This window comes from Neopsephotus bourkii, unplaced genomic scaffold (genome assembly GCF_033783945.1).
Source record: "Neopsephotus bourkii isolate Nb327-2 ecotype Australia unplaced genomic scaffold, CSIRO-AGI_Nbou_v1 NB_753, whole genome shotgun sequence".
NCBI classification, from domain to species: domain Eukaryota; kingdom Metazoa; phylum Chordata; class Aves; order Psittaciformes; family Psittacidae; genus Neopsephotus; species Neopsephotus bourkii.
Window position 1 is genome coordinate 909199 of NW_026901251.1, and position 60948 is coordinate 970146.

The window sequence follows — 60948 nt, forward strand, 5'->3', positions numbered from 1 at the left end:
AGGAAAAAAAAAGTCGTAAGATTTTCCAAAGGGTAAATGTAACATCCTTTCTTGCCTCCTAATCTGGGAGCTTTCGAACCTTCCCAATACATTGTGAGAGTATAAAAGCTACCTTTTTAAAATAAATGCTCAGATTCTTGCAGTATGCCTTGATTTAAGGAATTAAGGCTTAATAACATCAAATATCATTATGATCTGAAGTAAAGCCATAAGACTTGGCAATAGAACAAACAGTTCAAATGAGACTTGATTTTCCTTAGCACCCCATTGACTGGATGGGGTCGTAAGCTCTCTTTCCCCTAGGTTAAATCAATCCTGCAAGGTACAGGGTGCCTTGACTTGATTCTGACTACGAAAAACATATGCAATCATATATGATTAAACAATTAAAGAAAACATGATTATTCTTATGCATAAATTTCATACTGGGTTTTTAAACACTGGAGGCACTGGAATCGTTACCTTAGATGCAGGGCAATAGAGTAGCTCAACAAGCCCCCAGTAAGCAGTCAGGCATGCATCTGCCAAAGTGGACAAGGCCATGCACAAGAATATGTGTCACATTACCAACTCCTCTGCATCATCCAGAAGGAGGCATGCTGCCTCCCACTTCTTCCTCTCACCTCAGTGTCCAGCCATGCCCCCAGCTAGCCCCAGAAGAGGGTTCTCACCATTGCTTATACCTTATACAGTCATATACAGTAGGACAAAATGTACATAAAACAAGTGTATTGAACCAAGGTGGCAAGATTAGGATCAAAATGACCTCAAGAGCCATTTAAAATTAGACAGGCCCAAGCACTGGTAAATGTACAATTGGGATTTCCCTTGCACTGACAGAAATATGAACTGGGTGATCAAACAGGTGCTTTCAACGGCCAGCATTTCCATGCAGAAAGGCAACACAGACCAGTCTCATTAGACAGTAGCTGAGTTTAGTGAAGAATGTGACTTTTCCCACCCCATGTTGAATGAGTGGCCCAGGGGAAATTCGATACTTAGAGGACACCAAGAGCGGCACAGTTCTTAGCTCATCCACCACAATAATGGCACTAATTTGAGAATAAGTGAGCGTAAAGCTGATAATCGTTGTCTGTAAAGAAGCATGTATGATGGTAAGATGATATGATACAATGCTAAGTGACCATGGAGGAATGTATCTAGAAGCCAGGACACAAAATGAGTGAAGCATGAAGAGGGTGTTGAAAATGAATCAGTGAGAGAGATTGAACAGCAGAGCAAATAGTGTAGCCTCCCTTCAGAAAAGCCCCTCTCAGTATTATGCTCCTAACTCACAGCGATGTTGCACTTCCTCTTTAATCTTAGCCATGTTTTTACAATGTAAAATCAAGTCCTTGTTTACACATGTATCATAAGTGCAGCCATTTAACCTCAGATTTATTGCGCATATGGTCAGAAAGGACAATTTCCCTGAAAAAAACAAGTTCAAAAAAAAGACTAAATAAATCAATAATCTCACTAAAGTATAAAAACATTTTCTTTCTTTAATGGCTCACCTAACACAATGTTCCATCTTGCAAGAGAGCAGGTACTAACTAAAGAAACTAATTAACTCAAGAAGAATTGCCTGAAAAGAAATCATGTTTCCTATTTCCAACTATAACTGCCTTTTAATTGTGCATTAGAATCTTGGATCTACTATTTTCTTTGGGTTCTCCTCTATACGCATTCCAATGCACCTGACAACTGAAGGAAGGACAGTACTGTCCAGCCATTGTGTGGGCAGATGTTGTGTAAATTTCCACAAAAGATTCTGCCAAGCCTCCCTCTTACACAGACCTCTGACACCTGCATTATTTGGAAGGATTACTTTCTATATCAGTGAATGTCCCCCAGGGACTGAGACAAGATGAGCAACTGAGAACATGGCTGCAGAGCAATCCTGCAGTGTCGATAGGAATGTAATTATCCTTCCCTACTTAAGGACAATGCAGCAGCCCCAGGTTCCATGCTCACTCCATATATCTCCTGAAAAAGTGTAGATTAACAAAAGTTAGTTAAGTATCCTGTCTACAGTCATTTAAAAGTAAAATAAAATTTAAAAGGACTGCAAAAATTGGCTGTGTTGTCATTTGACTACACAGACACAGACTGCAAACTTGGCATTTCTGTTCATAAAAGAACTATCAAGTAAGTCCACATATTTGCCAAATGTTTAACATCCCAGTAGCACGGTCTTTATGATGCCTTTGACACCTGCAGAGAAATTACATCAAATCTGTAGCAGCAGCATTAGGTAATGCACCAGAGTTCAATGTTCAAAACATCCTGTTCTTTACATAGCCTCTTGTCTTACACAAAAGCAGTTAAAAATAATAGAGCTTGTTCAAGCGCCAGATTTACGAGCTTGTGTTCATAGACTTTGTAAGGGTCATCTTGCAAGGTTGTTTTGTTATACCTGTGGGCTGCAAAAGGGCAGGCAGGAGAAGGCACGAAAGGGAGGAAAGTTCTGTGAATCAATGGCTTCAAGCCTTCAGGAAAAAATTAAATAAATCGATAAAAAGAAAAAATAAATAAATTCAAATAATGCTTTCATGGCAATCAATTTACTTTTCTGAAAAGTGAAGTTAGTGAGAACTGAAACTCGTAAGAAGTGAGTAACAGAATAAGTATCCTGTTGCTGGAATGGAGATAGATTAAAGTGATGGAATATTTATATTTGTAGTTTGAGATGTGAAGGCTTGGATCAGCTAATTAGTAAGACATGCCATTTGCAAAACTTGGATGTTGATCCTGATGCAAATTTTGAGCTCATTAATCTTTTGGAATGTTTAGAGGAGAGAAAGCTTGGCTTTCCTCTCGAATTTCACACTAGAAGGCTCTGGCTGGCTTCAGTGGTGAAAGAAGAAGAAATGTAGGCTTCTACAGCCTTGCTATGTTACATGTACATTGCAATTACCTCAGTGCTGCTGTTACAAAACTATGTAACAGGCCTTCTTCTCACTGGGATCTGGGGTTCCTGTTGTTGATGAGGGAAATCTAAGCAGAACAATGCAATCCAATGTTCTTGTCACATTCATGAGTCCTATGACTAATCTCTTTGCAATCAAGACCCAAAGCTATAATTAATTCTTTTATTCTTATTTTCACAAGATGTTAAAAGCCTTGCTAATATTCACTTTGTTTATGAAATGCTCATTTTCACTGGGAAGCAGTATTGGAGTAGGAAAAGGCACGAGGCTCAGCACATCAGTGAAGTCTGCTACCAGCTCCTGGTCTTCGAAACATTTCTTAGGCACAGATTGCATTTACAGTTATCAAGTCTAAAACCTGTAAAGACTTTCATTACTGCTTAATAAGGTGTTTCGAGATCACAGATGAATTGCAGCAAGAAAAAATACCAGTAATTTGTACAAGTGCTGCAGACTTGAAGCACCAAGCACAAAGCAGCTGAATTTCACACTTCCATTGAAGAGTCTTCAGTTTATACCAAACCAGATTTAAGCCCAGCTATTTTGTCCAAACACTTACATACAGTCTATTTGCAATTTATCCCTCATAAAGCTCTTCCTCTTACTTCCACTGAATAGGAGTATTGCAGAACTGCAGAAAGGAAGTGGAAGTTTAAAAGCTTTGCAGAGACCAGATGGAAAATGTGATAGGAAACTGAAAAACAAACATTTTGTGTTTTCATATATATTAATTACACATAACAAAGGTTAACTTCCACTCATATCTTTCCCTCATTTTTTTTCAGCCAGAACTTTTCATTCTTGTACTAACAGTTATACACTGCAAGGGCTCCTACCAATAACAATAATAAGAGTCTGGTAAATGTTTTGTTATCAAAGGCAGCAAAAAGTCTTATTTTATGTAGAGGAAATAAGCCAGAATCAATAAAGATATAACCTGTTGCTTTTAGTAAATCACTAGAACAAGGCCTCTCAATTAATTTTTACCAACATGCAGTTCCCTTTACTGGGATTCTCTGGGTGATTTTTACCAAGTTTTCTCTGCAGGAAATTGTGGATGAACTCCAGATCTCCGAAAGAATGACAAAACTGTATGAAATACAGGGTCTCTCACAAGAATCGTAGGGACTTCATCTCTCATGGACCTGGGAAAGACCAAACAAAAGTTACACATGGCCCAAATCCAGACTCAGGTCTGGCATCTGAATAATCCTGGAGTATTTTCAATCCATCTTCATCTATCTTCTCACTGGCTTATTTCTTAAAGCAGATTAATCTCAGAAGAGCTTACTTAGGGCACTGTTTTATCAACTGATTCTCAAATTCTTAGCATCCACCATCACACCTGAAGATCAGAGTATTTTGTGTTGTGAAATGTGAAATAAATATTTGAACATTTTAAGTCAATCAACTTATCCTGAATGTTTTACCTTTTGTAGTTACTGGCCACTAAAGATTGATGTTGCCCTGTAACTCCTTGCTGATGAACACATTCCTCTGGATGCCTAATTTGTGAGAGATTTACACTGTGCAAACGTTATTTACAGAGAGCACTCAATTCTCTCTAAATCAATTAGATATGCCTTTTCAAGCACCTTTTCTGTTGAAGGCTACCAGAAGAGGGTTTTCTTTTTTACCTGCAATGAGGATTGCAAAACCACGTCACCTCTGAGAAGCCACAGGGTGGCTTGGAAATAGAATGGTCCTGCCCATGCAGCCTCTTTTATAATTGAAATGCAATTTAAGAGATCTTCAGAGGAATTTCTCCAACTCTGGAGGAGGCCAATCAGCAATCTGACCTCCAATAAAGACAACAGAAGGAAGCTCCCTTTGAAAGATAGTAAGGAAACCTTCTTCTTTGAAAAGCATTCTTAGGTGCCATCTGCTGATACAGTGCAGATTTATTTCCTGAGGTCCAGACAAGTCTGTGTTACTGATTATGCCAATATACCTCACGTGGCTCTCACTGCCCTTGTCTAAGAATGGGAAAAGTCAAGGAGAGCAAGTGAAAAACAAAACAGAACCCTACCTAACAGAGAGGTTTATCATCAAAAGTTTTCTAAATGCACCCAGAGAAATCTCCCTGCACGTATATGAAGTTCAGGAATTTTACTATTTTATTGCTCTCTGGAAACAATGACACTGTCAACAAAAAAATCCTAGCAAAATGTGCTTATAAACTTCATGGATACATGTACAAGCAGGTAATTGTATTTGCAACTATGCATCGTGTATGGAAAATGAGCATATGTACCTAAAGGTATACATGAGTTCATGATGGTCCACAGAGGCAAACACTAAGTCCTGCATCTGGGATAGTCTAAAGGCCAATTGATTAGAAAGCAGCTTTGCAAAAAGAACCTGGGACTCCTTGAGGACAATCTGAACATGAACGAGCAGTGACTTTTCAGCATTAAAAGCCAACCTCATACTGGGCTGTTTTATTAACAAAATAACCAGCAAGTCAAAGAAGTGATTATTCCCCTCTGTTCAGCACTTGTGAGACCACATCTGGAGTACTGCATCCAATTCTGGGACACTGACAAACCAGAGGAAGTAAAGCTGAGGGCCACCAAGGCTGACAAAGGCCTGGAGTATGTGGCTTGAGAGGACAGCTGAGTGAGCTGGGTTGGTTTGGCCTGGAAAAGGGAGAACTGAAAAGGGTCTCACCACCATTGTCACAACCTGAATTGTTAAGTTTACATTAGTACACAAAAGTTCACCTGTTATGGCTAACCTGTCTTCCATCTCACATCAGAAAATGAGTGAGTTTACAATTTGTGGAACAGTAACACACTGCTGGGGCAGAGTGAGACTAAAGAAGTCCTAGTGTCAAGCCAATCAGCATGCCTCAAGCAAGTCAGAGCAGTGCAATAAACTAACCAAATCCATCCAAACTACAGCAAAAATTCCCATGACTCAGCCGTCTCCACAGACTGTCAGCTCTACCTCCCACCTCCACAGCCCTATCTAATACTAGAGACCAAGCTGCCAGATACTTCAATCCAAACACTGTGGTTATGCAGACCCCCTCCAAGCCTAAGGCCTAGATCCATGAATCCGGCTTTAATCCACTCCTGAGAATGTGTGTATTCTTTGGTCAGAATTTCGGTTGTCTGTATTTGGAAAGTCTCACCCACAGCCTTTAGCTGACTAAAGGAAGCCAAAGAAAATGCAAGAAGTAGTGGTTACCAAAAATTCAATCCTCCCCCCAATATGACTGTTACTTATGTATTTATGCACTGTATATGTGCCTACCAAACCTCTAGGAACTCAATCTGCTCCTTATTTCGTTTATAAGGAAAGGATGAGAAAGAGTCCATTTCTACAGAATTCCCCAGATGAAATCTACTGGAGAGTACATCATTAATAAAGGATTTTTCTATTTATTTGTTTCACCCTGAGCAGCTGGCCACTCATATCTCTCTGGGGCATGTCAACTAATACATATTATTTCATAAGTTGAACATTTCTGAATAATACTGTCTTGTCCCTTCCATTTGTATTACATTACATAGAGCAAGGAAGTATGTTTGCATTGCACTGTAGAAATTTAAGGTGAAAATGTATTCCTGAAACACTAGAAAAGGACTGAGTAGAACTGATGGTTGTTAAATGCTGATAAACCTTTGTCTAAGAGGTTATGTTTCACGAGGAGGCTGAGAATAAATCTGAATCATGCTCATGTGAGGTAGAACTAGTGAATGACAACCAAGGAAAATGTATTAAAAGCAACAATTAGCTTTTTTTCCCAACAGATCTCAAAGCACTGAAGTGCCACTGAACTCAATAGGAATCTATTATAGATTTAAGTGAGAAAACCTGGCCCACTAGCCTCATTTTCACAGTTGGAGAAACTGAGACACAAAAATGTTAAATGAGTTGCAGGATATTACCCAGCAAATGGCAGAGCTGGGAATAGTCCTCAGCTCCCCTGGAGGCCAGTCCGTGCGTCATCCACTGCACCACTTCCTCATACTAGAAGGCAGCAAAAGAGCACAAATTTCAGAGATTTTGTTTAATGAGAATGGGAGATGGAGGCATCTGGAAGCTCACCTCTAAAGTATAGGAATGCCAGGATTGTTCGACTGTTACATCCAATACACAACTGCTGACACTGAAATATGAATATGTCTTTGCTCATATGCAGACAATTATGGAAAAAGTCAGAGAATTGGGAATGATCACACAGAGAAAAAAAATAATTCAACTGATTTTAAAAACAAACACATAGCAACACAGAGACAGGAGGCAAGTTTGCAAATCTTAATCAAATGTGATTTAAACAGTTTCTGTTGTTTATTGGCAAGTTATTGGCAAATACTGTTCAACAATTTCCTCTCCCTGTGGTCACTTTTGTATATGATTAGCCTCCCATCCTAGGAGGTTCTTCATCCTCTAAAGAATGCATGGGATGGGATGTGACTAAAAGGCACCAATTTCTCATTTTCTTGCTGAATGGTTTCACCCATGGACCCAGAATAGGTCAAATGCTGCCAAGAAGCTCATAGTTGAGAAATTGCCCAAACATATGCCAGCCCCAGGTAGGGGTCCCCTTCCTTAGGCCAGTAGCTCATGCCCCTGGTAAGAGTACCCTGATACTGGGAGAAGAGCAGTGGCTGCTAACACTGCTTTGGGGCAGACCCACTGGCCTTAGCGTGGCTTCCTTTTCTGGAAGGTTCCAAATCACTTTACCAAGCTGACTGCTATGCACTATTGTTGTGATGGTTTTTTGAGAAGCAAGGTATAAGATATGGCCAAGACTATCTGAGATGGTTGCTAATTTCAAGTGATTTAAATGGAAAGACATTGTAAATATTTAACATGCTACCTTAAATGAAGGCAATGTGTGAATGGCTGAGCAGCAAAAAGATCACAGGATTCATATCTTACAGTTCAGCAGCCTTTCAGATGGACCATGCTATGACTCAGGGAGAGAAAATCCCTGCTCCTCAATTCAGTTTAAGCCTTCTGACTTTATTGCCTTAATAGAAACCAACTACATAATTTAGCTTCATGACTGGTAGTGGGAAATAAATTTTACTGAAGCTTCATTCTTTGAACATTTCAAACTTTTCCTCTGATTTCAATCTTTGAAATCTTGTGAATAAACTTGTAACTTTGACATTACAGTCCTTCAGCAAACACTTTCTTCTTAATGACATTTTACTCATTACACTGTTCCCACCTACAAGGAGCATCACTTTTGGACTGAGTTCGATTTTATTGTTTTGTTTTTGAAAAAAAAATTAAAAATTACTAGTATGCAGCTGTGTAATATATGACAATAGGGGGTGATAAATACTGCACAGCTGAAGCTGAAAACGAGTTAATGGAATGAAGTGAAGGTGATGACACTTCTTTTTTAACACAGAAAGTCATGAGATACTTTAAACAATACGTTTTACACAAACACAAAAAGAAGTCCTCATTTTTCCCTGAAGAGTCTCTGGTGCAAAATTCATTCCCACTGGAGAACACCCACCAAAAAAAATACATCCTAACCTCTATTTAATGACTTCATGGACTCATACAAAGTGACATAACATAACATTTATGCTTCTAAAATCCAGTTGAACTGGCAGTCCTCTATTCTGCTGCTAAAATCCTCTTGTTGCTGGTGACTGCTAGAAATTAAAGAGTTAAAATGGAGACCACTGAAAAAGAGTAAAGCGTGTTATATGCAGCACGTTACTTGCTCTTTGGGCTTCCCATGGGCCAGTGAAGGTTGGGAACCACTTCTGTAAAGGAAATGTACATAGTGTCAAGTTATAGATAGTCCTGTGTGTTAGCTCCATCTCTGCAACTGATTAGCTCCAGAATGACTTTGGCTTCACATAGTTCTTACAAACATCATATAGTCAGCCTTCAAAACTTAAGTAGGCAACACTGTTATTCCCAGTTTACAGATGCATTATAAGTGCAAGGGTTAACAGCTATTGCAAGGGGGCCATTAAATGAGCATCAGAAGCTGGAATAAAACTGTTTCCAACCTTTGCCCACTTAACCATAATGTCCATGGTAAAAAAAAATAAAAAAAAATTCAGCTCCTTCACTGAAACCACGTCCCCTGAAGCCATTTCTGATGCCTAAGTAAGCATTGTAATTTTTAGAACTACTTTGCACCTGCAGCTTCCAAGTAGTTTCCAAAGATCACCTACCTATCCCAATTTTTACAAGTCTCAGCTTCCTAAGTCTTTCAAAACATGGAAAGAATAGCTATCTGTCTCACAGTCTTCCTGCCCACTGAGGTCAATGAGAGACTTTTCTTTGACTTCAGTGGCTGTAAGACTTCCCTCCCATATTCTTTTCCTTCAGTTTGGGAAAGCAATTGTCCCAGGGTGGGTAAACGCTTCAAGAGAAACTGTTGCATTGAGAATCATTACCACCCATGCACCACACAATACAAACAGTAAAAATGACGAGCAAATGAAACAGCATAAAAATAAAGAATAAGAAAACAGCATAACCATCCTAACAGCAATGGCTGGAAATCCATCTTGGAACGCTTAACTGTTCCTGTGGCACAGAAGCTAGGAGTGATTGTTCTGTGCTGCCATGGCATTGCCCAATAACCCATTCTGTCTAAACTACCAGAGCTGGCTAAATTATCTTGCCCTGTGTTCTCTTTTAATTGATTGTTTAGTTAAACAGAGGATAAAAAAGTCTGGCTGGGATCCAAACTCAACTGCCTGCTGCTATGACAGAAAAAAGTACTGATCAGAATACTTCTCTGCAGAATGAAATGTGTATCTCCTGGGCTTTTAGCAATAGCAAAATAAGTTTACATTTCTGTCTTTAATAAGATTCTTTCCTCTAAGTCATAAACAGCTCATTGATCCCTTCTCTTATTCCTGCCCCTTTTATCTTATTTATTGAAACTTGTAATATAAACAGTATTTCTTCACCTACTGTCTTTTTGAATTGTTGATTGTCTGAAAAATGGCACAAGCACAAGGTTTCAGGGCATTTTCTGTCCATAGCAGTAGTGTTCCAGTCACATGTGGGTACTGTCAGACACCCGCTGTCATTTAGGGCCATCAGGGGCAACTCAGGGAGCAAGATACTGGGCCAGTGTAAACAAGCACAGCACAATGTGACCTCAGGAGTATCGGGCAGATTCGCACAAGGCTGAGGATCTGGCCATGTGACTGTTTCCAGCTAAAATCACATTCTTCCCTCACCACACGCTGGAAAATTAGAGACTGCAGATCTTCTAAACATGTTTGTGGATGTAGAAAACCCTTTCATAAGGCAGGAGGGGTGTAGGAGGGAGAGGTTTCTTCTGAAAGGCAGCATAGGACAGGATTGGAAGTGCCAGCATTATTGCCCCCTCGTTGTCACATTCCTTTCCCAGGCCCAACCGATGAGGCGGTCTGTGAGCCGCTCTGGCTGGGAAGGATTGCACTGCTGAACGGGGACGGAAAAGGCAATGTGGTTTCCTGAAAGGTTTCCAGCAAGTACATGGGAATGGAGCTCTTGAAAGAGACATGGAGCTGAAAGCACTTCCCTTCTGAGAAACACTTCCAACCCACTCCCTGGGCCAAATGTAATAACAGCTCTGACATTATTATTGCAAAGGGGGAAAAAGTCATTCTTCCAGCTCACTGCTGTGATTTCTCCATTTTGAAGCCACACCTTCTTTGAGACCTGTAAGTCATGTGGTTTAACATGCAAGCTTGGTAACAAGGGATGCTTCTTGGGCACTTCTCTACCAGGACTTACTACCAAGTCTTTCTGAAGGTGCCAGGAATACCTCTGGCAATGAAAAATAACCCCAGAACTTAGAGATGTGTTTTTGTACTTGGGTCCCTCATTATATCTCTTGAGTTACTTGGAGTATATTGCCACAGATTGCCTGCAATATGCAACAAGCTTTTTCCTACTCTCAGTCATGAGCCAATATCTAGATATGAGGGAAAAGTCTCTCTGTAAACCATTTGTTGTAGCAAATTTTAACTTTCATGGGATCCTTCTATAGCTGCAAATTCTATCCCTTTACCCACTTAATACACTACACTGAACAACAAATGAACATAAATTATTTGAAATATCTCTCTAAACAACCCATTGGAGATTATACTGACTGGTCCTTACGACTGAACACTAACAGAGTCATGCCAAAAATTCAGACTGTCACTAGAAGAGTTATGAAATAACGTATGAAGGAAGAAATGAAGAAGCAAAAGCAAGGGACCCAGTTTCTGGTTTACCGTCCAGGAATATGCTGGAATGCACATTTTGTAACAGAAAAGTTACAAAACAAGTGCTGTTGACAGTACAAAGGGGAAAATAAAGCCATTAGAAACAGTATAAATTGTACTGGCATGAATAATGTTTCTCCCCAGACTTCGCCTAGAGAAAAAGGGGGTGGCATTAATTCAGTAACCTACGTTTCTAAATAGGTTCAGTTAAATTGGTACAATTTTTGTTTAGATAAGGCCTCAGACTCACTGACTCTCTGGAACCCCTTCTTAGTCTTACCTCTAACCACTTTTTCCAGCCCATGGCAGGGAAAAATGTACCACAGGAGGCAGAGCCAGACACCAGTTATACCGTAAGAGTCTCAACCAAGAGTGTCTCAGCAAAAGCAGGGCCAGAATCCACCCTTGCTCACAGTGAGCAATTCATTTGATTGGGAATACTTAAAGAGGCAACTCCTAAGCTGCCAGTTAACTGACACCTGACAGCCATCAGCCTGCAGTGCCTAAGCTGCTATAAAACATGAGTCAGTCAATGAATTGCATGGTTTTTGGAAAATAAGAGTAATTTAGAACATTCTATTCACATTTCTGTGTACAGATCATTTGACCTCGTGGGTGTTTTGTTATTCTTTTTTTATGTTAACTAAACATATAAAAGGAATAAAAACAGAAAAGTTCTTACTAATATCAGGAAAAAGTAAAAGACCATTTTTTCACAGGGTTACAGCATATTCTAAAGAGCAGGAGGTTCTTTGGACTTTGGAGAAAATACAACCTTAACTATACAACCCAAAACCAACAGAAAACTTTTCTTAAAATTCAAAATACAGGATCTTAAACAGCTGATGGCTAATTTTAGCTGATGTTAGAAGTTCACATAACAATTGAGAGAGCTGTTTCTGCAGTATTTCTGTGTTTGTAGCTAACTCATATATTCATACACTTCACAGCCTCATTTCCATGGAATATTTTATGAAATAAATATGCTATACTTTGGATGAGTGTTTTTCTTTCAGTCAAATAGAAGCAGCCAAGAGATCAAAGATTCATAATGAGATATAGAAAATACCACTGAAAATATCACATTGCAACAAAAGTGTCACCAGACCAAAGAACTCATAAATTGCAATCAGTTCATGCAAAAAGCTGTACAAATATGTCTGAGGGGACAGGTTCTTGCAATCAGAAGTAGGTAGATATGAAGCACCTAAATACAAAATGGTGACAAAAAGCCCTGCCTAAACCTGATGGCTAAAATCACTGGAACCCTTCTTACTTGACACAGTACAAGGTTATAGCTTACTTCTGCAAAAGTGCAAGACTGCCAGAATCTGGGTTCATAAAGTCCCAGTGAGGATTTAGAAACAAGGTGTTCCTCATTTTGAGTCCTCCAAGAAAACAAATTCAGTGGATGCTTTCAGGCCAAGCTCAGGATACACTGATAAACTGAGGTATCCACAAAAAGCCAGTTGTGGATACTTGTGTTTCAATGGAAGGAAGAGGAATCTGTGCCATTGACATCTTTGCACTTCTATTAACACCAGGTTAATAATATACAGAATGGGCCTGGGTGCAGGATTCCTTCCTCCCTCCCAACACAGAGCCCTAGGCACTAAGCAACAGTCACACCCACTTTTTGCTCACTCTGGTTCAATGAATCCCAAGGCTCTTGAAAGTAGCTGACAGTGGCACAAACAATAAACTACTCCAAGACATCTTGTTTAACACATGGTAGGCCAACTTTTTATGGGTATATCCTAAGAAGAGGATTTGATTACTCCTTCCCCCTCCATAGAGACTAAGGAGAAAACAAAGCCTACATCTAACCCATCCAGACAAGCACCCTAACCTGAAAGCTTTCCCTCTGGTTTTACTGTGAGATAGCAGTTGCCTGCTTGCTTTTGCGCACTTAAAAAAGAATGTTAGGATCCGGATCACAGCTAGATAGAGGAATCTTCCTGCAAACCCTGCTGAGGCTTGGTGATGGCTATGACTTCAGGCACATCCTAGCTAAAGTTCAATGCTCCCTCCTGGCTCACTCTAGACAGCTGGCTATTCAGTGTGAGGGTTTTCCAACTCATCCTTATGAATCACCACATTTTGGTGTACAGTCTAGTGAATTTAGACTGATGGTTTCCCATCTGGTGAGAAGATTGCTAAACTCACCAGACATAGCATTAATTAACAACGTGACAGTTACAGACAAACAAGCACCCCTTCACATTTGCCTTGCTTTCTGACTCTTCTGATGAAAAGACACTGGAATAGCACGTTATTACCATCCTCTGTTTTATTAGTATGACGGTCCTCATGTACGTCAACAAGAGATTTACATGGCAGGCCAGCATGACACTGACATTCTGAATCACCAGCAACCCCATCTGGTTTCTGCAGGGTCTCATAAAACCAGCATGTGTGCCCATAAACTCAGAAATGCCATCAGCACCATGGGGGAAGTTGCCACTCAGGCAGGGTTACCTTCATGTGATCTTCAAGGTTGCAGAGCTGAATGTAATTTTCAACAGACCAGGCTCAAAAAATTCTGACAGTGCATCCCGTGCACAAACGAGAGGAAGGGAACCTAGAGTGCAAGCCATCAATAGTTATAAAATCCGAGATTAAGTGACCAAGCAGCAACTAATTCAACCAACTTTAGGAAATTAATGTCACCCACTTTGATCTTGTATTTGAATATTTCTAGCACACTCTATAGTTCTGCTTCAGCTCCCATCACGCTTTGCAGCAAATACTCCACAGAGACCTCGCTGTTCTCCATCCCTGAGCCTGACACTGTGCTCCATGGTGAATTAATGCGGTGGCCCTGCTGGGTGTGCTGGGCCTGCCACTCCAATTAAAAAAAGAGAAGATGAGGGAAAGCAGCCACCAGACCTAACAGAAATGTGGCTGAAATTATTCTGAAATGATCCTACTGTCTACATTGCTCCCTGCCAAATCTCCCCACCCTCTGCTGTCATTTTCTCCTCTCTTTTATAAGAGGAAATGGATCCTAAATCAGCAAGTTAGGCTGGCTCCTTAACATAACAATTGCTAACAATACACCTTTTCCCCTTTGTTATAAATGACTTTAGTGTGTAATTCAGCCAAATGAGAAGACAGGCAACACTTATATACACTGTCTTCTTTCTTTTTTGTAGGCCCAGCACTAGCTGCATTCACAAGCCTATAGATCTGCAAAACAACAGCTTTTTCCTTGCACTCTGACAACATCCACAGCTCTCTCTCCATCCCCAGGAAACCAGGACCCCAGGAAATGAACTGTTGCAGGCAGAGGAAGGATAGGACTTCAGTCATTCAAGATATTAAAGACTAGAGCTTAACCTTCAGTTATTGCACAGATTTATGTTTTTTTCCTGTTAGGTTGGCCAAAAAAACCTATTTAGCACTACTTCCTACTTAAACATCAAACTCTATTTGAGTTACAAGTGTAAATGCTTTTGGAGACTGTCCTTGGCTTCTTCAGCTGTACAAAACATGCCCTGCTAGGTCACTCTAGCAATGACGGAGTATATCATTGCACAAACACCAACAGCACACTTAGGCACGGCATCAGTCCCACAAAACCTGGTGGCATTCCCCAACAACCTCTTTCTAGGGCTTTGCACTATAACCATCCTATCTGCACCATGCCTACCTCACAACCCTGACATATGGCACTGACTCACACTGCTATTTGATAGCCCTTTAGCACAGGGAGACCAAAGAGGCATGAAGAAAGAATGTGAGCCAAGGGAAAGCATGGGTCAACCACCTTCCAGACTCCCAACCCAACTTAATGGTATCCCTAGCAGGAAGTTCACATAGGAGAGAAGAGGCTTCATGTGCCTTGATATCTCATGGGAAAGAGCTGTCCTGTCCCAAAGACTGTGTATGGGCTACACTGACCTAAAGGCATTTACCTTGTTTCCTTACTGTATTCTCAAAGGCTCTAGGGAGCCTACAGAGCTAGCTAGATGGGATCAGAAGAACTCACCAACACCCATGCACATGGCAAAGCCCAGATGGAGAGAAAGAGCAATGGAGAACTGCCCCAGTGTATTATGTGCACAGGGGATTGGGAGTGAAGACCTTGCTTCTGGAAGTCACACAAAGCACTAGGCAAAGGAAACAGCCTTACAGCCCACACCGACCTGCTTTGCAGCTGGGCAGCTTACAGGGCGTTTAGCTTACGCTACCAAAACCCTAATATGTCATCTTTGCAAAAGACAGGAAACATCAAGAGAAGTCTCTTTGGCCATAGCTCTGCACAAATGTCTTGTCAAATCTCTGTGCCAACAGCCTTTGGCTCTAATTCTTACACAATCCACTCAAGGACATGTGTTCTCCGTACCTCCTGGGCAACCTCCAAATCAAAAGCAAGGAGTGACCATACAGACTCTTAGACAGGTGACCTCTAGGTAATAGTGCAGATGTCCTAAAATCCACTCTCTGACAGAAGAGGAAGGAAAAAGGCATGCCCTACGCTGCCCTGCTTTGTGGGCACTCATTTGTTCCAACACCTCGCACAGAGGAGCCAGGTGGTGACTGTAGTGCTGCCTGCAGGATACAGAAGAAACTGCAAAAGGGAATTTGCCCCAAGGCTTGATGCCCATCTCCATCTCCTGCCAGCCCTCCCAGCTGTTTAACTCCAAATCTGATTGTCTGAAACTTGTCAGCAGGCTGAAGAGGTGAATTTCACACAGCCTAGGGATACCAAGTGGTGTGGATGTGCCAGTACGTGCATAGTTTGGGCCCTAACTGACACCATGCTAATTACCTATAAGAGCTGAATAACTATCTGTACAAATTAGAAACATTTGGGGCACAATTACCCACTTGGAATAGAGCAAGAAAGCATGGCTTTCTGAGGACCCAAGTCAGGTGAATGTACATACTGAGGACACTGGTGTGTCTCTGGTTTGTTCGGATTTCAGGTCCCATGCTTCCGATTCATTTCAGAATTTAGTCAAATTTAAAGGCAATTGTTATTTCCAGTTCATTTGATAGAGCAAGCCTGAGGTTCACAGATGTTTGTATTTTCTTTACATGCATACTGCGTGATTTTAACTCCCTGTTGACTTGCTCTGTTGAAGATACTAGTATAAAAAATGTTCATTATTAAGTGATTTATTACAATATTAAACTTTAAAGGCCAATTCCACAATTGAAGTGATGAGTGTAGCTGAAGTGCATGAATGATTGCTCATTTACACGAGTGGGTAGTCCTGTACTTATAGTATAAAGATTAAAAAAAAAACAACAAAACACTTTATTTTATTTTCTGTCCAGCTGAATTGGTGTGGGGAGGGAGCAGCGTCAACGCTCTTCGACAAGACTCTGTCAGCTTCTTATCTGTTCCCACAAAGCTTCCACTCAAGTTTTGCAAACTCAGACATTTAGTTACCGTAGTTGCAATACAGATGTCAGCCTATAAGTGCTCAGCTGAAGAAACCACCAATTCCAATCCTCTGGTAGCATCACCAGTGTAAACCAACCAGCCTTACCTCCAGCAGCAGCCTGACTTACCCAAAGCACTGTTTCCAGATTGGGAAAGTGCCTTTACAGACACCTGTTACATTTTATAATATCAGATAGCACAACATCTGTAATTCTACCTCAGACTCATCCTTCAACTTTGTGAATCAAACTACATGTTTCACGTACCCAGTGAACTAAAGCAAACAAACAGGAACTATTTGTATTCTTCTTACTTATGCTGGGGCTTATAATAAGCCCCTTTGGAAACACTTCCGAACAGGTAGCAGCCAGCACACAGGTTTTGACAAGGTTTTAAACTAGTCTTTACCTGTTGCAGCTGTTGGGAAATTTCTAATTGTTGATGGAAGTGTACTTGTACCTGCATGCTGGGATTGGGAGTGTGAGCAGGTGTTTGCAAACCACAGTTATACTGGTAACCATGCTTACTGTCTCAGACTCATTACACATCATACTAGCAATGCCTGCTACCTGCAGTATCTTGCTACAAAGACTCTCATTCAATTTGTTTTACAACAGTGATCAGACCTGCTGTAAGCTATAAAAGCCTCTCCAGCTAATTTCTGTGTGCAGCGTGATGCTCCTTACCCTGAAGGCCCTTTAAGATTTGACCCCTTTCACTGTTTTTGCTGCTGTCAGCCAGGACAGCAAAAGAAGAGGTGGTATGCAAGCTGAAAAGCCAAGCAGCCCTCAATCAGCCCTTTGTCTGTCATGACCAGCTTTTTATCCAGGGGCAACAGTCTTTTTCCATTACCAGTAAAAATGAACCCCCCGGTAGGGGTGATGAAGAAACAATAAAACTAATCATTAAGCAGGCCTGCTGAGAAGTGAATTCCAGTCCCAGGTCAGATCTAATTGCATTCTGACACTGAAGCAATGGCCTGGTCATTTATATTAGCAACATCATGTTTCTTTTTTATTTATTTGTCTCCATTCTGCTCTCTGTCCCCATAAAGAAAGAAATATAAACATGTGGATCAATGAAAAGCTGTATGTAGAGATCAAAATATACATACTACGCTGTGGTGTACTTTGCAAGTTTTTAAAATACTCTATTCTTAGCCAAGATCAATTGTGGAAAACCTAAAAACAAATATAGCATTTTGGAAAATGATGAGCAACTGTAAAAAGGAGATTTAGTAAAAATTATGGCAGTGTTATGGCCTATTACCAAGTAAAACCATGCACACAGGGGAGGCAAGACAAACTTAATCATGCATATAAGCACACAATATATATACGTGGAGGTGTGATTTTTGAAACTAAGAAGTTTATAGATACCTACCTTTGAGTAATTACAACAGAAATACTCTTTTGAGTTCAAGTGCAGCTCATGCAGGCACATGGCCTATGCATACATCATGAATATATTCCTGAAAATATAACTATCTTTAGGTCCTTTTCCTCCCTTTCCACCTTCCTTTTACTGCTTTCATCATTAATGATGTTTTGCCCTGGTTTGCATCCTCAGCTTCCTCCCCCACTTTTTTTTGCCCAGACTCACGACCAGCCTCCAGCCTGAAACTCTTCCTTCAAGAATCTAAACAAGATGCCTTTGCATGTGACTGAACACAACAGGACTCTCTTCAAAGCCAAGCAACATTTTTCCTATCATTGTTTGCAGGGGAAGAGTCACTCTGCACTCGCTCAGATACTACGGTCACACAAGCCTTAGTAGCTTTAGGTGGATTTGCTGTCATAAGAGGGTTTGTACAACTAACAAGATTGCTTAATCCTTTCCTAGGTCCCTCAGCATTTGTAACAAGTTTTGTAATTGCTTTTTAAATAAAATGCTCTGACCTTGGAAAATCACTTGCAAGTCAGCTCAGTCCTCTGGCTTTTTTCCCTTCATATAGCTTTTATGACCTCTCCTATCTTGATATCAAGCCATTTCTCAGAATTATCTTAGTCCAATTCTCTTGATGCTATCCAGAGCTAAAAGCCCTCAGCATGTGCTTTGGATCTATTCCCTACCTGGCTGCTGTGCTCAGAGGGGCGTTGATCAAATCTGGTAACAGCAAATCAGGGCCCAGAAAATGTATTTTTAGAACCTGGAGTTGTTCCATGTAATTGCAAGCAGGCTTTCACAACTCATTTACTGAAGAAAACTTACTTATCAGGTGAGGATGTGACTAACTTCCACCCAGATTTCATGTTGTGGTTCTTATCAAAAACACTTTGAAAGATTTTTCCTTTATCCATGGAATCTGCTTTCAAAACTTGCTTTATCGAAAGCCCCAACATGGCACGGTGACAGTTTTGCCTAGTATTTGCCAAGCACTTCAGGTTCTAGGGTTAGCTGAGCTATGCCTGGTGGCACAGGAGCGAAGGAGGCTAGCACAGGTATGCCGCAGTTAGCACGTGTATGCCACAGTTAGGTGTTTGTATTAAGCTCCATGCCACTATGAATACTGCGCTACCAGTATCCAAGGTAGCTAGTTTGACAACTCCTTTATTCCCAATAGTTTCCAACCCTGGGAACATTAATCATTGTCAGGGCACACACACATTGTTACATTTCTGTGCACACACTTTTTCTAGTTACATGTGGTGAATCTCTCAAAAGTAACCCATGGATGCCAGGCTGATAACTTCGGTGATGCTGCAGCAAGCTCCAGCCCTCTCTGTGCAGACAGACCATCAGAGACAGGCAGTAACACCTGGGTTCTGCTTCTGACACTGAACTGCTGGACAAATTCGAACAAATCATGTAACTTGTGCCTACATCTGATCAGCCTATCTCTGATCAGCCTATCATCTAATGTATACAGGGGGGATCTCTACTTCTCTAAGGTATTCTGTAACACAGGGTGGGCCCAATCAACGTGTAACAAGGTGGAAAGGACTTGGATTTTAATCAAGAACTATTAATCTACAGAGGATCTAAATCACATCAAAAGCTACAGGCATTTCATTCCCAAGAAGGTAAACATCTAAAACGTACCCAAAACATTACAGACATTACTGAAATGTAATTAAATAGTAAATGTTATTATAGTAATAACTTAGCACTTTGCTTTCCAAGACTGAAAAAATATTCTGGTAAACTCTAATTAAGACTCAACTCATGAAACACAACCCCTTTGCAGTGGATAGCAATATATGCGTAATGGTGTGCAGCAACATGACCCAACAGATGAGAGCAGGAAAGCAAGGAGAATACCACATCCAACTTGCAAGTTCAGAGGGAATTAGGTAAACATAAGGATCCCAGGTGGAACTGGGATTAGGGCAACATGAAGTAAATGAACTCTACTGCCAGAGAAATGATTGCAAAACACTTAAGACCAGTAATTGTGAAGAAGCTTTTTAATATCTTTTCTGAAAAACACTACCTGCATCAGCAGTGTTCCCTACGTCCTATTGAGACATGGGTACTGACTTAGGTGAGCACATGCCACCTACAGAGGAACTGCTGCTGACTGCAGCATTCGAGGGCCGCAAGACCTACCCCAGCCCCACTCAAGACTTCAGAATGGTGCTAGGCAGCGAAAGCCTCTTGCACAAGGCACTTCATAGGATCCTCTCTTTTCTCAATATCAAGCTGCTGGGACCTTTTTCTCCCATAGTCCCACATATCTCAAAACATGAGCAGAGGAATTAATTGCAAACAGGCTCTGCTCCTCTTATATCCACAGCTATAAGCTAGTAATATATTTTATACCTTGCATAAGTAAACTATATTCATTTTCACTAACTATTTTCCCTTCAGCTCTATGACTTTCCCTAATCTTGATAAAAAGATTTGGAATTTTAAATCCATTTAATTTTCCAGTATTTGTCGTTAGTGCAATGTATTTACTGTTGTTCCTAAAGCTGCAAGCTGTATCTTAACCTCCTTTTCCTTTATACTTTTTTTCTAAAATATATTTGTACACCACAAAACAATTTTGATGCAAAACACACCACTTAAAACCATAATGTATTATTTATCAGAAATAAATGAAAATTTGCCATTTCATTACTTTTATTAATTACATAACCCATCACATATATGTATGTATGTATATGCAAATGTGCCTGGTACAAAAATTCCAAACACCTCCAAACTCAACACTACTTTGACACTTCAAGCTAAGTCTGCCAGGTCTTGATTCAAAGCTCTTTGAACCCAGAGAAACTCAATTCATTGACTTTTATTGGTTTTGTTAAACAATCTTGAAAGTAGAATGAGAATATTTGGAGATAGAGCTAATTTTTAAACACAGGTAACTTCCAAAGTCTGGGAAAGCCTGAGCTTGGGAATAACAAACCAAAAATTATCCACATAAATGGTCCCATGTAGACAGAGAAAGCTATCAAATCTTTACACTCTTTCTCCAGATCATCTTACCCCAAAGAAAAATCCATTGGAAAGAGTTTCCATGTGCCATATAAAATCTGTTTCATTCTGGGGACATCTCACCAGCATCTCCTGTACAGACAGATGTGTCTATATATGCATAGCATATTTTGCCAGTAGTTTTCAGGAAAAAAAAATAATTTAGTAATTCCACTGAACAAATGACAAGTCTGATTGTCTCTGGGAGAGGAGTGCAGGAACAAAGAAACCTTGTCACACCAGATTTTTAAGGTTGATGTTGTACAACCCCCACACACTTGACAGCAACTCCTTGTGACTCATGCTCCTCTGAAAATGCTGTTATAAATCTTATATTGAGACAATGAAATTTTGTTTACTTGGTGTCTGCTTCTGATCAGTTAGCCTTTCACAGAAACTAGAAAACAGTATCTAGATGCATTTATAAATATTGGAATGTAGTAAGAAGATTTGGGGAGAACTTATTATGGATAAATACGATGAATATAGTGAGGGCAAAAGTTTCTGAGGAACTGAGGTTTCTTCCCATTCTACCTCTTCTAAGGAAACAGCAGAGAAAGAGACTTTTCAGCCTCGGTCAGAGAAAACTCCAGTTTTAGTCCCAGTTACCCCTTAGGATCCACCAGCCCATGTCCCCTAGAATACCAAATGCTCCATCCCCAGCAGCTATGTATTACTCCACTGGGAATACAAACACAGAAAAGCCACAGCCTGTTTTACTCTCCTTACACAAGCTAAGTACTCCAGACGACTTGAAAACCAGCCACTGCAGGTCTACAACCAGAATGGTCAATTTTATAACATGATCTTGCTTGCACTGAAGCCAACAGTAACCTGATTTTGGTGTGAAGGCCATTTGGGAATCATCCTTGCTGAAAGAAAAGCCAGAGGGTAAATGTCACCAGAAGCATATTCCAAAACTTACTTCGAAATGGATGATGAATAATGAAAAAGTGAGGTCTTTAAGCCTAGGTGCTCTACCAAGATTTACTGGGAAGCAGACAATCTGCTGAAGCATCCCTGTACTCCTTGCCCATCTCCAGGCTTTCAGCCCTGCTTTGGGAGAGCCAGGTTCCCTCAGGCCCTTTCCCCTGCCAGAGGGAGTTCCTGAAAACTCACTGGAGCTTGCTCCTTCTTCTACAGCACCAGGTTATTAAAGGGCCTGTATTCCTCTGCCTGCCCCCACAAACATAAATCCTCATTTTACATTGCCTTTCCTTTAACACTGAACATAAAAGAATGTACTTTTTATTGGAGTTTTATCTTTGCCTGGGCTTCTAACAAGCCATACCGAACACTGTTATTACGGCCCCTTCTGGATTTAAAGGCATATAAGCTGTTTGTGCTTGGCTGCATACACTGGTATTTTTATGTTCTTACATATCTTTATCTGTGCAGTATCTCTGAATACACTTACAACTGTTTCAAAAGAACTAAGCCTTCATTCAAATAAAACTGCAGAGAAGCGATCTGTTACACGCATATTTCCTCACCACTTGAACTCTCACGTTCAGCAAGGGCTGGAGTGTTTAATTTAGGCCGTTTGTTTTAATTTGGCTATTACAGTTAAAAGGCCATGCCCCAGATTTGGCCCTGTGAAGAGGTGGTTTGCTCCAGTTTAAATGGGTATGAGGCATAGCATTTACACATCATAGAAATGCTTCTCTTGTCTTTATTTTTTTTCTTTTTCCTAATGTAAATTTTGCAGTACTAATTCCTTTCGTAAGAGACGTATGGGTAAGTGGTGGTTTACAGTTCGACCTTCCCCTGGTACCCATAAATATTTATTGTTTCTTGCCCCTTTTCAAGGCACAGATGAAATTCATCTTCCGGGGAGGGGGGGAGGGGGTGGAGAGAGGGAAGGGATGTGGAGGGGCGATCATCATCTTTAAAGTATAAATGTGAAGAAAACGAAAACAGATGCGTGGAGGGGAAAAGAGACGCTGGTGGGAACACGGCAGGGCTGGAGCGCATTTTCCCTGGGAGACGGCCGCGCTCCGCTCTTCCTCGGGACGCCCTGCGGGCGGATGGCTCCCCTGCGGACAGCTTCCCGAGAGGGTGGGAGGCCGGAGGGGCGAAAGACAGACTGGGAACCGGCCCCGCTCCCCAGCCAGGCGCATGGCGACACGAGTGCGCTGTCCCCTCTCCTGCTCAACCTCAGTCCCTTCCATTCAGGGAGGAAAATGTCTCCGGGTGGCAACCAAGATACCCCCGCGCTGTTCGGTCGCCCAGGGCTCTGCAGCGGTGCAGTGTCAGCCTTTCCCAGCGGGCACCGCAGAGCGAGGGCAAGGCTTTGCACGCTGAGCGGGCGGCCGGCAACGAGGAGGGAAAAGGGGAGGAGGTGCCGGGAGGGAGACCGGGAAACTGTAACTCATTGTGGATGGGCTGGACTGGCCGGGGTGGCGAGCGCTCGCAGGCCAGCACATCCATCAACCTGCCGAGCGGCCCGACAGGCTGGAGCCGCGGCTGCTCCCTCTCTCCCCGTGTCAGCCGTGATCCAGCCCAACTGCGCCCAGGCGGCGCGGCGCGGCGCGGCACGGCACGGCACGGCACGGCTAGGCGAGCTCTGGTCAGCGTGAGCCATCGGCCCGGCAAGCTCGGCCACGGCCAGCTATGCACCCCGGGTTCCCTGCGTGGCTCAGCACCCCGGGTTCCCTGCGTGGCTCAAGTGACCCGGAGTCTAATCCCCTTTCAATTCAGATTGATTTAACCCTGTCATATCCACTCGCACAAAAGCCCGTTTGGTCTCACACCACCTTTAAATTGGCCTAACACCACCAGCACCAGCAACCCCTCTGTGTGCGAAGAAAGGTCCAGCCCCTTAGGCTTCCCCCAGTACTTCAAACGGGGCAAACCAAGTGCTCTGTTTTCTTCCATTTTATGAGGTAATTTGGGTTAAGTTCTTGTATTTATTTTTGCAGTCCTGCTGTAATGATGTTGCTCTCTAGCACAGGGCTATTAAATGCTTTCAGCTCTCTATCAATGACTTGCTTGGCAGGAGTGCTGCAGCCTGCCCCAGGAGCCATGGGGTAGCATAGCCCCATACTCCCACGGCCGCAGCCTGCACCTCCGCTCTGGGGCACTGGTCTTTCTGATTACTGCTAAGGCCATCGCCTTATGAGCCATAGAAAGCCAAAATGCTTGGAGACAAGGATGAATCCCCATTTAAAGGTTGCCCCCTACCCAGCTAACGAGATGCTGGTGCAGGAATGAAGGCACTGGCTTTGCTGTGGTGCCTGATATGCATCAACTGCAACACCTCCTCGTGTCACAGGGCCTTAGCTCACAGCTCGCACTCTAAACTTCCTGCACTTTGTCTGCTTAAAGCAGAGCCAGAACACTGCTTTATTGATGGGGGTGGTGAGAATGATTTGTTCAATTTCAAAGCTTTTGCTAGAAGGATTTCAGGACTAAGTTGTGGGGTTTTGTGTTGTTGGGGTTTTTTGTTTGTTTGTTTTGGGGTTTTTTTGTTTTTTTTTTAAGAGGCTGATTTAAATAAGCATTTTCAAAATGCATGTAACAGCACTTCCTAAATGTATGCGATTTTCCCAACATGGCAGACCACCTATATATGTTACAAACACACCTCTGATATGTTTTCCACATGATTTCCAAATTTTCATTGATCTTTTTGTTTTATTGGAGCTCACATGTCCTAACATGGCCACATAAATTAATGGATTTGTGTATTATTATTACTTATTATTCAGCATTGCAGCTGTGGTCCTAAAGGAGAAAACACAATGGAACATGAACAACAGTTCTTTCATCTCTAAGAATCCCAATGCATTTTATGAGCTTAGGTCCTGCACTAGTAACACATCAATGCTGAGGAGGACAGTTAACATATTTCAGCTTTAGATATGTCCTGAAGTCAAACGTACTTAAGCACACAATCAAAATAGGGGAGGGGAGCTTTTCTAAGAATAAACATCAAAATACCCAAAGTGCTTTCTGCAACCACTGTTTAAAAGCTATTTCTGTCTTAGAATTATTCCACCATCACCAAAATGTAATGTTGTGGGTTTTTTTCTGTATTGGAACAATGAAGTATATAGTGTATCAAGGGAGAAAGTTAAATGGGATTGTGTTTTCAAATGAAACGACAGGAGGGATTTTAGATGAGCAAATACAATTACTCAAAGACAAGAATAAAGGGGTAATATCCCTAAACTTAAAGAAATACACAGTCAAGGCCCCAGTACAATATTTACCCAGAATACAGACACTCTAATGATGCCATTTTAAGTTGTACATCCACGCAATGCCAGCTCAGGAGGGCTGGTACAGACATAATGATGAATTCATTTTGATGTATATGTCTTGATATAGTATGACAGTAATAAATATTGCCAGGCCAGGAGAAAAGGAGGAAGTACAGGAAATATGATAAATTCACCTCTCCAACCTGAGAGATTTGTACTGAAAGCACTTCTTGAAATATTTTAAGTGTTTTCCAGTAAACCTCAGCCTCTGATACCAAGCTAGCCCTGTCCTCTTTGGTGTGCTAGATCTGACAGGATAATATAACAGAATGATTCGTATTGCCTCCAATATGAAATACAATATGCACAATGGAAGAGCTGGCTCATGTTTATGAATGAGCATACCTCTGCAGAGTCAGGCTCACCTCCCACACTGATGTTTCTGCACTATTAGCCTAGCATTTTCCTGAATGATCCCTCTGTATTCTAAGGACTGGATTTTCTATTCTCATCATTCATACAAGTGGAGAAGCTACAGCTATTAGTATCCAATTAAAAAGTGATCTTCATTGTAGTCAGCAAGGGCAGCTGTTTCTGCAGCAAAGCAGGTGGAAAACCAATGGCAAAATGAGATTTCAAGTGGTGGTGCTCCAGTTTGTAGTGTAGCTGCTGCATTCTTAAGAAATAACATCAGGCTTTTGCTGGTGTCTGGAAAACATCATCTGCTGTGCAGGTACTCTCTCTGTCAGCTGTTGCAGGACAAAGGACAATAGTGAAAGATTACATATGATGTGTCACAATGAAAGACTACTGTTGCATCAAATTTTTACACTCCCAGCACTACATAATGTCAGAAAACAGTGAAAAAAGGAAACAAAAACCAGCTCGAAAATGTGAAAGCATAAAACCATACTCATCAATGCAGCATTCTCACCAATGCAGCAAATCTGCTAAAGTTTATAGAAAGACTAAAGAAATATACACCAGGCAATTTAATACTGCTTTCCCTCTCAGAGGTGACAATACATGTGTCAACTTTGTTAAATCATTTGTTGGTGATTAAAAGAAAGTCAAAACCCTATTAAAAGAGAAGCACGTTTTTCTCAGAAAACCTCTTCAAAAACTTTTGTGAAATTGCTGGCTTAAAGTGAACCTATTAAAGGATGAGTATAGGCAAGTTGTGAAAAATATGTAGGGATTAAAAATGCTTTACCAAAATGCCAACAGTCACACAGGAGTATTTATGCTAGGTGGCTGCCCTGTATTAAATGATACAGATTAAAAAGGCTTCTGCTAGCCAGATAAAGTCCAAATTGCTATTGAAACCAAGCCAGACTCCTAGATTCAGATACACACTAGCTTAGATATTTATGGAAACCAAATCCAAATGTAACATGGTTTCATAGCTAACAAAAGAATAACAAGTAGCTGTTGCTAGTTAGTGGACCTGTCATAAATTATTGATTGTGAAGCAGCCTTGCCAACTCTCATGGTTGTCCTGTGCTAGGCTCTTACAGTAATCAGTATTTTCACTGAAGTGTTAGTTTCTGAAGCCCTATGAATATATACAAATCTCACTTTTCTCTCTTTATTCTTTTAGCATGTCCTGACAAATTCTAACAATAACATACCATATATTTGCTATACAGAAGAGGAAACTCAGGGCCTTGTCTTACTTCCTTTAAATTCTACAGAGAAACTTCAGGTTTATTTTCATTAAACTTTTGGCACAGTACCTGCGCTTGCAACTCAGTGTGTCCTATGTAAGGGCACACAACCCAAACTGATTGAGATATTGCATCCTGATAAGCTGTTATCTATGGAATAAGTGGTAGTAGCTGGCTGGGGGAATGCTCCTACCATGTCCGAACTGTGAAGTACTTTTGATTCAAAAAGCCTGTTCTGCAGCTCCCCAACCCAGGGACTAGAGGAGATCATAAGCACAACTAGAATTAACAGCAGACTCTGAATCCAACCTGAATTGACACTTTTTAATTTTTAGTAGATAAGTGCTCCTTTGTATAAATGAAGTACATGATAAAGTACACCTGGCTTCTGGCCACATAGAAAAAAGCCTACAAATATTGGTCCACTGCTTCCATGTCCATTTAGTAAAGCAGAAATGAGCCCATTGTAGGAGGAGATTGCCATAGGATCCATATCTCCAGCTTTGCAAATGAACATGCCTTGATGTTTAATTTTCCGTGAGTTCCCCTGCATTTAAGTACCAGCAGGAGACCATTATACTGTGACAGCACTCAGTTCTGATGACATTATCTTAAACTTTTCCCACTTGTCTGTCCTCACCCCTGTTGTGCTGCCATCATCTATTAACATTCCACTGACAACAATGAAAGATGTTGGAGCAGAGCATGCTCATGCAGTAGCCAAGCTAGTGTGCTTTCACCTGGACATATGCGTTTGGCAGTAGTTATATAGTTAATTAGCTGGATGACACTGTGCCAATTCCTCACAAGGCTCCTCTGAGGTGTTTTGTGTTTCTAATTCCTGGATTCATAGATTTTTATGGCCAGAAGAAATCATTAGATTTTCTTCAGGCTTCCCCTTCTCTACTATAAAGGCCATACAATTGCATTCACTTACTCCTGTTGTTAACCCAATTACTTGTGTTTCACTGTCTTCCAAAAAAGACATCCAAAAACTTAAAAGGATGGCAAACCGGCTTCTCCCTTGGAAATTTATCCCAACAGCTAATCACCCTAAGTATTGCACAACTAATATAGGCTTAAGACTAATAAAGCTTAGTTCCCTATGGATTCGTGTTTCATGGTTGATTGACTTCAATGCCTAACAAGCTGTGAGCTCTGATTAAAGTTTCTTCCCATATACGGAGCATTTTTAAGGTCTTCTCCCAACTCCTCGTGGATCTTCTGTGTCTTACAGGTGTGACAACTCACATTATAGCCCTCACAGTACCTCAGATTATTATAGATCTCTGTCAGGACTTTTCTATGAGAGGTTTCACCTATTTTTTACCACATGCTTTCATGAAACCTGTAGAAACATAACTGCTTTTCAGACCTCCCCCCCTGCCAAGAGTGGCTGCAGAGAAACAAGTTCAAAAGTTATCGGAGGCACCTGTACATGTACATGCATGCACACATATACACAGCATGGTTACTTGCATCTTTTTTTTTTCTAACTAATTATGCCTTATTTCTTATTTATTTGCATTTTTTTCTCTTTTCCTCACTATGTCTTTCTTTTCTTCCTCAGTATGACTTTCATCTCCAAATAGGAGTGCCTCTTAGCACACAGAATTTGCTGTGTACTGAAGACATTAATGTACTCAGTATTGGTTTTAATATGATGAACAATTTGAGTTACTTCTCTTTCTTACCCTACTGTATTTTTTCTCCAGGTTGGAATAATTTTTATTTTTCTGTAGTATTGCCAATTTTTCCTATTGCAGACATCATGATGTGATGATGTTTTTCCATATTTTTTCCAAGTACATTATCTGATCCAATTAAAAAAAATACATGCCTTCCTACAAAATTTTCTTGTATCCTTAGACCACCATAGTTACAACAACACTGCTAAGAGACAGGAACAGTATGCAGTATTCTCAGTGTTAATCTCCCCAGTGTCAGATAGAGGCAAAAACACCTCCTTATGCTACTCCCAACTCCCCTTCTTATATATCAAAGGACCACATCAGTCTTTTCCCAGAACATCTCACTGGGAACTCATGTTGAGTGACTTGTCTTCTTTGACCTCTAAATCCTTTCCAGAGCTTTCTAAGGCACAGTCTTTCTATTGTTCAGAGAGAAACTGCTAATGTTCCCAAAAATCCTATACGTATTACACTAGAAGAAAGGTTTGTTGCAAACAATTATTTTGGATGAAAAAACAGTCCGTAGCCATGTTTCCCAAAAGCAATGTAAGAAATACCCACCAGAAAAAAAAAAAATTAAAAATAAGGAGACTGAACATACTATACTAATCTTAACATGTTAAAATTATGCTTTGATATTGTTGGAGAGATGGAAAAAGTAGAAATAGGACTTCGCATGCCAACTTTAATGATTTATTTTTCGGAGAGAGGGACAGAAAAAATATGTTGCAAAGTCCTGTAATTTCCCCTCTTATTTCCCATGTTTTAGGCAGGTTTTTTCAGTAGTGCTGATAATCAAGCTGTATGTGTCTGAAGCTAGTGAACCAAAATTGTGTGAACTGAAATTAGAGGCCATTTTGAAAATAGCAGGCTTGTCTTGCCTGTACCTTGACTTTGTTTTCAGTAATCATGTTAGTAAAAATGAATTTGCATCTTGTAGAGATATTGAAAGACAGATTAGCAGCTTTGACAGTCTCGGAGAAAAGCAGATCTATAACACTGAAAATGTATTTAAATACCTTTTTTTATTGTTTTGCATATTGCTTTTCACTAAATTATCTATTCCAGAGTTCTTTTTGTCAATCAGTTCTGTCCTACCTAATCACTGTCAGTTTTGCTAATTAAGAAATGAAAGTCGGCTGTTTGATGCTATACTCTTTCGCATCTATAATGAAATCCAATAAAGACTGAGGAGAAAAATAGTAATTTTCCTGTGGGAAAACAGTACTAAGTTTCACTGGGTCATTTAACAAGAAAATAAAACTAAGCAATGCCCATTTTGGTGCTCACATACCAGTTCCTGAGACAACAATTCTGCTTGTGGACCAGCTTCTTGAAGGGCTTTCTGTCTCCAGGAAACTACTGAGAATGCTCAGCTCGCCTCAGATAAGAAGGGACTTGCTATGACAAATCCTAAGTCTGAGGAAACTTTTCAGGTAGAAACTTCTGAGCAGGCATATACATTTAGATGGCTTTTAGAGACAGTCCTGTCTGTCTCTTGTACCATACCATTTATCAAAGATGTAGAGAGGTAAAAACAAACAAAATAATAAGATGACAGGCAAGAAAAGTTGTAGAAAGGGAGTGTTGATCAAATAGCTTTTGACTGAAGCTTGCAGATGGGAATAAATTTTAAATTTAATCTTTCTTATGGTAGTAGTAATACAGAAGCTTTGATTTTCCTTTATACCTTGTCTAAGAATATACAAATTACCTTCAAAGAAAATGAGAAGCAAGCCTTTTAATTGGGAGAAATTAATGGGTATTCTCTGTCCTGATGGTTCTAGCTCAGTTTAATGGCTGCAGAAATCTGACTCTGCAAATACTAATGCATAGAAATTGCTTACCTGCATCAAGTTATTTTCATGATCAGAACCCAATAATGGCTCATTTGTACAGCTGTTAATATTAAACAACAAACCCAATAAAAGATGTTAGAAAAAGCCTTAGCTGAACCTAAGGCAGTACATAAATCTGCTGAGACTTCAAAACCAGCACTCACTGCATCCATGGAGGAAGAAAGCCAAGGGAGGCAAGTGAAGCTTCTAACTGTGGAAGTTAATTAACCCTATTTTTAGCTAGAAGGGTATTTCCTTTTCTTTCTAATATTCACCCGGGTTTTAGGTTGCAATGATTTAATATTACAGACAAAAAAAAAAAAAAATGTACTGGAAAATTTGGTTTGAGGCCTTAAAGTAAAGAAAAAAAAAAAAAAAAACTAGATAAAATACTAAGGCAGCCTTAAAGATGCACCCATATGCCCCTTCCAGCCATACTTAAAAAAATATTTTTCATGAGATTATAAACAAAGGTGGATTAATTAGTAAGAGATAATTCTCATGCATTGCACAATGCATTCATCTCCCTCAGATCAGCACATTTTACTGAATGATAATGTCAACAGCATAAGTTCTTACTGGTCAAAATTACATATGCATGATGCCTCTCAATTTTAAGACTACAGTCTTAAGGGGTTTGAATCTGTATCAGGGCATAGGAGACATGATACTTCTAACATAATTTCTAACATGGGTTCATTCCTGATCTGAACACTTTTTAGTTCAAAATAGCGATAATGAACATGGGAGGATTTGCTTTTGATTTTTCAGCTTTGGGCACAAGCCCATTGGAAGTGTCATCAATGAAAGCTGCAGGTGCATATCTGCTCTGAAGATGATAGCCTAGGAAAAGCTATGACCTGTCTGAAGTCTACATGATGCGAGAATTATAGGAAGGCTTCTTAGCATTAAAGAAAGTTCTGGTACAACCTTCTGATGGGAAAAGCAAAAATATTAACATATATTTTAGCTAGATTGGTTCATGAAAATGCTCTGTGGTATGGTTGCATATGACAGCAGAGGACTGTTACCCTAGAGGTCTCTTCCAGCCTTATATTCTTGTATTCATTGGAAAACACCTGTTTATGTCATTGTACCCGAGATCTCTTCATGTGTTCTGAATTTGACTGGAAATGTAGCTCTGCAGATACTGAGATAACAGTTGAAAATACAGCTTTTAACTCTTTTGCTTCTTTAATAATTAAATAGGTACACCAATTATGTACTACACTAGGTGATAGATTTATATGTACATTTGCAAAAAAAAAAAACAGTGATATGAACAGAAAAATGCCATGTCGCTTAGCAGTGCCTAGACACAGTGACATTTGAACACAAAATACACAGCAAAGGAGGTTTGAGAGGAGACAATCATAGCACTGAACAGAAATCACTGGCAATATTTAGCTGTTATTGTCAGCTCTAAGGAAATTAAGGATAAGTATCTTTATCATTAAGCAATAAAGCTTTAAGGCAAAAGAATATGCTTGTGAATACCATCTCTCTAACCGTCCCTGATAAATTGCCTTTTCCCGCTCCTGTTCTCCACCCATCCTTTCCTTTCCTTAAGTGACTACACCCTTTCACCTGCTTCACCCTCACGCCTTGCCAGCTTCAGTGCTTAGAGCAATTCAGAGAGCCCTGCCAGCAAACCTCCAGCTCTGCTCACTGCTGCACTGCTCCACCTCCTACCTGCTGCTCTACGGCCTGTCTGAAGAGACAGGGATTGGCAAGGGGGTAGGTGAAACACTCTGAGAACACAGAGTGAAGCAGCAGGTTCCCAGCTGGCAGTAGACAGAACAGGACTTAACTTTTCTCCCACGAGACCTGAGTAACCCATAGCTAGATGGAGTTGCCCTCCAGTCACTATTCATTTACAGAGAACATCAAAGGTCTAGCTATGCTACATTATGCACTGCTTCTTCAAAAAAGTGAGATGCTATTGAAATATCTGGTAAACACACAGCATTTTCATGATATAATTGCCAATGAGGTAGCATTCAATAATAATAAAAAAGCTCTGAGGCATTCTGAGAAAATAAATATGTGACTAAGAATCCTTTTGTAATATAATGCAAACCCCTCACTCAATAATATGTTCATGGAATCTATTTAATTAATTAATAAAAGTTAATGAGCATTTAAACATACTGTGCCTTTGGCTACCAAAGGGAAATATTCTGGCCAATGAAGGCAATCAAATTACTTAAGAAACTGAAAAGATTTTTTTTAAAGCAAGCCTGAAAACTTATTTACAAAAAAAAAAAAGAATGCCTGAGATATGAAGAATAAGTATCTTGTATGTGTACTGTTTGTGTCTGAGGTCACCTTCATTTAGAAGCTCACTAGTTCGTTGTATTTACAAATGAACATCTTTTCATTAACACTCATACTTGTGGATGTAAATAATTGCATTGTATAGCCAGAGAGAATTCTGGCTCCAGATCAAAACAGGGTACATACAAGACGTCCCTGAGGTGATAGCAACTAAGTGTATCACTAGACACAACATACAAGTCAATAGCAACAACCTTACACAAGATTTCACAGAAAGTCACATTCACCTAAATTTGCTAGTGCACTAAAACACAGCAAGAATTTTTCCCATGACCTTGAGTTAGAAATTCACAGATATTTTTCCAGGGTTTATTTTCCAATCAAATTATTAGAAAACAACAACAAGAAGTTACTGTATGTGAAGGAAACCATAGTGACTCTTGGTCTCATCGGAAAAGTCTATCAACGGCATCAGTTTTGTTAGAAATTTAAGATAGGACAAACCTCCTAGCCTTTTGCTTGGAGCAACTAGTCATCCCAGCCAAAATCATAAAACTTTCTGGAATGCCAAGTTACATGAAGAAAAATGAGATATGAATCATGTTTATTTAACTTTTATTTAAAGATAGCAATAACTTCTTTGCGCTCTTTGGCAGCCTAGGGCTGCTTACGAGTTACACCTGTAACTTCCATTAGGTTAATAAGATTATACCTACTCATTAACCCCCAGCGTATTAACAGCTAATTACGTGTTTTAGTTTTTAAAAGTGGATGTCCCCATGCAGGTTGTGGGGGCTATGGGAGGAGAGGGGATGACCCAATTAGGGAGAAAAAGTTTAAGTGTGTGAAATGAAAAGGTAAGGCTGTGTCTACAAAGGGTTCTTAGAGGTTAAATATTTCAGGCTAGGAGGATGTTCATTCTAGTGTATTCAGATTAAATGAATGTGCAGGTGGAATAAAGACAAAGCGCTGATATTGTAACATGCAGCAGCCATTCACTTTAAAGATGCTTCTGATATCACAGTGAATTTCTTTAGTGGCTGTTTACTCTTTCCTCTAGAGCACTCATAAGTGCCCTATAGCATATAAAAGCACAAAATGTACAAAAAATCTATTTCCAGCTTGCCCTCTTAGACAATATTAAATTCAGGTCATTCTAACTGGAGCTAGGCAAAATTTGCAGCTACAGCCAGTTTTCAGAATGTTAAAATATACTATGTGATGTGTAGTCATTTTACCCAGTTATTTTGTGTTGGTGATCTTTAAGGTCCCTTCTAACCCTAACCATTCTATGAAAATAAGGATATTTAAAATATTTTACGTATCAATGCTATTTAACAATTTAAATTTTAGCACTGTTTCAGTGTGAAGCGTTTTGATCCCTGTGTTAAAGAAAACTTTATTTTGAAATTCTCTTGAAGTTGTTTCAAATAGTAAAAAATTTTCCTCAAAAATCTTCTCTGACCCCTTTTTATTTGTGTTTTTGAAACTGCTAGCAAGCCAAATGACCTATCCTTCACAAAGTCCTTTCTCTTAAACACAGAACTTCTCAGACAGGGCTTAGCCTGCTGAACCCCATGTAATCACTACCACCAAAGTACAGTTATGGTGTCATGCAAAAGATAATGTCACTGAGACTCTAGGTATGAGAAAGATGATTTGTTTGACTTGATTTTTTTCCTCATAGCACTGAGAAAACCCTTCAGGCAAAATCTTTTTTTTTTTTTTCCCCTTTGTTTTAATTTTTCCTTAAGCAAAAAGGAGTGGGACTCATCTGTTAGGTGTGTGAGACTTTGCAGGTCTGGTTTTACAATACACCATTTAGTCTTTGGTGAGGCTTGTTAAACCCTGAAAGGAAAGTCATGCATTGACTGAGTGACGCCACCCTGAGGTTGATTCCCAAGGGAAAATAAAGACTTGTTCCTGTCTTTCAATCGTTAGGTGACCAAGAACACCTTCTAGCAAGTGATAGCATACCAAACCTTGGCAAGCTGCATAATAACATTAAACCCAGTGATCTAATTATTCACCTCTAATATAAAGGGCAGGGTTCCATGGGAAATCAAGAGCAGTACTGAGAAATACACCCAGTAAATACATTTCACAATACAAATGGAAGCAGTTTGTCAAGACTCTAACCTGGGAAAATTAACTTGTGAAGCTGTCCTATGCATCCACTGTGCCCAACTCAGAATAATTTCACATTTATGCAGGGAGAATCTTTAAAGCTTTAAATTATCAGCTTTAAACACCTTGTTTAAAACACCACTTTAATTTGTTGTGGTTCAGAGGCCTTTAACTTTTTATTATTCATGGTGATACATAATATAAATATACAAATAAATACGGCATAGGAATTTAAACTAAACCCTACTGATCTGCCTACTGATCTGTGAACATAAGAGAAAGTCACAGGTCGAAAAGTAATACCTTATATATGCCAATGAGAAAGTCAGCAGCACTCAAGATGGTATATAAGACCTTTCTCCAAAGTTATACTTCATTTTCATGATTGCTTTTCATTTTTTACCCTGTATAACCTAGTGTGTTGCCATGAACCAAATTTTTGCTGTGTAAAGGTACAAATTTCCAAACATATCCCTAAATATACACTGAAAATATATGCATGCTCATTCATTTGTTCACCTCAAACCTTGGATTTTTTTGCAAAGTAATAGCTACACATGCCAAAGAAGTGACTGTTTTATACCCTCTGTATACAGAAAAATAGATTTTTCTGCAAGTATATTTCAAACTGTGGAATATTTGAATTGCAGCCCAAGTAATTACCTGAGAAGTCCACTGGGAATGTGCATATTAGAACAAGTTGTAAAATAATCTCCTCCAAATAGCTATTAAAAACAAAATTACAGATCCTGGGCCAGATCCTCAGCTGCTACAAATTGGTGGCTGTTACAAGTGTCTTTGACTTCATGTGCGCAAAGTTTGAGCTCCAAGAGAAATTTTATGGTAAAAGGACAAATTACTGAAAAATTAGGTTCAGAGTAGAAACACAGGTGGTATTCACACCATTTCTTTCAAGTTCCTTTAGGCATTTAGCTTGGCTTCTCTGAATCATGCCTGCCTTCTCTTCATTGGCAGTATGAGGAATCTGGGTTCCTCCAAACCCCACCTCTACAGATGACTGAAGTAGTATCAGCCAGACAATGTAAACGCCCTGAATACTACAAAAAAAAAATAATCATGTCTTCTGTCAATATAAGTGAATTGCTAGAGAGACTCTGCAAAAAAAAAAGTATCAAGCCATTTCATTTTAGAAGCTGTGGCTATATGCAAAGGCAAATCAATTGTTGCACCAATTTTCTGCATCACTTTTGAATTTCTCTGGGATTCTCTTAATTAAAAGGTGTTTTGAATGATGCCTTGCTGCCTATAATAAGAAAGATTTTTATTTCCTTCTAATGATGGCCTAAATGTCGTGTAGTAGCCAACTGACTAACACAGGGAAATCCCAATCTTTCAGCTCCACTGTATAATTTATGCAATATGTTCAACACTTTCCCACATAATAAACGTGGGAATCCCTTACAACCAGTCCAAGGTCTGAGGTTTTTTGTATGAATCATGTTCGCTGCATCCTGGCTTTACCACACCCCCAGCTACTTCTGCTGGGAGCCAAAGAGTTACTGCAATCACCACTGCTAGGAGATACCATGTGCAAAGGCATTATCTACAGTAGTGTGCAATGAAGATGAGAGCCAGAGTCTGATAACTTTATCTCAGGGTTACCTGGGAAAGAGTCCTCTAGGTGTATTTAAAAGAGTAACTTTAAATAATGAATATATTAAGAGATATTATCATTCAAATATTACTTCTTGCTATGACAAATCTTTAATGTAACCCTTAGCCAGGTTCTGTTTATTTAAGGTGATGCTCATTTGAATAGTTTGGGAAAGAGTGTACCTGTTATTCAATTTGACAGCTCTTTGCAACACAGAAGATTCATGTTTGAACTTGTACAGAGAAATGTCATTGTCTTGTCTTTAGAAAAGATATTCAAGATACTTTACATAAAATTCACATGCATTTAGCCTTCCTGAGTGGCAAATTTACTGTCTGGCAGAAAGTTTTATATAGAGCAGGGGCAGATGACAACAGGTTGCCCCACTATTAATGCAAAACTGCTAATTTTAATCAGCCCTCAAAAACTAGTGTACTTTTTGAATTATGCTCAGTGCAAGAAATTGAACCAGAAAGTTGCCTGGAACATAGATGTCTCCACTATGTATTTATTCCTGCTGCTTAGAGCCCTCATAGATGGTAAAGTATATCATAGGGTTAAACTTACTTTTCTCTGTTATATGTGTTTCACTTCTTCTATTTTGTATTGTCAGGTGAATCCCAGCTCCACCTATTGCAGTCAGGAAACAAGAATTTGTCAAGGTTTTAGGCACTCAGCTCAACTCTGAGCACCTTACTTAGACTTCTGCTCTGAATCATCCTCTATACACCTGTCTGCTGACTCCAGAGGGAACCAAATCAAAAGACTCGTCAGATTAATCTAGCCACAGAAGTCAGAATCCAGATTCTGAATGTCAAAAAAAGTCACACACTGTTGTGGAGAAATAAAAACGTAACAACAACAAAAAAAAAATCTAACAGCAGAAAAGGATCTGTGCTACATTTTTAAGAGCAAGGTTTTAGAACATTTCCATCTCATTAAAGCTCATTTTTGAAGGGGTAGAAGGAATTCATAAAAGAAATTGTTTTTACACTATTATGCAAAGCTGCACTAGCCACAATCCACAGCCACTTGTTCTGTTGAGTACTGGGAGTTTGCACTGGCTGCATTTATTGTAAGAAGCAAGGGGCTCAGAAATACAGATCCTGAGTTTGGTTCTTATCTGCATCACTGATTCAGTCTGTGATATTAAGCAAGTCATGTAAGTGGTGTCAGCTAGGCATCTCAGATCTTCCCACATCATAGAAATGCTCTTTCGCTGAGTTAATTTATGCTTATGAAGCACTTAAACTTTTTGTAAAATGTCAGTGTAGCAGTATGAAATGGAGTTTCTCGCGGGTTCCAGAGGAGCTGGGATCCGTAACACTGTGGCAATCAATCAGCGGTATTACAGAGTGAGAGCACTGTGCCTCCCTGAAAGACAAGCATACACAAAAGTTAAGAAATTGTTTATTGCAGCAGTAATAGGAAACTTTTGTATATAATTTCCCTTCTTACTCAGAGGCCCTCTAACATCTGTCAGGCCAGGCCTAGCACTTAGCATACAGATCTGAGGAGAGAAACACATGCCCCATTTCCTGATAGCAGCTCACCCGCCACTGCTGCCAGACTCAGTGACCAAGCATAAGACACCAAGCTCAGTTCCACCAGTGTACACTTAGACTTCATGGATCAAATCCAAATCTGCACAGGTGTAAATGTGAGCCACACAATCTGTTCAATGACTTTAATGACATTTCAGCTCTGGTCGCATGGCACTCTCTTCACTTTAACCATTCAAGAAGCCATGAGGACTGAAGCCAAAAGCTGGTCACCTTCCGTTCCTTGCTTCCTTGAGGCAAACATTATTTTGATCAGCAGCTCTGAATATCATTGCCCTGCCCACCCCTCCAACCCCCCCCCCCCCCCCGCCCATTCAGACAGTGCCAGTATGGTCAAACAGCAGTGACCGCAATATTGAGGATTGTTCAGAGGAAAGGTGATCATGGGGATCCACACTTTTCTTACTGATTCCTGATTTGAGTCAAAATCTGTGCAAGCTCTGCAATAGAAAAACTGCTGCATTATCCCCAACACCAACAAACCACTCTTCTTTCTTGTATTTATTCATAATTCCTGTTCACTGAGTTGTTCTCCTCTCCTGGGTTTATACACCTGTGCTCCTCTCCGCTCTTACCCATAAACTCATAACCTTTGGGCATCTGGTAATGTCTAATGCTGCCAAGTTTTCCTGTGAGAGCAAGCAAGCTCAGAATGCAACAGTGACAGTAATCACTGTAACAGACAATTTCAAATATTGTAACTTCCTTTTACACAGCAAGGACAATTTTCCCAGCCTAAAAATAAAAGTAAAAAAAATTAGAACTGAAAAAGCTTAGAACTATCTAAAAATGTGTGTTTTAAGCCAATCAGGAAGGCTATTCAATGGTTTTAATTTTTATTCTTTACATCTACAGACACCTACTCATGTTCACACATCTATACATCAGAATATTTTATCACGTCAGTGATAACTTATATTTTTTTAAGACATGCAATGCAAGATATTGCAACTGATTGCAGTCTATTTCTATCACCCAAAGACTTTGGAAACATAAGCAATGTGGTGTTCCTTATCTGCTGTATTTCCTTCTCTTTCTGCATCACAATACATTTTGCACCCTGACAGAGGATTAATCACCTGATGGGAATACCACAGACTGCAGAGATCTGCTGGGAAATATATTTCTGAATGACTTCACACTAGTCAGAAGTTCATGATGTCTATGATTTATTGTCTCTGGTGAATTTCTCATTGCTGTTGAGAATTTAAACTAGTTCAGCTGCTTCTAGTGATGAGGCACAGAATGCAAATACAAGGCCACAGTAATGTCTGTGAAGCTCAGATTTGGAAAGCAGCTTTTCCAAAATACGCAGGGAAATGATGAATTTATACCTGAGGAGAAGAGCAGCTTACTTTTCAGCTGTTTCCACATTCCTTTTTTGGCTGTGCTGTAGAGCCTTAAAGGATAGAAGAATTGTGGCCAAAACCTGTACTACTCCTTCAATTTTCATCACATTTTCACATGGTACTCTCAGCATATTTCAATGTAATAAGATACACACATGGAAGAGCAAAAAAAAAAACCAACAAACCAAGATGTCAGGACTGCGCTTTGGCATGTTCTGGAGGTACCAACTGGAAACTGAAAAAGAGAGCAGCTCAGGTAACCAACAGATGGGGTTATTTATACCCAGGAGGGTAGAAAGGCTCAGTTGGATCAGTCAAAAGCAGATGGCAACACGATACAAGTTCTACCTTGAATAACGATTTCAAAGCCCTGATCAGGAGGAGTGAATGTAGTTTGGCTGACATCATTCAACGTTTCAACTCATTTTTAAAGCAATTTCTATTTCTGAATATCTTCCTCATTGTTCAGGTTTGATATTCAGTTCTATGCCTTTCTTTCTGGCCTTATATATGGTTAATAATTTCTTTGGGATCATGAATCATTAAAAGCAGTGTTTATTCATACAAAATAAGCACTTAACATTTTGCAATCTCTAAGTATACTTCAGTGAATATACAACATGGGGAGCAAACAGACTTTAAAGGCTGTCTTCACTCAACAATGTTATAAAAAGACTAAAACTATTCAAGATTCTTATAGTGTTTTAAGCATTGAAAAGTAAAACACATCTGATCATGCAAATGAGAAAAGGTCTGACTCCTGATTGGTTTGCCCCTGTGTAAAGGGGCATAAATCATTAGTATTCTGATGTGAACAACTGCAGATGACAATGCTAAGCAGAAGTACTGGAAAACTAAGGTTATAAGCCAGTCAACCAAGCTAGTGAGTGAAGCAGTCATTTCTTCATGGTCATATTTATATAAATGTGAGAGACTGATAAATCTGAGGGCATAACAAAAGCAAAGAATCAACCTAACACTTGACCTAAGAGAAAAGAAACAAGAAAGGAGAGTACAGTGGGAGATTGATAGGAGAGGCATTCTCTCCTCTGTTATTCCCCTACAGTCTGGACGTGCCTATCCCCCATTTTGAGAATTTATGTTTTCCCCTGCAATGAAGTAAGGTTTTGTCTCCTTTCAGCTATCACATTCACCTCTTTAAGAAGGCTTACTTTGCCCAAATTCTTTGACAAGGAGTGAGTGAAATCACAACCCCACTGAAGTCAGTGGGAAATTTGCCATTCACTATAATGGAGCCAGGATTTCACACAAAGTTTATATCTGTAGAAGACCAGACTGAATCTAGTCCAGTGTTTGTGAAGTGCTTTGAAGTAGAGAGTGTTGCAGCACTGGAAGTATCGCTATTATTGTTATTGCTATTGAGTGCATGACAGAGAAGAAAGGTAGAACCCTCAGAGTGAACTGGAAGGAAATACTGATTCTGCAGATCTTCCTCAGAGGTCAGTACATGGTATTTTTCTAAACGGTTTCCTTTAAAAGTGTCTAGTAAAATTCACTTTCAACCTAAATACTTTCTTGGCATGTTAATCAGAAGCAGATCTTCCTACCACGTACAGCCATACTGACTGAAAACGTCCTATCTTTTTCTTCTCGTACCTTTCCTAGAGTTTTATTATTGCTCTCTAAGGATTAACCAAAATACTCTACAGAGAGCTTAAAATGTTTTCAGAAACACCACAAAAGCTCAAGCGGGAAGGGAGAAACAATGGTTTCCTTTCAGCCTGTCTGTTCTTCCTCTGAACTACAGTGTGGCCTTTGCACTTCATTGGCCCATGGAAACGAGAGCCTGGGATTCAGCAAATGTTGGCAAAGATGAGCTATTTCACTACTTGTGGCTGTCGTGTATGTGTTACCACCAGACAAGACAACAGTTGATCATCAAGGAAAAAAAGCCCTCTCCCATGATCTCATTAACCGGTTTATTCTGCCACAGACTCATTCAAAATTCTTTTCAAGTTACATGGACAGCACAGCAGTCAGGAAATGTGTTAGCTGCTACCAAAGGAACTAGCATTAGAGCCTTGGCTGTCATCTCACCCCAGTATCCTCAGATCACAGCCCTTGCAATTCCCCCGGACATCTTGCTCATTAGAAAAGAACGCTCCCCGTAGGGTTCAGACTCCCAGGGACAGATCTTCAACTGGTGCAAACTGTCAGTGCTCCGTTAACCTCAGGCAACCCAAGTTTTTAGGCTGCAGAGGATTTATCAGCAACTCGGCAGCTGTGAGAAGAGCACAGAGTTAGGTCAGAGAGTGAACAGGCCAGCATCTGTGATTCAGCCATTGGCACACTCAGCTCAGCTGAGAATTCCCAACCACAGCCTACAAAAGGGAGTTGTTACATCTTGATTAATTTCAAATTACACTGTCTTCTTTTAGTCTCTACCTTTTTTGGTTATCTCAGTGCACAGCAATGGTCCCAGTGGTTGAGATCTGCACAGTTGAGTTCTTGACTCTGATCTTAATCATGTGGCCTGTGATGGAAACAGTGACAAATTACTGCTATCCATCAATTACAAATAAAGGAAAAACTTGTATAGTTTCCTAAATTTAATCCAATGTACTATAATGCAAACAAAGAGAGTGATATAAAATATGCTATTAAATAGTTCACTAGATATTTAGTAGGTATATTTGCCTCTAGAAATGCTATAACCTAGGAATTTTCTGAAAACAGTTTCTCCTTCTGTTCCTGACTTGGGTGTCATTCACTAACAAGCTATTTGCTTCAGTTGTTCCTTTGAGACATGCCTGCATTTTAATTCTCCGGACGCCACACTTAATTCAGGACTGAGATAGATATCTTAAAATACATGAGACAAAGCTAGATTCTCCAGTGCAGGTATCTCAATGTAGGTAGGCCTCAATGTTATATGAAGGCACTTTATATAAGTACATTCATAACATTATCTCATAACTGAGATAACAAGATATCTCTGTAGGAAAAAATTATGTCTTATTAGCTTCAACTCAGCACTGTATTAATGTGCCTATGCAGTTTCTGGAATGGAGTCTGGAATGGATCTGGTTTGTATATGGACAACTCCTTTTGCAGCAGAAGAGATCACATCTATCTGCATACAATCATGTCAACACCTCGCTTGACACTGGTATGGTTATTTTTCAAGATGTTTCTTAGTCTCTCAGTACTTTGGAAAATGAGACTGCTTCTTTGTAAGTTGAAATATGGATTTAAATGCCTGACTTTATATAGATAAATTTTAAAACATTGGCAAGAGTGAATAAGTATATTAACAAGAGCAAAAGCAAAAATATTTAAGTATTTGCTATTAATATGTATCTTTTTTCCCTATTTAAGGTTACCAGTATAAAATGCTAGGTTTGGATGTAGCATTTCAACCAGGAAACACATTCTTAAGGGAAGATACGACATGCTTTTCTACCACTCATCATAGAATCATAGAACAGCCAGGGTTGGAAAGAACCTCAAGATCATCAAGTTCCAAACCCCCTGCCATGGGCAGGGACACCTCGCTCTAAACCATATCACCCAAATCAAACATGACAATCAAATCACAATCAAACATGACAGCTGCATGTGTTCTTTCTCACATGTAATTCTTAGTGCTACTTTTCATGGCCTGTGACATAAAAAGAAGGTAACTGGGCCCACTCTCCTTTCTTTGGAAGAGACACAACACTGCACAAATCAGTACTTCCTTCGTGCAGCACTACTCTTAAGCATCCATGTGTAACTTCAAGAACACAAAGTGGTTTTTGATTCAAACACAACAGGCAAGGGGAGAATTTAGAAAAGGAGAAAGAGGAATAGAGTCATGCATCCTTTCTGTGCCCTCAAAACCCACACAGACAGCTTGGGCTAGAGAGAGAAAAAAAGATGGGTAATTTTCAGCCAATAATCTAGTATTTTACCATTGTCTGAAATCAGCAGTAATATCCTTATGGATTTTAGTGGGGCCAGGATTTCACTCACTCTGTTTTTTCCAGACACAGAAAGTCTAATGTTTTTCTAAATTAACTTCTTATTGGGGCCACTTCTCCCTTTTCTGACATTTGGGGCAGCCAAAGACCTAATTGTGCTAACAGCCCTTTGATGTGCCAGGACTCTGTGGCTTCAAGGTCCATCCTGCCTTTGGGGGTCACACGTGTTCGTAGCCCCATGACTGAACATTACCTCTCAACACATCTTCCCTGCCTTTCCTACTGCTGGGAACACACAGGCATCCTCTAAAAATGCATCTTGCCTCCTAAGCAGCTCTAAAGGCCTGCGGTGGGTCGGCTCCAGTGATCAGCTGGAGATTTTGTTTAGAAGGCTTCTTTATGCTGTTTATGTTGCTGTCAAGTCTAGCTCGCCACAGACCTAACACTGCCACCTCTTTGTTTACATACCTCCACTCCAGGACGTTATAATCCTCCTCTACTAACACTGCCCACTGTGTGAGGGTGCACACTCTTTTTGTAAAGTTTGTTAACCACATTGCTATAAGATACTCATTCAAATTCCACCCAGATAGACCTCTTGCTGTTGGCATTTAATTATTCTTGCATTTCTATGTAAATAAGAGCATTAGCCAAAATAGAGCCTATTATAGAAGATAAGGTCAGGCACGTCTTTAGAAGAAAAGGAAGCTTTGGAAGGTTCTGTACTTTTGACAAGAATAACTTTCTGAATGAAGAAAAGTATGTCGAAAACCGAGCGTTTTCTGCTGGGGATAAATCACACTGTTGAAAGTCGTACTCTGTCTTTATGTATCTTTCTTAGGAAGATTAAGAGGACATATTTAATATGTATACATAAAGTATGTCCTTGTGAGACTACAAAGCCTTTTCATATTTCCCTTGAAAAATATTATACACTTAAGATCACTCTTTTTAAAGATTCACAGCTCAGAAAAGATTTCAACCAAGGTTTTGTCCCAAGCTGGGTATCAAATTATTTGACAGTCTTCTTCTCAGTTTGGCTCACATACGTAAACATCTGGAGAAACATGTTCTAAGTTTAACCACAGGTTTTATATCATAAGATAAGCATACATTTTACATCCTCATTTAAATCTTAAATACTGAGATCTCATAAATTCATATGGGTCCCCAGCCTTCCACATATAAATGTCCATTTCCCTTTCAAATATGTTTAGAAAAATAACATAATCCTTCAAACAAAAATATCACTCTACTGTATTTAGATTGATAGGAATCGTAGGAAGCCTTACATGATTTTTTCACACCAAAATGAGTCTTAACTCAGTTGTCAGGTTTTCTGTCAAATCCAATCTAGATTCCTGTGAAAGGTCACTCAGATCTAATGCAGTGGCCCAAGTTTTATTGTACCAGGACATTGTAGTTAACTGCAGATTCCCGTCTAGCATTCTCAGTAATCACACTGAGAGGTAGAACTGAAATCACACTGAACAGCTACAGAGCTATTTCCATTAAAGTAGCTTCTGAAGTTGAACTCGTGCAAGTTTCTGGATGATAAGAAACTGCATCAGCTATTTCAGCTCTTATTTTGGTCACATTCCATTCAGCTGAACAGGAATTAAGCATCAGTGGGTTTGCTGCTCCAAAAATCTATATATAACACAATTCAGTGTACTCAGAATGAGACTTGAAATGTTATTTTCTTGTGGCACATCTGTCTGGACAATACAATCACAATTTATCCAAAGGTTGCTATGTTTGTAGTAGTGTCAGAAGTGTCAGAATATTTTTTTCTGTAATAGTTTATATGGATCACCCCTGTAATAGTTTATATTGATCGCTCAAGTTCTTCTTTCTGAGACAACAGTAAAAATCAGAGCAGAATTTGCTCACTGTTTTTTACTTGCAGATCTCTGGATACCCTAAAAATATTTCACAATTAAGATAATAATGAAGCTTATGCAATTAACTCATTTTATTGCTGAGTACCACCCAAGCACTGCAATGTAATTCACATGCGTTGTTTGATCTAAAGGTAACTTCAGCAGTTGAAGCTGAAATGTATTCTCACTGTATTGCCCTGTTATCTAACACTGTCGACTGCTGCATTAGAGAAGTGTAAAAGTGATTTACATATAAATATAAAATCAATTTTATACAAAGCAGTCTGTACAAATGTCTTTTACTATATGGTTAAAAAAAAAAAAGACAATTTATTTGGCTGGAAATGCCTTGATAAACAACAGGTCTCATTGACTGCAACATAGAAATACTCTAATGAATTTTTAATATCTTTAGTTGTTTAACTGGATCTTACTACAAAGAAGCTGAAGACACAGAAGCATGATGTTTCCTCCACTGGCACATTTAAGAAATCAGCAGAGGCATGCCAAGAAAATGTTCTGCTTTCAAAACAAGGCTCCAAGACTGAACTCCAGGGAAAAAAAAAAATGTGTTTTGTCACGGTTTCCACAATTAAACTGCTGCTGTTGATTGGAAATCTATATTACCATTTCCTCAAACTGACTGCACTTTGTTCTGTCCTTTACCTCACCAGTGGTACTATCTGTGACTGGCTGGCAGGTGACACAAACTGATCACATTCGAAAACAAATTAAAGGTCAGAGATCTCTGATTGCACAAACAGCAAAAGGGAAATTTTATTTTAATACATGTGCCATTTTCCCATGAAGTTAAAACATGATCTTCAAGATGATGCTGTGCTTCACTCATCGCTCTCATTGCACAAGCCTACCGACTGCAGAGATCCTTCTGCTCTGTTCAACAACCACAAACTGATTAACAAGACTGAACTGAGAAAGTTCACCTTGAAAATCTTCCTCGCATCCTTCATTTATTACCAACATCCCCACATCTTCTTCAGGTTTTAAATCTCATCCTTACCACAGTCCTGAGCAATAGAAACCAAGGCACATTAAGACAATAAATCATTACAGACTCCTCAAGCGTTCTACTGTTTGTCTGGCAAACAATCCACTGTGCTTTGAGAAGCCTCCCAGCTTGCCTGGAGGCTTTCTTTGCTGGAAAAACCTATGTATTATCATCACCAGCAAAACAATGGAGTTGGCCGCAGGCACAGTGGTAACACAGTGCACAAGCAGAGGGAATAGGCCCATGCAGAGCTCTCAGAGCAGTGATCGTGAGGAGTGTAATACAATGAGGCCTGCAGAGTGCTAATGCACATTGGGGTTGCTGTGCCAGTGATCCACTCAACAGGCTGCATCTCCTGGCAAAGTGACAGGATAGTATTAGCGCTGGTCAGAAAGCCAAGCTACTTGCTCAGTTTCCTCATCTCAGAAGAAGAGGAGTAATACAGCAGGGATAGGAAGAGCTTCAAAGCATGCAAAGACATGAGAATTGTTTCTGCACTAAAAGAAAACAGAGCTGCTCCTTCCTGAAAGGCTTTTTCTGAGCACAGTGAAGAAGGTCCCGAAGTTCACCTGCCCATAGATTTCCTTGAATGAGAAATAACATGTAGAAAGTGGGCGTCTTCTTCCCAGAATACACTCCAGAGTGTTTGAGTATGAACCTCATCCTCCCCCACATTTGTTTGTTTTATCCATCTGTTATTACCCCGTATTTGATTATGAATTGAAAGCATTCTCCCAGAGCTGCACTCTGAGCTTTTTAAACTGAAGTGTTTGAATAAGGCTTGTCACTACAGGAAGGATGTAGAGGGCATCACATTCCCCAGCTGCCTCCCATCACCCTTTCCCCACGGATGCAAACAGGGAGAGCTCTCAGCAGCTGCTACCACTTCCCTGTTTCTCCTGCTGAGATGCTTCCATGCAGGAGATGAAGAGTGGCTCTGTTGCTTGCTTTTAAGTGAGTTGAAGGAGCCTGAGGGCAAACAGAATGGTTCATTTGGCTCTGTCTAAGCCTACAGTGGCACATTTGTAAAGGGATGGATTCCCTCATTTTACACTGCTTTTACAAGGAAAAGCAGACAAATATGTGAAAAAGGGGTCATGTAGCTAGCTCCCTGATTCTCCCTGCCCCAGTCACAATGCCTGGTTAAAGAAATTGTCCTAATTTTTCCCAGATGAGTATCCCAAGGAACTGCGCACAGTCCTACAATGTATTTCTTCTGGAAGCATTTGCAGAAGTAGGATGTTTTGGCAATACTCTTTTAAGGTTGGGAAGTCCCCCCTTTCAGAAGACTTTACAGGAAGGTTCAATTGGGGGTGATTTCCACTCATTCTGCACTGGCTGAAATAGCCTGTTGAAGTCATGGGCTGAGAAGGAGCTTCCCTGCTCCAAGTGTCCTGCAGAACCAGCTAGAACTTTTCTTGGCCTAGAGCATATATCTCCACCACTACTGGAGAGTGGTAAAAGCCATCAGGCTGCATGGCAGCCAGCAAAGCTGGGAACATCAGTATGTATTGTGTACTGTTCTTGAGTGAGCAGACGATAAACCTTTTAAATGTATAGCCTGTTTCTTAAGAAGCTGTTTGGGGTTTTTTTTCCCTGAATTAGTCCAATAAACCATTTGCATTTGATAATTTAACTGATACAGGGGCTGTGTCAGGTAGCAAATTTGCTGCTTTATTCTTCACAACATGAGGAAATTTCACTTTAAAAGCAGGTATTCAACTTCAAAGCTTTATAAGCTGACACAAAACACAACATGCACAAACCATCCATGCTTCACATTTTGGCTGTTTGCAGAGCCCCAGAGTGACGTGGAGCTGGCTGACAGTAAGGGGGCTGAAGAAGGGTTTCTGTGTGAGCTTCTGCTGCAGCCAGATTAGAGGAGGGAATTAAAGGTAGGGTGTGGTTCCCACCTAGAATGCCTCTCCTACAGTTCACAGACCTTCACACTGTCTTATTAACGTGCACTTCCCTCTCTCCTTCCAAATACGCGAACTGCACCCTCTCCCAGGTCCCTCCTTAGCTTAAGGGTGCTGGCATGTTCTCTACTGACTTTCTGGAACCCAGGGATTTTCAGTTATTTCCACATCCTCCTCCCGTTTCTCTTCTGGCTGTGGTGCCTCTGGCTGCCTGCTTGACTTCCCACTCCACAGGTCTCCAAGGCAAGGGCAGAAAGGCCAAAATTAAGAGAGCAGAGTGATGTTCGCACAAGGCAGAAGGGAAGAGGAACAAATAGAAATGGCCTGGGGCCCGAGCTGCTTATTCTCTCTATCTTGCCCTTCTTTCCAAAAAGGCAGCCTTCATGTCTCCTCGAGTTCTTGTTAAGTTTCCTAGCTGTTTCCCAGCTATCTTTTATTCAGCATCCAGCTCTGTCTGTCTCAGTTCTTAGGAAGACGGGAGTGTCTTCTTTGCCTTTAGGCAGAAAAGGTTGCATCAAGGTGAGGTGCAGGCAGCATGTTGTATTAGAACATGTGGCCTAACACACTGCAGCACAGCCAAGAAGTCTTGAACATATTGCTGCAATGTTTGAAATTCTGGTGTTGTGTGACATTCCCCCCAGATCAAAAGTTGATCCCAATCTAGATCAGCAGTTACTGTAGAGCCTGCACCTCAGGCCTGTGCATCTAGCAGTTCCTCGGCTAGTTGTCAGCTTGGCCCAACCATACAGCCCTAACTCACTCCCTTGGCTTTACAATGTTTGTTTAACTACTCTTTCATTTTGCAATGTATCAGAGATGCTCCTCACTCCATACCTTCCAGACTAGAAAGCTGGTGTCTATAGGCAGTCTCCTCCAAGCCCTCCCCTAGCCAAGGCTACAAATGACCTCTGCCCTCTTGCTTGCTGCAAGCACAACTGCAAACAGCCCCCTCACCCTGTTCCCAGGCCAAGCATTGCAGGGAGGGAAAGGGAAGGTAGGAAAAGGAGATAGCAAACTGAGTTATTGTTCACAAGAAGGATGGGGGAAGCATAGAGAAAAGCTGACCTGAGCTGCAAAGCTCTTTTAGTTTCCTCTTTCTCCTGTAAGGATGATTTCTACTGTTCCCCACCCCATTCCACCACTCTAATCCAACTCCTGCTCCTAAAGAAAAGCAAACTACGCCTGCCTTTTGCAGAAGTCCTGGCTTGATGCTTTTCTGTAGGAAGTCAGTCAATCAAAGCAGCACTTCCCATTGGCAAAGCTGAGAGTCTTATGAAAGGCTGGGGTCAAGATACCGATAGCACTGTAGGTCTTTATATGCCTATGTATTAGATTGCCAGAATAAGATGGGAACTAAGCCTTTATCTGGTTAATTATTCCTTTCATTTTCTACAGTATTCCCATTTCAAAATCTGTATGTATACCTTTGCAGGCCCTAATAATAGTATGTTTGTGTGATTCCAGCTGACCAAACAACAGAAGTTATTTATAACTACAGATGACCGGACCCTGCTGTATTTTCATTTATGTAATTTTCCTTAGATCATTCATTGCAAAGTGTTCATACTTTTATGTTTCTCACATGCGGAGGCCCTGTAGGTTAGCACACAGGAGATTAACCTTGGCAGTCTGCACTGCTGGACTGCCTGAAGAGGAATGTTCATTGCAGCTGTTTGAACCAACAGCCCACAGAGGCCAGGGGTTAGATGGCTCTTCTCAGTGCCACACCAGGCAGCAGGTGGCTGCAGTGTCAGTACTGATGATTTTCAGATATAAAGCTTTGTAAAACTGGTACTGGTCTACGGTTTTGGTTTTTTCCTTTGTGAAGGTTTACTGGCACTGCAGTGGAACAGTCAGTGTCTGAGAAACTGCAAAATGAGTCAGTGGGGTATTAAGCAGGATAAAAGACTGTAAGGTAAAGTGTCTTCTTCTTGAACAGTAAACAGAGCCACAGTATGTCCGTCTGTGCTAACAGAGCATCATTTCCCATCCACATAAACTGCACTAAATTAAAAAGCAAGTTTAATGTTTTCAGGTACTTCTCTCTGACCAAGCTTAAAGGGGACAGGCATGAATTTACATGATGACATCCGGGACATCAAACGCTACCTCTTTGAATCCATTCTTCTCATAACAACCTTTTCTCACTGTATGGAAGGCTTACAGTGGATAATGCACTTTCTGTAGACCCTTCCCTAGATGATGATGCTATCCAAGGTAAACTTACTCAAATAAGCATACTACAACCAAAACAAACAGTCTGAAAAATCCCTTGTTTCTGCCTAGTAAGAAGGGCAGTTCTCCACAAGACTCCTACAAGAGGACTGAAGCTCAGAAGAGGCAAAAGACCCAAAGGAAACTGCTGTGCCCAAGGTCTCCTCTTAGAATTGTGCATCAAGATTCACAGCAGCCAGATAGAGACTGCAGCATTTTTTACAGTATACACTGCATTAAACAGGCCTCACAACTAATCCAAGGAGACACACACCCAGCCAGGGCAGATCTACTAAATAAAGCCACAAGGTCTTTTCCTTAAAACAGAGACTATTAAGGAATTTGTGATTAAAAGTACGCAATAAAACTCATAGCTGGCAGTAAACAGTTCCAAAATGAAGTCACTGAGGTTACATTCCTTTATCTTAAAGTAGCATAGGCATTCTTATTTGGTCCATCCAAAATACCAGAGAAAAATGTATTCAAATATTCAAAGAAAAAGCAGGGATCTTCTTTGTGGCCTTTAAATATTAACCTCCACTGACAAGGCTCTGTACAACTGAATAGTGGTGCTGTTCCCTAGAACAAAACTTTTGCCTACTTCACAGGGGGTTATCTTTTCCTTTTTATGTGCTTTTTTATCTATGGCAAATTAAAGCATTTTCTGAAGAGTTCAGAAAAGGGAAGCCAGCTGGTATTGGGAATTCTGATATCACAGCCATGGAATGCCACATGCTTAATAGCCAAGTGTTTCCATCCCTCTGTATACATGAATCTTCCCTCAAGCTAACCATTTTCATAACCTTTTGCCCTTTCCATGGCATCATAGCTATTTAGTAATATTTACTTTTTTTCCCATCTTGTAAAATGTGTGACCCCTTTGCCTTGCTAGTTCGTGGCTGATCCCCACGTATATCAACCCCAACTCAGAGTAGTTCACAGAGTTTGTGTTCTCTGACATACTTTTTTCCAAGTGTGTTAGTCAATACCCACTAATGCTGCCTAAGGAAAAAGACATCCAAGAGATTAGGAAGGAAGAGGAGGTACCACAGCTTTTTAAAGCTGTTGTCTGGTGGCTTTAGTCTCAGGCACCAGTCTCAAAACCGTGTTTTCTGGAAGAGCTTTTCTCTTTTGAAGCCCAGTGCCTTCTGGGCTAATACTGAGAACATGTACTTGGCACCACATCCAACATAGGGTTGTAATTAGCAGCCAGAATAGCACTTCTGTTGACCAAATAACCAGCTGAGTTTATTGCTAAAGACCTATTTACAATATTATCTACTAAATCTAGACATTATTGTAACTGCTGTATGGTCTAAGCCAGGTAAAGTTCTATTCTCTTCTTCATGCCCACTCATAAGAATGAACATGAACAGCAGCTAAAGTGCCAATATTTGTCAACAAGCTAAAGACTTTCTTTAAAGTACAGCAGAAAAGATCCAGCTGCAGCTTACATCAGAAAGAAGACTGAAGATACTTTTATCCTAATCCCCAATGTAGAATGGCATGTGAATATTTTTTTCACCATATATATTAAAATGGATGACTGTCCAAAAGAGTTGAATCAATTAATCAACTTAAGTGGCTACATTTTCAGTAAGAGAAAATATGCTACCTATTGAATGTTGAGAAATCATGTTGTAGAGAATAATGATGATTTAAAACATATAGTTTGTATTCTTTGCATCCTAGAAAGTCTGTGATGAAAGGAAAACTGATTTGAAATATGCACACCTAATTTTTACTGAGTCCAGAACTATGTCTGTAACAGTATGTGCAATACAGTGATTATTTTGTGGGGAAACCTATATATTGCAAATCAGAAGTGTCACAGACCTGCCAAAGTTCCACGTGGTGCCATCAGGGTACCTCAAAAGCTGTGTGCTTTGCATTATCTCTCCTCAGCATGGAGTTGCCTGCAACCTGCACCTCTGAGTAAGGTTCTTTGCAGCTCCCATGCCTCTAGCAAACTCATATAAGGGATCTGAAATACAGAAGCACAGCGTGTGAATAGAGCAAACCAGAGTAAAGCTCCTAATATTTCTCTATTACATTGGATTTTCAAAAGTGTGAAAACTTTCTTAGAAATCTTACAGACTAAAAAATGTGCAGAATGAAGTGCAATACTGACCCATAGCCCTTCTTTTAACCTTGAGCAGAAAAAGTAAAGAAACAGCCTGGAAAAGCTTACAGAGAGAAATGCATTTCTAAAATGTTTCTAAACAGTCTGGACTTTGAAGAATTCCTGCAGTCCTTGGTAAACTTCTCTTGGTAATGAGAGTCTCTTTATTAGAAGTCCTCTCATGGCAAAGCAATCATTGGATATTAACTGATTATGTAGTGAAACCAATACAAATGCAGTAATTATAATGGGAATGAAAAGAATAAAATAATAAATGAAGAAATGCTACATCTGGAAGTCTTGTGTGCACATGGAGACACTACAGAGAGTATCAGCAGTAGAAAAACAGCAGCAGGAGCACAGACTAATTGTACAGGATTTAACACACACCCTCCCTTACCTGTATGGGATCTCAGGTGTCGAGAATGTAATTTTCAATGAGGTCATTGGTGCTGCTGTTGGGATTTGCTTTTAAAATTCAGCCCAGCTTTCACAGACTTCTTTCTTGGAAAGCGGGAAGAGAAAAGCAGGGAAGGAAGCTGTAAAGAACAGGACCTGTGCTCTCCTCTAGGATGCTCACACTATATGACACACTGCCCGCAGCATTGCTGCTAGACACATTCCTGAAAAGCCTGAAGGAATGCAACAAGTGTCTACTAAAATATGCAAGGCTCTCTGCAAGATTCAGGACAAGCACTGCACTTTTTGTTCCCCCTTTATTGTTGCCCTTTTGTTAGCTTGCTTGATAACAACTGTTGTCATTCTTCTCTGGAGGGTCAAAGCAACATAAAGGCCATTTAGGCTGCCCATCATGTATAGGAAGCCTTGAGTAGGAGGTCTGCCATCCGCATTTGTGGAGCAAACTTGTGTGGATCCCAACACCAGAAGCTGGAGGGGAAACCATACAAGACAGCGTTACAACCTGAAATATGGTTGGTCTTGTCTATCTGTCATCCACCACCAACGTTAACACTGCAGATCTGTCCAATTTGGAAACACGAGTTCAAAAGCCTTCCCACTCTCTCTGCTGATTTCCATGCAGCTGCTAATCTTGTGCTCGATACGTTTGTTTATGTTAAAGATTTGGTGTAAACAGGGCTTATTTTGCATAGCTGTCTGAAAATGTCCGCACCAGACAACCTATTCAAAAATGGGCAAAAGTCCAAATTTTTGTGTGAAGCTTTTAAAATCCTATGGTCTACAAGAAGATGTTAAACTTTCTAAATCAGAATTTAACATCTTCAGAGAGTTCAAAAGGTTTCAGATAATCCTTACCACTAAACTATACTAAAAAGTAGAGAGGATAATTCTGCATGAATTCTGCAGCTTCCAAATGGTTATAGGTTCCTTTAAAGATCTGCTTAACACAGACAACATGGTGTCAGTTCTTAGTAGAAACAAGGATTGGTAACAGCACTGCGCACAGTGATGAGTTTGTAATGTACCTCATATTTATTTTGGTCTCACATCCATTATGAGAAGGAGCTTGTCATTTCTTGATGAAGTAATTTAGTAAATGGAGAGCAAAGAATGTAATTTAATTACTGGTTTAAAGAATTTATGTGATGGCCATGCAGTTCTTTTATTCTCTTTTACACAATGTATTCTATTTTTTATGTCTAATGCTTTAACACAGTGTGTCACATTGCTGACCCCAAGATGTGTGGAAAACCCAGGGTCTCCGTGACAGAAAATCAGACTGCAAATTAACTAATTCCTCTTTGCTGCTTGGAATCAGGACTGGCAGCACAGCTTTTCCCAAGTTTTTTTTTTTCACCCTGAACTACATGGGTGTACTTAGACATTTTCTGATGGACAACACAGTATTGCAGCAACCCTTGCACTGGACAGTACAGACGGACTCCAGAGATAAGGTGGGGAAAGGTTTGAGTTGAGTTCACCACAACACAATGAGAAACTTAACATGAGCCGGCTTCAGTGTGCGCTTGCAGCCCAGAAAGCCAACCATATCCTGGGCTACATCAAAAGGAGCGTGACCAGCAGGTCAAAGGAGGTGATCCTGCCCCTTTACTCTGCTCTCATGAGACCTCACTTGGAGTATTGTGTGCAGTTCTGGTGTCCTCAACATAAAAAGGACATGGATCTGTTGGAACGAGTCCAGAGGAGGGCCACAAGGATGATCAGGGAACTGGAGCACCTCCCATATGAAGGTCGGCTGAGAAAGTTGGGGCTGTTCAGCCTGGAGAAGAGAAGGCTGCATGGAGACCTCATAGCAGCCTTCCAGTAACTGAAGGGGGCCTACAGGGGTGCTGGGGAGTGACTCTTCATTAGGGACTGTAGTGATAGGACAAAGGGTAATGGGTTAAAACCTAAACAGGGGAAGTTCTGCTTGGATATAAGAAGTTCTTTCCTGTTAAGGTGGTGAGGCACTGGAAGGGGTTGCCCAAGGATGTTGTGAATGCTCCATTGCTGGCAGTGTTCAAGGCCAGATTGGACAGAGCCTTGGGTGCCATTGTTTAGTGAGAGGTGTCCCTGCCCAGGGCAGGGGGGTTGGAACTAGATGATCTTAAGGTCCTTTAGAACCCCAACTATTCTATGATTCTATGATTCTGTAACACTGACATGCCTTTCTTCAGGTAGTTGAAAAGTCTGGTGAAGAGGGCCACATGCAGAGCTCAATCAGACCACCTAAAACTATGCTAGAGCACCTTAAGAGAATGCCTCAGGATAATCCAAGGCTATAGGTGTCTGGAATCTCAGTTTGAATCTATCCATTAGCATCATGAAGAATATTCATCTCCAGCATCAGTGAATCTGGCTTTGTTTAGCTCCAAGACCTGCAGACCCCACTGCAGAAACATTTAATAGCCATTTAGAGATTTCTGGCTCATGGCTGTTCTTATCCTGAAGCACAGATTTCATTCAGAAGCTCTTGTTTTTCAGGTGCTGAAAATCACAGGAGTTGAAAACCAAGGACAAGAAGAAATTACCTCTCTTCAAACACTGTATTTATCTTTAAGGCAGGGAAAAATGAAGCAGGAGACGTCAGTGAATGAAGCCCCTTTACCTCTCAGAGAAGACTACATGAGAATTCAGAAGTCCTGGTATAATTCTCAGATTCCTGAGCTCACGAGCAGCAGCAAAAGAGGAAAATTGCTCCATATCCTGTAGAGAGGAAATGAAAGGTATCAGGAAAAGAAGAATGTGCTGTGTGGTGCGAAAATGCTGTTTTGATTTTTGATGCTAAACATCTGCCATACTTTTTTTTGTGGAATCACTTGACTTAGTGAGAGAATAGCATCTTCAGGATTGTGCAAAGCCTGTTCCAGACTCGAGCTGTCTGAATTGGCAGCTGTGGGAACACCCACAGGAAGCATGGGACCCTGGAAGAAAAAGTGTAGGAGTGCATCCTGTGGGGATAGATAAAAGTCAGAGCTGGGCTATGGGAACCTCTTCAGAACAAACTTGCAAATACAGTTTCGCAAGTCAAAGTCCCAATTGTTTGTTCAGGGATTTTTTGGTTATTTGTTGCTTTTATTCGGCTTTCACAGAACAGAAACAGAAAAAAAATCTCAAAAAGAGAAAAGATGAATGAAATCAAAGCTTAGATGTTTTCTTTATTGTTTGGTGTAAGTTCACATGCTTCATAAGCAGTGCCACAGCTTGCTTCGTTTGCCTTATGATAGAAGAGTGCCACAATACACCTATTTCTAGTCCACTGAGTTTGATAGTCTGTGTCCCCACACAAGCTATGAGAGTAGAGCTAGAGCAGAGCTGCCTGTAATCTCTATCATTGCTTCACAGACAAATGTCTCCTCTCATCCATATGAAATCTTACAATTACCAGCTATGAAACTGTTCATGAGGAAGAGTAACAATGGGAAAGAATTTAATCCATTTCTTAAGTGCTCCCAGTCACTGAAATCAAGTAGAAATCAGTGCCATGTAAACAGATGGCTTCCCCTGAATACCAGCAGGTGATCGAGAGACCCTCTGCTATAGGAACACACAATCATAGAATGGTTAGGGTCAGAGGGACCTTAAAGATCATCTAATTCCAACTCCCTTGTACTCCCATCATCATGGTAATATGCTCATCTTTCTTTTTACCTCTATAGGCCCTGCTGAATAAAGCTAGATGGATTTATTTTTGTCTTACCTGGATGACATTTTTGTTTAATATTTGTGCCTAATGTTTTTCTCAGTCGTTCAGCCAACCTTCTGTTATCCATACAAATGATATCCTCCAAAATCAATGCCCACAGATTGATTACACATTGTGTCAATGATTATTTCCTTTTGTGTCTGAATGTTCCTATTTCCTATATCATTGGGAAGGTTGAAAAGGAGTTGGCTTTCTGCCTACTATCTATTATTTCTTGAATGACACATGCTATATGTTCTCTTGTACTTTTTACTTTCCTGAGTGAATAATCCTAATCTGTTTGATTTCTTCCTACAAGGAGTATGTAGGAAATTCTGTACTTCTCTGATATTTTCACTACCTGCCTGGAGTTTGTTTCTAGTACTGTGCCCGTCTTATTTTAGATGGGGTTATTAAAACCAAAACGAGGACACAGAATCTTAGATGCAACATGTAATGATCTCCATGTGACTGTCTACCCACTTCTAACATGCAGTCTAGTAAGTAATTTTCTCCTGTCACACCCAAACCAGACATTCACTGTGTTGTCCAGCTAGAGAGAGAGGAAGAAAGAGAGGAAGGAAGAGAGAGAGAGGGAGGGAGAGGGGAGAGGAGAGAGAAGAGAGGGAAGGGAGAAGGGGGAAGGAGGGGGAGGGAGGGAGGGGAAGGGAAGGGAAGGGGGAAAGGGGAAAGGAGGGAAGGAGGGAAGGAAAGGAAAGGAAAGGAAAGGAAAGGAAAGGAAAGGAAAGGAAAGGAAAGGAAAGGAAAGGAAAGGAAAGGAAAGGAAAGGAAAGGAAAGGAAAGGAAAGGAAAGGAAAGGAAAGGAAAGGAAAGGAAAGGAAAGGAAAGGAAAGGAAAGGGATAGAGGAAAAGAAAAGAAAAAAAGAAAAAACAGAAGAGAAGAGAGAAAAAAAAAAGAAAAAGAAAAAAAAAGAAAAAGAAAAAGAAAAAAAAAAAAGAGAAAAAAAGAAAAGAAAAAGGAGAAAAGAAGCCACCAGTTCAGTAGAGGTTTAAAGAAGTAAACATTTTGCAAGTTATCATGCAGTGTGGAGAATTGGTGACCATCTCTCAAAGTGCCTTTTGATTCCCCAGATGCTGATGGGAAATATTCTGGAGGCACAAATAGACTGCAGATGTTGGAGAATACATCTTAGAATTCTGCTGAACATATTACCCTACTGGGAGGCTGTTTTGAGTCTCTGGGGACATTCCTTTGAGAGCCCAGCTGATTGTCTCATATTGAAACAACATGTCCGAGATACATTCCAAGTAAAAGAAAATAGAAAAGGGGTACTCTGACCAAATATAAATCATGGGGCTAAAGGGCAGTTTATCTTCCTTCCTTCTACCATTCCTTTTCTCCCCCAATGAATACTCCCCCCAGGGAAACAGACCACTGGGTAAATGACTGCCAAACATGATGACTCAGACATTAGGCACTGTCCCCAAGTGCTTCACAGATGGTGTCTGGATGGGAAACCCAGAGCTTTCGGCACCATAAGCCTTGCTACTTTTTTTTGCTCCCTTTTTTTTTAATTCACTGCAGCATTACTTCTGATCTCACGTCAAGCCCTTACAGCACTGGTGCCCCCCACAATGAATGCTGCACCTAACCTTACAATGGCCAATGTCATTGGCACATGAAAAAGATAGGAAATGAACTGTATCAGACCTAGGGGAGTGGGAAAAACAAAGCTGAAATAAATACATTGCTTAAAAGATTACCTTGTGTCTAATTGGAAAAAAAATAAATTCTAGTATATATTTAAAAGGAAAAGGGTCTGCTGTAAAAGACAGGCATACTGCGAAGTACAGTACATTAGGACAATTGTGTAATAGTAGGTACTATGAAAGAAAATGTTCTCTGTAGTTTTTATTGGTCTGCTTCTTTTCATGGAATCCTGTTTGTTTCAGTAAAATCCTGTTCCTTTCAGTTTGCTTTATGTTCCCCAAAGCTAGCACATCTTAGCAAGCACATCTGGATATGGGCAAGCCTGAAAGCGGTGGCATTTTTCTATCCTTCTCCAGTACTGCATGTTCACACTAGACACTGGAGAAGTCCTCTGCGAAAAAAGCCAGCTATTTTTCCTCCCATGAAGAGAAGCTCAAGAAAAGCCCTGCAAAGGCTTTCAGATTATGCACAATGAATCCAGCTATCACTACCCTAAATAAAACATATCATGGGAAATGTGAAATAGCCCTTCCTCTCTCTCTCCCTCTCTCACATACACACGCAAACACACACTCACACACAAACCCAGCTGCAAAGGATAAAAAGAGGAATTGCACATTGAGAAGAACCAGGTCCAGCACATATTTTTTTCTTCCTCTTCTTCCTCTCCTTTTGTTTTTAAGGTTTGCCATCAGTATCATCCATAAGAAACAAAAGAAGAACGTTGTTTACTCCAACTGGAGAGGAGAAATAACTACATATTTTTGTGGGTTCCAGTATGTTTCAAAGGTTATGCAGCAATTCATTGAACTTCTCTAGTTTACACAAATTCAGCTGAGCAGTAATTCCATTCAAATCAATGCATTTTTTGAACATTTGTATAAAAGAGAGAAAATTCAGACATTTTGCCTCCAGATTCAAAGTAAAAGGTCCCAGAATTAAAAGCAGCAACCCTTAAGTCAGCTGATTTGTCTGTTATTTAAGAAGGAGCATCTGACAGAACTTGACAGCACTATGCAGAGACAACTTCCCTGAGCCCTGGGTTTTGTGAGCTGCATGAACCTTTGCAGCACTGTGCCTGGTGGACCAAGCCAAGGTCACAGGCACTGACCACTGTAGGGTTCCTCACTGCACCACAGTCACTTCAGAGTCACCACACCTGGAAATACACAGTTCTTATCAGCCAGTTGGTGAACTGCTCAGGAACCAGTGGTGTAAATCAGCAGAAAACCAGCCAAGTCTCTAAAATGTGCCTGGCAGGCAGTTTTCAATCCCTGCCTGGTTTTGGAAGCAACTTTGTCAAAACTGGACCTTCTCCACAAAGTACTTTGATGTTGATGAATCGGTAAATTCCAACAAAAACTTGTTTAGTCAGAATTTTTCTGACCAGCTCTGCTTCCTCCTCCTGCCAAGACTATTCACTAATTCTCAGGCTTTCTGTGTGGCTCCAGGCAAAGGTTTTCTGCCGGGACCATCACAGCTACAGACCCCTGTGCTCAGGAGTCTGCAGGCACAAATGAGTACTGGCACTCGCCTGCTGGGGTCCTTCCCTTTCGTGTCCCCATGGGAGAGCAGCACTATGCAGCAGCACAGCTTATAGCCTTCCTCTCCATCCATAGCACAGCTCCATCCAGGCCTGTGTCATTCCTGTGTAACAGGAGACTTTGTCATGGTAACTACAGTACTCTTTTACAGCCAGAGAATCTGAAGTATAGAGAAATAACCAGTTAGACAGTGTACAGCAGCATTAAAAGTAGACTCCCACCCGTGATACCTTGCCCTGTATAGAATCATCAATGGTTCGGTTTGGAAAGGACCTTAAGATCACCTAGTTCCAACCCCCTGCCATGGGCAGGGTCACCTCACACTAGACCTGACTTTTTACACTGCCAGGGATGGAGCATCCACAGCTTTCTTGGGTCAAACAGTCAGTAACATCTATTTACACATTCAAATTCACAGTTACTGCTGTGAACTTGAGTCCAGCATAGATGGGAGTGAGCCTTCACATAAACTGGGGAGGGAGGCTGGGAGAGAATAGACCAAGATTATATTAAAACATTTCCACCCCGCAATGCCTTGTGCTGAGAAGAGGTGTTATTGTCTGCTTTTAAGTGTACCCTCCCTTTCAAGTTTTTCTTTCTTAATAAAGTATCTGAGGTCATGCTATTGTCATTAGAGCTTGGCGAGTGCTCAGCAGCTGTCACCGTGGCAGCAGGAGTGTGCCTGGTGCCAGTCCCCTTTGTCACGACAGCCACAGCAATGTAAGGAGAAGGGCCTTGCAGGATGCAGGACAATACTGGGAAGGAAAAGGAGGGAATCCTCGACCTTGGGCTAAGGCCTGGTGGCAGACTATTGAACCCTGCGCATCTTGACAAACCACAAGAGTGAAAATTCTTGGAAGCTGCAAAGGTTGCAAGTGAAAACAAAAGATTCTATCGTGTAGGAAATTGAACAAAACACACAGAAATTTGTTTTGTTTTCAGAGATAAAACAAGCAAACAGCACTCTGCGAGGGTCAGGAGCACTGAGCCCTGTATTGCAGCACTCACGGCAGGGAGAAGGGCAGAAAAGCTGGAGTAAATCTGGAAGCAGGTTGAAAAGAGCTCTTTACCTTTCCAAATCTTGCACTGTGGGCAAGGGATACCCTCGTGCAAAAAAAGGACAGTGACACTCTACTAGAATCTAAAACATTAAATCATCTATCCAAACAAACCCATGATGATGTAATGTAATCAAATAATTGTCTTTTGAGCCCACTGCTGAGGCAACTGATAGAAGCAAATGAATCACCGCTACAGAGCTATGCCAGCTGGGCG

The 60948-nt window shown here is 40.5% G+C and overlaps 1 long non-coding RNA gene across 1 annotated transcript; it reads left to right on the plus strand.

Moving 5' to 3' along the window:
- The first annotated feature begins 23737 nt into the window (after window positions 1–23737).
- LOC133212952 (uncharacterized) lies at window positions 23738–46891 on the plus strand. Its single transcript, XR_009725653.1, has 3 exons — window positions 23738–23836; window positions 24662–24831; window positions 45504–46891. It is a non-coding gene; the product is annotated as an uncharacterized LOC133212952 (long non-coding RNA).
- Window positions 46892–60948: the final 14057 nt, after the last annotated feature.